The following is a 72,089-nucleotide window of genomic DNA, read 5'->3' as shown; positions in this document are numbered from 1 at the left end:
TTGTCTTCCTAGAGCCCCAACTAGCGGTGTTGGAGCAAAGGGTCAGCAGGGGGAGAAGAGTGTAGGCCAAAGCCTGCACTGGAGGCATTTGTAGGTCTGTTGTGTCTGCGTGGCTGTTGCAGGACACGTTGCCGGCTACACAGCAGGGGAACAGCTGGCGGTGCTGAACCCCACTGACACATTGGCTGGTGTTTGGCTCTGTGCAGCTAGCACATCTGGGCCCCAACTGGCGGTGTTAGAGCCCAGGGTCAGCAGGAGGAGGAGAGGGAGCAGAGTGTAGGCCGAAGCCTGCACTGGAGCAAGTTGAAAGGGAAACTTTAACCCCCCCCTCCCAGGCGTTTGTAGCTGAAAGAGCCATCGTGTACAGCACTAATGCTGGAAAAGGTAAACTTAGCTCTTTTAATTATGGTCCTTGCACATGCTGAACCTAACACTTATGAAAAGTGTCCCCTCCTACCGTGATACCGTCCGGTTGGTGGAACTTTCCTTTGTGATGTGACGCAGCACAGCCGTCATTCTTACCCCCTTGGCGCCGTGCGCCGCCTCCTCAGCGTTGTTTGAATCAGTCCCGGAGCCTGCGCTGTTAGGTTAGCCCTTGGCCATGCACACGTTTTGCGCTGCCCGTCTCCTGACATCATTTGGTGTCAGACTGGCTACGCCTGTGCGGCTGCGCTGGCCGAGATCCCGCCTCGCAGTGTCGTCTAATGTAATCCCACCGCGGGCCTGGGATCCATGGCCATGCGCAGTGCATATCCTCGCCTCTCACTCCCCTCCCTACGGCTTCTTCAGACTGTGCGGTGTCACGGCCGTGGCATGCTATTAGGGACCAGCTGACACCGCACAGTCTGAAGAAGCCGTAGGGAGATGAGTGAGAGGTGGAGGTTCAGATATGCACTGCGCATGTCCATGGATCTCAGGCCCCCAGTGGGATTAAATCAGAAGACACTGCGAGGCGGGATCTCGGCCAGCGCGGCCGCACCGGCGCAGCCAGCCTGACACCAAATGATGTCAGAAGACGGGCAGCGCAAAATGTGTGCATGGCCAAGGGCTAACCTAACAGCGCAGGCTCCGGGACTGATTCAAACAACGCTGAGGAGGCGGCGCACGGCGCCAAGGGGGTAAGAATGACGGCTGTGCTGCGTCACATCACAAAGGAAAGTTCCACCTACCGGACGGTATCACGGTAGGAGGGGACACATTTCATAAGTGTTAGGTTCAGCATGTGCAAGGAGCACCACGAAAAGAGGCACTTTTTCCCTTTGCATCATTACTGCTGCACAAGGTGGCTCCTTCAGTAACAAACGCCTGGGGGGGGGGGGACAGGTTCCCTTAAACTTAACTTGTTGTGCCTGCGTGGCGGTCACAGTACACGTTGCCGTATACACAGCAGGGGAACAGCTGGCGGTGCTGAACCCCACTAACACATTGGCGAGGTGTTTGGCTCTGTGCGGACAGCACTTCTGGACGGCAACTAGCGGTGTTGGAGCCCAGGGACAGGAGGAGGAGGTGGAGGAGATAGGAGGGATTGCCACACACACAGCTGGGGAACAGCTGACGTTACTGAACCCCAATAACAGAGGAGGGACTGTTGGGACTGTGCGGACAGCACTTCTGGACGGCAACTAGCGGTGTTGGAGCCCAGGGACAGGAGGAGGAGGTGGAGGAGATAGGAGGGATTGCCACACACACAGCAGGGGAACAGCTGATGTTACTGAACCCCAATAACAGAGGAGGGACTGTTGGGACTGTGTGGACAGCACTTCTGGACGGCAACTAGCGGTGTTGGAGCCCAGGGACAGGAGGAGGAGGAGGAGGTGGAGGAGATAGGAGGGATTGCCACACACACAGCAGGGGAACTGCTGACGTTACTGAACCCCAATAACAGAGGAGCGACTGTTGACTGTGCGTACAGCACTACCAGGCAACAACTAGCGGTGTTGGAGCCCAGGGACAGGAGGAGGAGGAGGAGGTGGAGGAGATAGGAGGGATTGCCACACACACAGCAGGGGAACAGCTGACGTTACTGAACCCCAATAACAGAGGAGGGACTGTTGGGACTGTGCGGACAGCACTTCTGGACGGCAACTAGCGGTGTTGGAGCCCAGGGACAGGAGGAGGAGGAGGAGGTGGAGGAGATAGGAGGGATTGCCACACACACAGCAGGGGAACTGCTGACATTACTGAACCCCAATAACAGAGGAGGGACTGTTGACTGTGCGTACAGCACTACCAGGCAACAACTAGCGGTGTTGGAGCCCAGGGACAGGAGGAGGAGGAGGAGGTGGAGGAGATAGGAGGGATTGCCACACACACAGCAGGGAAACAGCTGACGTTACTGAACCCCAATAACAGAGGAGGGACTGTTGGGACTGTGCGGACAGCACTTCTGGACGGCAACTAGCGGTGTTGGAGCCCAGGGACAGGAGGAGGAAGAGGAGGTGGAGGAGATAGGAGGGATTGCCACACACACAGCAGGGGAACAGCTGACGTTACTGAACCCCAATAACAGAGGAGGGACTGTTGACTGTGCGTACAGCACTACCAGGCAACAACTAGCGGTGTTGGAGCCCAGGGACAGGAGGAGGAGGAGGAGGTGGAGGAGATAGGAGGGATTGCCACACACACAGCTGGGGAACAGCTGACGTTACTGAACCCCAATAACAGAGGAGGGACTGTTGGGACTGTGCGGACAGCACTTCTGGACGGCAACTAGCGGTGTTGGAGCCCAGGGACAGGAGGAGGAGGAGGAGGTGGAGGAGATAGGAGGGATTGCCACACACACAGCAGGGGAACAGCTGACGTTACTGAACCCTAATAACAGAGGAGCGACTGTTGACTGTGCGTACAGCACTACCAGGCAACAACTAGCGGTGTTGGAGCCCAGGGACAGGAGGAGGAGAGGAACACAGTGTAGGCCGAAGCCTGATTGGAGAAAGTCTAAAGGGAACCTTTAACCCCCCCCAAGGCGTTTGTAGCTGAAAGAGCCAGCTTGTGCAGCACAAAGGATGCAAAAGGAAAAGGTGGCTCTTTTCATTATGCTCCTTGCAAACACAGAACTGAACACTTATAAAATGTGTCCCCTGATTCCGTGAGACCGTCCCGGAGGTGGGACTTTCCTTCGTAATATGACGCAGCACAGCCGTCATTCCTACCCCCTTGGTGCCGTGCCCCGGCTCCTCAGCGTTGTTTGATTCCTTCCCGGAGCCAGCGCTGTTATGTTATCCCTTGGCCAGGCACACTTAGCGCTGCCCATCTTCTGGCATCATTTGGTGTCAGGCTGGATGCGCCTGTGCGGACGTGCTGGCCGAGAGCCCGCCTCGCAGTGTCATCTAATGTAATCCCACCGCGGGCCTGGGATCCATGGCCATGCGCAGTGCATATCCTCGCCTCTCACTCCCCTCCCTATGGCTTCTTCAGACTGTGCGGTGTCACGGCCGTGGCATGCTATTAGGGACCAGCTGACACCGCACAGTCTGAAGAAGCCGTAGGGAGATGAGTGAGAGGTGGAGGTTCAGATATGCACTGCGCATGTCCATGGATCTCAGGCCCCCAGTGGGATTAAATCAGAAGACACTGCGAGGCGGGCTCTCGGCCAGCGCGGCCGCACAGGCGCAGCCAGCCTGACACAAATGATGTCAGAAGATGGGCAGCGCTAAGTGTGCCTGGCAAAGGGATAACATAACAGCGCAGGCTCTGGGACGGAATCAAACAACGCTGAGCAGCCGGCGCACCGCGCCGGGGGGTAAGAATGACGGCTGTGCTGCGTCACATTACGAAGGAAAGTCCCACCTCCGGGACGGTTTTACGGTATCAGTGGACACATTTTATAAGTGTTAAGTTCTGCGTGTGCAAGGAGCTAAACAAAAATAGCTACCTTTTCCTTGTGCAGCATTACTGCTGCACAAGGTGGCTCCTTCAGTAACAAACGCCTTGGGGGGGGGGACAGGTTCCCTTACATTTCAGTTGTTGTGTCAGCGTGGCGGTCGCAGGACACATTGCCGGCTACACAGCTGGGGATCAGCTGACGTTACTGAAACCCAATAACACTGGGTCGTATGTTTTGACTGTGCAGACGGCACTTCTGAGCCTCAACTGGCGGTGTTGGAGCCCAGGAATTTAAGTTCAGGTGGTAGAAAGATGAACACAACAGGAGACCTGGATAACGTAGACAGTCACCTAATTATTTAATCAGGAAGAGGAGTGGCAAATTCCGGCGAGATCCAGGCCTTGTTCATTTTCAGGAAAGTAAGCCGGTCAACGTTATCGGAGGATAGTCGCATGCGACGGACAGTTAGTACACCACCTGCAGCACTAAAGACGCGTTCCGATAATACACTAGCCGCAGGGCAAGCCAGCACCTCCAATGCATACTGGCTTAGCTCGGGCCATGTATCCAGCTTTGAGACCCAAAACTTGAAAGGTGAAGAGCCGTCTGGGAGTACAGCAAGAGGGCAAGACATGTAGTCTGTCACCATCTGACGGAACCGTTGCCTCCTGCTGACTGGAGCCGTCTGTGATGGTGTTGACTTTTGTGGCGGGCACAGAAAACTGTGCCACAGTTGGGCCATACTGCTCTTGCCTTGGGCAGAGGCACTGCTTCTGCTCCCTCTTTGTGCAGAGCCTCCACCACTGCCTGGATGCACTGAGCTGCTTTGTAATGCACTAGCAGCACTTCTCTCACTTGGAATGGAGAAGATGATGGAATTCACCAGTGTGTCTTGGTACTCCCGCATTTTTCGCTCCCGGTTCAACGGTGTGATGAGGCTTTCTACGTTGTCCCGGTAGCGAGGATCGAGGAGGGTGAACACCCAATAATCAGACATGTTGAGAATGTGGGCGATGCGGCGGTCGTTTCTCAGGCACTGCAGCATGTAATCCACCATGTGCTGCAGACTGCCAACTGCCCAAGAAACGCTGTCCCCTGCTGGAGGCGTGATCTCTGCCCGCTTGTCATCACCCCACCCTCGCTGTACACACTGAGTACTGGACAATTGTGTAACTCCCTCCTCTGGACGGATGTCTTCCTCCTCCATTGACTCCTCCTCATCCTCCTCACAAACTGTCCCCTGCCTACGCGTTTGTGAGGAACCACGTGGCGCTGACTGTCCAGAAGATGATGGAAATGTTGAATCCTCATCCTCCACCTCTTCCACAACATCATCCCTTAGCGCTTGCAGTGATTTTTCAAGCAGGCAGATAAGGGGGACAGTCATGCTGACTAGTGCATCATCTGCACTCGCCATCCGCGTGGAATAATCGAAGGGACGCAAAACCTGGCAGACGTCATTCATAGTGGCCCACTCTGTGGTTGTGAAGTCTGAACGGCGCGGAGTGCGACTTCTTTGCGCCTGATGCAGCTGGTACTCCATTACAGCTTGCTGCTGCTCACACAACCGCTCCAACATATGTAACGTGGAATTCCACCTGGTAGGTAGGTCACATATGATGCAATGTTCCGGCAGGCGGTGTCGGCGCTGCAGAGCCGCAATGCGCGCTTTTGCCGTGCTGGAACGCCGCAAGTGAGCACACTCTAGGCGGACCTTGTGCAGCAGTGCATCAAGATCCGGATAGTCCCTCAAAAAACTCTGCACGACCAAATTGAGCACATGTGCCAGACATGGGATGTGAGTGAGGTTGCCGAGGCCCAGAGCTGCCACCAGATTTCGGCCATTATCACACACTACCATGCCTGGCTGGAGATTCGCTGGCACAAACCACACATCGCTCTCCTGCTTGATGGCATTCCAGAGCTCCTGTGCTGTGTGGCTTCGATTCCCCAAAGAAATTAATTTCAAGACGGCCTGTTGATGTTTGGCCACTGCTGTGCTCATGTCGGTCGTAACAGGTAAACGTTCATCACGGGTCCATGTGGAGGTGGACTGTGACGGCTCCTGCAGCGATGATTCTGAGGAACTGGTGTAAGAGGAGGAGTCAATGCGTACAGAATGGATTCCTGCAATCCTTGGAGTGGGCAGGACACGTCCTGCGCCACTCGCACGATCTGTACCCGGCTCAACGACATTAACCCAATGGGCAGTGAGGGAAAGGTATCGCCCCTGTCCATGTTGACTGGTCCACGCATCGGTGGTGAGGTGGACCTTGCTACTGACGGCATTCAGTAGCGCGTGTTTTATGTGTCCCTCCACATGCTTGTGCAGGGCAGGGACGGCTTGCCTGCTGAAGTAAAAGCGGCTGGGCACATTGTACTGTGGGACTGCCAATGACATCAAGTCACGGAAGCTGTCAGTCTCCACCAGCCTGAATGACAGCATTTCCAGTGACAGAAGTTTGGCAATGCCTGCAGTCAGAGCCTGTGCTCGTGGGTGGTTTGACGAGAAAGGCCGCCTTTTCTCCCATGCCTGTACTACCGATGGCTGTATACTGGGCTGGGAGTGTGTGAATGACTGGGAACGTGGTGCTGCGGGTGGAATTACAGCGGGTCTCTGGACAACAGGACCAGAGGTTCTTCCACGGCAATCCTGGGAGGAAGCCGAACCAGCTGCGTGTGAGCTGGAGGAAGAGGCAACACGAGCTGAGGAGGTGGTAGCTGCCGCTGTTGTTTGGCCTAGCTCTTCAGTGTGTTTTTGTAACTCCGCCGCGTGCCTGTTGCGCACATGTTTCCACATGTTGGAGGTATTGAGGTTGCTGACATTTTGACCTCTTTTTACTTTGTGATGACACACCTTGCATTTGACATAGCAAATGTCATCTGCAACTGTGTCAAAAAAGGACCAGGCACTGCAAGTCTTGGGAGCGCCCTTTTTGGCTTTTGGAAGAGACATGCTCCTAATGGGTGCCAAAGCTGAGGCTGCAGGATCCGCAGTCTTCCCCCTCCCTCTCCCTCTTTGGGCCGTACGGGGAATCTCTTCCTGAGAGCTGCTCCCACCACCTTCCTGTCCCTCACGCCAAGATGGGTCAAGGACCTCATCATCTACACTACCCTCTGCCCCCAACTGCTCCTCCTGGGTAGTCTCAGCAGCAGAGCACGCACCAGAAAGTGGCACCTGAGTGTCATCATCAGTGGATGCGGCCTGCGATGTGGTGACCGGAAGCACTGGCCCACCCGCCTCTTCAGAGGAAGAGAGAAAAAGCTGTTGGGCATCACTGCACCCTGCCTCTTCTTCCATTTCTCCAATGCTGCTTGGCTGGCCCCCTGTTTCCAAGCCAAGAGATTCAGAGAACAGAAGTAGAGACGGCTCCTGTCCTGGGCTCTCTGTCTGCCTGGGCAATTTGGCAGGTGGTGAAGAGACAGATGGCTGCTCTCCAGTGCTCTGTGTCTGAGGGGATGTGGCACTAATTGAAGTTGATGCATTAGCTGCCATCCATCCGACAACGGCTTCAATTTGTTCTTCACGCAGCAGCGGTGTACGGCGCTCTGCGACAAAGCTGCGCATGAATGACTGTTCCCTGGTGAAAGTGGGTGCTGATGAGTCACCGGTGCCCGCAGCAGGCACAGAATCCCCACGTCCCCTCCCTGCTCCGTGCCCACACCCACGTGCCTTACTCACTGCCTTCTTCATCTTGGTTGACTGATAAAGATAAGCAGAAAAGTACTAACGGCTTTGTGTGCTTATTCCTGAACAACTCCTAACAGGTATAAGAAACACTAATTTTCTAAAGTGTGGACTAGACTTTAATATGAGCTAATGTGGCTAACACAAATGTAAAGTGGTGTCACTGGTGTGTTTGGTGAACTTTATTATTTATTTATTTTTTGGGGGCTGAACTGACAACAGAGAGAGCTGCAGTCACACGGAGACCGTGCAGACAGCCGTAAACGGCGCTGCAAGGCCCAAAAACCCTCCTCTACGTTATCCTATGTAGTGTTTTTCCACAAGTTAGCTGGAGATGGGTGGAAAGACACTAATAGGAATTTTTTGAAAAAATGTGCAGCAGCCTGCACTACTTAAAACAAAAGGAAAATTGATTTTACGGTATGACGCAGTGAAGAACCCTGAGCTGGAGACAACCAGGCTATGGCTGCTCACAGACTACAGGGCGAGCTGCAGTCACACGGAGACCGTGCAGACAGCCGTAAACGGCGCTGCAAGGCCCAAAAACCCTCCTCTACGTTATCCTATGTAGTGTTTTTCCACAAGTTAGCTGGAGACGGGTGGAAAGACACTAATAGGAATTTTTTGAAAAAATGTGCAGCAGCCTGCACTACTTAAAACAAAAGAAAAATTGATTTTACGGTATGACGCAGTGAACAACCCTGAGCTGGAGACAACCAGGCTATGGCTGCTCACAGACTACAGGGCGAGCTGCAGTCACACGGAGACCATGCAGACAGCCGTAAACGGCGCTGCAAGGCCCAAAAACCCTCCTCTACTTTATCCTATGTAGTGTTTTTCCACAAGTTAGCTGGAGACGGGTGGAAAGACACTAATAGGAATTTTTTGAAAAAATGTGCAGCAGCCTGCACTACTTAAAACAAAAGGAAAATTGATTTTACGGTATGACGCAGTGAACAACCCTGAGCTGGAGACAACCAGGCTATGGCTGCTCACAGACTACAGGGCGAGCTGCAGTCACACGGAGACCGTGCAGACAGCCGTAAACGGCGCTGCAAGGCCCAAAAACCCTCCTCTACGTTATCCTATGTAGTGTTTGTCCACAAGTTAGCTGGAGACGGGTGGAAAGACACTAATAGGAATTTTTTGAAAAAATGTGCAGCAGCCTGCACTACTTAAAACAAAAGGAAAATTGATTTTACGGTATGACGCAGTGAACAACCCTGAGCTGGAGACAACCAGGCTATGGCTGCTCACAGACTACAGGGCGAGCTGCAGTCACACGGAGACCGTGCAGACAGCCGTAAACGGCGCTGCAAGGCCCAAAAACCCTCCTCTACGTTATCCTATGTAGTGTTTGTCCACAAGTTAGCTGGAGACGGGTGGAAAGACACTAATAGGAATTTTTTTAAAAAATGAGCAGCAGACTACACTACTTGAAAAAAAAAAAAAAAACAGTATGAGGCAATGAACCACCCTCCCTGAACTGAATACAACCAGCTATGGATGGCCTATGGCTGCACTCAGACTAGAGAGTGGGCTGCACTCACACACACACACACACAGACCTTGCAGATCGCTGTGAAAACAGCGCTACAAGGCAAAAGCAAGGTGATTAGTAGGTGAACACAGCGGTTGCTAAATTAGCCTTTGAAAAGCACAAAGAATCAAATCGCTATCTCTAAACTGGCCCTCAGTCAGCAAACAGCGTCCTGTCACTAACTGAATTCACAGCAGAGTGAGCGCAAAATGGCGCCAGCGACTTTTAAACTGCATCATGACATCATTTCAGCAGCCAATCACAGCCATGCCAGTAGTCTCATGCCCTCCATGCTGAACAGGATGTGCCCACACTTGGAATCATTCTCATTGGCTGAATTTGTGCATTTTGAATCTGGGAACTTCCGATTCCGGTATCCGATACGCGGCAAGTATTGGAATCCCGGTATCGGAATTCCGATACCGCAAGTATCAGCCGATACCCGATACTTGCGGTATCGGAATGCTCAACACTACTTACAAATACTGATGTAAAATACTGACCAAATACTGCTAGTGTGACGGCAGCCTTAGTGGACACTTTGATTTCACAGAAGTTTGATTTACTTGGAGTTATATTCTGTTGTTTAAGCGTTCACTTAATTTTTTTTGAGCAGTGTATATATATATATAAATATATATATTTAACCCCTTTACCCCCAACGGTGGTTTGCACGTTAATGAGCAGGCCAATTTTTACAATTCTGACCACTGTCCCTTTATGAGGATATAACTCTGGAACGCTTCAACGGATCCTGATGATTCTGACAATGTTTTCTCGTGACATATTGTACTTCATGATAGTGGTAAAATTTCTTTGATATTACTTACGTTTATTTGTGAAAAAAATGGAAATTTGGCGAATATTTCACAATTTTCCAACTTTGAATTTTTATGCCCTTAAATCACAGAGATATGTCACACAAAATACTTAATAAGTAACATTTCCCACATGTCTACTTTACATCAGCACAAATTAGGAATCAAAATTTTTTTTTGTTAGGGAGTTATAGGGGTTAAAAGTTGACCAGCAATTTCTCATTTTTACAACACCATTTTATTTTAGGGACCACATCACATTTGAAGTCACTTTGAGGGGTCTATATGATAGAAAATACCCAAGTGTGACACCATTCTAAAAACTGCACATCTCAATGTGCTCAAAACCACATTCAAGAAGTTTATTAACCCTTCAGGTGTTTCACAGGAATTTTTGGAATGTTTTAAAAAAAAAAATGAACATTTAACTTTTTGCCACCAAAAATTTACTTCAGCTCCAATTTGTTTTATTTTACCAAGGGAAACAGGAGAAATTCGACCCAAAAGTTGTAAAATTTGTCCTGAGTACGCTGATACCCCATATGTGGGGATAAACCACTGTTTGGCTATGTGCACATGATGCAGATTTAGTGCGGATCCGCAGCGGATTTTTCCACGCAGAAACGCTGCAGATCCGCACTGTGATTTACAGTACAATGTAAATCAATGTGTAAAAAAAAAGCTGTGCAGATGCTGCGGAAAAATCAGTGCAGAAATGCTGCGGATTTAAAAGAAGTGCATGTCACTTCTTTTCTGCGGATCTGCAGCGTTTCTGCACCCTTCCATAATAGAAATCCGCAGTGGGAAAAACAGCAGAAAATCCGCACAAAATCCGCATAAAAACCGCGGCAAATCCGCAGCTGCGGATTCTGCCAGGAGATGCAGATTTTGTGCAGAAAATTCTGCACCCCATTCCCTACGTGTGCACATAGCCTTTGGGCGCATGGCAGAGCTCGGAAGGGAAGGAGCGTCGTTTGACTTTTCAATGCAAAATTGACTGGAATTGAGATGGGACGCCACGTCGCGTTTGGAGAGCCCCTGATGTGCCTAAACATTGAAATCCCCCAAAAGTGACACCATTTTGAAAGTAGAACCCCTATGTAACCTATCTAGATGTGTGGTGAGCACTTTGACCCACCAAGTGCTTCACAGAAGTTTATAATGTAGATCCGTAACAATAAAAAATCATATTTTTTCACAAAAATGATCTTTTCGCCCACAATTTTTAATTTTCCCAAGGGTAAAAGAAAAAGTTGGACCCCAAAAGTTGTTGAAAAACTTGTTCTGAGTATGCTGATACCCCATATATGGGGTTAAACCACTGTTTGGGAGCATGGCAGAGCTCGGAAGGGAAGGAGCGCCGTTTGACTTTTCAATGCAAAATTGAGTGGAATTGAGATAGGACACCATGTCGGGTTTGGAGAGCCCCTGATGTGCCTAAACATTGAAACCTCCCACAAGTGACACCATTTTGGAAAAAAGACCCCCTAAGGAACTTATCTAGATGTGTTGTGAAAACTTTGAACCTCCAAGTGTTTCACTACAGTTTATAACGCAGAGCCGTGAAAATAAAAATTCTTTTTTTTTCCACAAGAATATATCCCATATGTGGGGGTAACTACCGTTTGGGCGCATGGCAGAGCTCAGAAGGGAAGGAGCGCCGTTTGAAATGCAGACTTAGATGGATTGGTCTGCAGGCATCACGCTGCATTTGCAGAGCTCCTGATGTACCTAAACAGTAGAATACCCCCACAATTGACTCAATATCGGAAACTAGACCCCCCAAGGAACTTATCTAGATGTGTTGTGAGAACTTTTAACCCCCAAGTGTTTCACTACAGTTTATAACACAGAGCCGTGAAAATAAAAAATCCTTTTTTTTTCCACAAAAATTATTTTTTAGCCCCCGGTTTTGTATTTTTCCAAGGGTTACAGTAGAAATTGGACCCCAAAAGTTGTTGTCCAATTTGTCCTGAGTACGCTGATACCCCATATGTTGAGGTAAACCCCTGTTTGGGTACACAGGAGAGCTCCAAAGGGAAGGAGCACCGTTTTACGTTTTCAATGCAGAATTGGCTGGAATTGAGATCGGACGCCATGTCGCGTTTGGAGAGCCCCTGATGTGCCTAAACAGTGGAAACCCCCAAATTCTAACTGAAACCCTAACCCAAACACACCCCTAACCCTAATCCCAACCATAACCCTAATCCCAACCGTAATTCCAACCGTAAATGTCATCCAAATCCTAACTTTAGCCTCAACCCTAACCCTAACTTTAGCCCCAACCCTAACTTTAGCCCCAACACTAACCTAACTTTAGCCACAACCCTAACCCTAACTTTAGCCGCAACCCTAACCCTAACTTTAGCCCCAACCCTAACCCTAACTTTAGCCCCAACCCTAACCTAACTTTAGCCACAACCCTAACCCTAACTTTAGCCACAACCCTAAACCCAACCCTAACTGTAGCCCTAACCCTAACTTTAGCCCCAACCCTAACCCTAACTTTAGCCCCAACTCTAACCCTAACTTTAGCCCCAACCCTAACCCTAATGGGAAAATGGAAATAATTACCTTTTTTAAAATTTTATTATCTTTCTCTAACTAAGGGGGTGATGAAGGGGGGTTTGATTTACTTTTACAGTGGGTTTTTTAGTCGATTTTTATGATTGGCAGCCGTCACACACAAAAAGACGCTTTTTATTGCAAAAAAATAGTTTTTGCGTCTCCACATTTTGAGAGCTATAATTTTTCCATATTTTGGTCCACAGAGTCATGTGAGGTCTTGTTTTTTGCGGGACAAGTTGATGTTTTTATTGGTTCCATTTTTGGGCATGTGACATTTTTGATCACTTTTTATTCTGATTTTTGTGAGGTAGAATGAACAAAAACCAGCTATTCATGTATTTCTTTTGGGGGGGGCGTTTATACCGTTCCACGTTTGGTAAAAATTGATAAAGCAATTTTATTCTTAGCGTCAGAACGATTACAACGATACCTCATTTATATCTTTTTTTATGTTTGGGCACTTTTATACAATAAAAACTATTTTATATAAAAAATAATTATTTTTGCATTGCTTTATTCTGAGGACTATAACTGTTTTATTTTTTCGTTGATGATGCTGTATCGTGGCTCGTTTTTTACGGGACAAGATGCCGTTTTCAGTGGTACCATGGTTATTTATATCCGTCTTTTTGATCGCGTGTTATTCCACTTTTTGTTTGGCGGTATGATAATAAAGCGTAGTTTTTTGCCTCTTTTTTTTTTTACGGTGTTCACTGAAGGGGTTAACTAGTTGGACAGTTTTATAGGTCGGGTCATTACGGACACGGCGATACTAAATACTTGTACTTTTATTGTTTTTTTATTTAGATAAAGAAATGTATTTATTGGAACAATATTTTTTTTTTTCGTTATTTAGGGGGTTTTTTGTGTTTTTTTTTACACATGTAAATATTTTTTTTTTAAACTTTTTTACATTGCCCCAGGGGGGGACATCACATTATAGTGACAGATCGCTGATATGACACTTTGCAGTGCACTCTGAGCAGGCGCTTGAAAGCCACCTCCCTGCAGGATCCAAAAGGCCCCACGCAGCCATTTTGGATCCGGGCCTGTATGGAGGAGGAGGTAGGAGACCTTCGGAGCAACGCGATCACATCGCATTGCTCCGAGGGTCTCAGGGAAGCACGCAGGGAGCCCCCTCCCTGCACGATGCTTCCCTATGCCGCCAGAACACTGCGATCATCTTTGATCGCAGTGTTCTGGGGGTTAATGTGCCAGGAGCGGTCCGTGAGCCCCCCTCCCCACCCCCCCCGTGAGCGCGGCTGATCCCGTCGGTGGTCATATGGGCTCATACCACCTCGACGGGATCATTCACATATAATACGGCCGAGAAAGAAACGGATGATGGGAGCTGCACCATAGATTAACATTGGTCTGAGTACTATGCGATTTTTTTTCTCGCATAGCACTCGTCCGGATTCCTCTCTATTGTGACTCCAGCCTAAAGAAGGGAAATGCATGGAGTTTATGAGATCTGCAGCCGTCACTTTCTCTTGCGGTTAATATGTGTTTTGTTTGCGGGTTTTTCCCATAGACTTTAAGGAGATGCAAAAAACCAACAAATAAAAAATGCCTATGTGTTTCTATTGCGTTTCTGCAGCAAAAATGGATGTAATCCACACGACATTATCAATAAAGCTTATCAAAGCTCAGCTGTCATGAAGTCCTCTATATTCAAGAGCGCTGTATATCCCCGCCCCCAACAATGATTGGCTGCTTTCTGCTTATGTACACAGCAAACAGGCCAATCAGTGGTGTGGGCGGGGTTACACAAAGCTCAGCATTCAGAGAACTGCTAGATCTGCAGCAGATAAAACAGGGAAACGAAAAAAGTTCTGGGGGCTAAGTGGTTAATGCTCAAAAAGACTAATCATCATCTGTGATATTTTGCATACTTTATGCTCCTCTGTCTCTTTTAGGGTATGTGCACACGCTGCGGATTTTGCTGCGGATCCGCAGCGGATTTCCATGCGGTGAACAGTACCATGTAAACCTATGGAAAAAAATGCACGGAAACGCTGCGTTGTTTATTCCGCAGCCTGTCAATTCTTTGTGCAGATTCTGCAGCGGTTTACACCTGCTCCATAATAGGAATCCACAGGTGTAAAACCGCAGGTGAAATCCACACAAAAACCGCGGAAAAACCTGCGGTAATTCCGCACACCTTTCCGCAACGTGTGCACATACCCTCTATCCATGGCAGAAATGGTGTAATTATGACCAGAGAATGCTTACCCAGCTACCTCAAATAACTGAAATTAAAAGACATTTTATTTTTTAACAAATCAAGTGGAGGAAAATAAATGACGACATCTCTGAAATGTGCATTTTAAAAATAATCACTGTCCCTTGTCTACAGTAACACTGAAATCAGCCTGAAGGTAAAGGGCTCAGGAAGATGTAGGAGCCTCCACTGGAGCCTGAACCTCACTCCTGGATGGAGAGGACTCTGACCCCATCTGCACCTGGAGGACTGGTATCTCCTTATATCCTCTGTATAGGGGGGTGTTGTTTAGGCCGGAGTCACACTAGACCGTAATACGGACGAGTGCTATGCGATAAAAAATTGCATAGCACTCGGACCAGTATTCTTCTATGGGGCAGCTCACATAGTTTTTTTCCTCGGCTATGGGTGCGAGTGAGACAACGCACATCACTCAGATATCATCCGAGTGATGTGTGTTATACGCTGACTCCGGCAAAAGAGGAGATGGAGAAATTCATTTCTCCGCCTCCTCCGCAGCTGTGCTCCGATCCGCTTTCTGCGAGAGAATCGGAGCACAGACGCATGACACTCGGCTCCTGCTGACAGCAGAGCAGGAGCCAAGGGTTCTCACATCGGATGCAATATGCTAGTGTGACCACGGCCTTAGATTTCATGTATTATGGGAAACTGTGGATTATATAGTGATGTAAAGATTGTGGCAGTAGGGGCTCCACTGTTTCTGGATCAGAACGGCGCCAACACATGTAATTGCTAACAAGTTCAATTTTACCTATATCTGCATCCTCAGGACATGGATTTAGTTGCAAACTGTAGAAAACATTGACATTGACCGCCTGACACCCAACTTATATTGTCACTTAATCCTTAAACCCTTTCTGACATTGGACGTACTATCCCGTCGAGGTGGGGTGGGCCCGTATGACCACCGACGGGATAGTACGTCATATGTGATCGGCCGCGCTCACGGGGGTCAGCTGACTATCGCAGTTGACATCCGGCACTATGAGCCAGGAGCGGTCCCGGACCGCCCCCGACACACTAGCCCCCGGCACACTGCGATCAAACATGATCGCTGTGTTCCGGCGGTATAGGGAATCATCACGCAGGGAGGGGGCTCCCTGCGGGCTTCCCTGAGACGTGAGATGTGATCGCGTTGCTCCGAGGGTCTCTTACCTCCTCCTCCCTGCAGCAGGCCCGGATCCAAAATGGACGCAGCATCCGGGTCCTGCAGGGAGGTGGCTTCACAGTGCCTGCTCAGAGCAGGCGCCGGGAAGCCTGGAGGAGCTGTGCACGTCAGATCGCCGATCTGACAGAGTGCTGTGCAAACTGTCAGATCAGCAATCTTAAACTATAACATGATGTTTTTCCCCCCGGGGCAATGTTATAGTGTAAAAAAAATAATATTCACATGTGTAAAAAAAATTAAAAAAAATTCCCCCAAAAAAATTCCCCCCCAAAAATAAATATATTGTTCCTATAAATATATTTCTTTATCTAAATAAAGAAAACAAAACAATAAAAGTACACATATTTAGTATTGCCGCGTCCATAACGACCCAACCTATAAAACTCGCCCACTAGTTAACCCCTTCAGTGAACACCGCAGAAAAAAAAAGGCAAAAAACGCTTTATTATCATACCGCCAAACAAAAAGTGGAATAACACGCGATCAAAAAGACGGATATAAATAACCATGGTACCGCTGAAAACATTATCTTGTCTTGCAAAAAAGGAGCCACCATACAGCATCATCAAAGAAAAAAAGAAAAAAGTAATAGTCCTTGATGCAAAAATAATAATTTTTTCTATAAAATAGTTTTTATCGTATAAAAGCGCCAAAACATAAAAAAATGATATAAATGCGGAAGCGCTGTAATCGTACTGACCTGAAGAATAAAACTGCTTGATCCATTTTACCAAACGCGGAATGGTATAAATGCCTCCCCCAAAAGAAATTCATGAATAGCTGGTTTTTGGTCATTCTGCCTCACAAAAATCGGAATAAAAAGCGATCAAAAAATGCCACGTGTCCGAAAATGTTATCAATAAAAACGTCAACTCATCCCGCAAAAAATAAGACCTCACATGACTCTGTGGACCAAAATATGGAAAAATTATAGCTCTCAAAATGTGGTAACGCAAAAAATATTTTTTGCAATAAAAAGCGTCTTTCAGTGTGTGACGGCTGCCAATCATAAAAATCCGCTAAAAAACCCGCTATAAAAGTAAATCAAACCCCCATTCATCACCCCCTTAGTTAGCGAAAAATTAAAAAATTAAAAAAATGTATTTATTTCTACTTTCACATTAGGGTTAGGGCTAGGGTTAGGGTTAGGGTTAGGTCTAGGGTTAGGGTTAGGGCTAGGGTTAGGGTTAGGGCTAGGGTTAGGGATAGGGTTAGGGCTAGGGTTAGGGCTAGAGTTAGGGTTAGGGCTAGTGCTAGGGCTAGAGTTGGGGTTAGGGCTAGTGTTAGGGCTAGGGTTAGGGCTAGGGTTAAAGTTAGGGTTAGGGTTAGGGTTGGGGCTAGTGTTAAGGCTACAGTTAGGGTTGGGGCTAAAGTTAGGGTTAGGGTTTGGATTACATTTACGGTTGGGAATAGGGTTGGGATTAGGGTTAGGGGTGTGTCAGGGTTAGGGGTTTGGTTAGGGTTACCATTGGGATTAGGGTTAGGGATGTATTTGGATTAGGGTTTCAGTTATAATTAGGGGGTTTCCACTGTTTAGGCACATCAGGGGCTCTCCAAACGTGACATGGCGTCCGATCTCAATTCCAGCCAATTCTGTGTTGAAAAAGTAAAACAGTGCTCCTTCCCTTCGGAGTAGGGTTGAGCGACTTTGACTTTTTTAGTATCGAGGCGGGTTTCGCGAAACCCGACTTTGTCAAAAGTCGAGTCGAGTGAAATCGGCCGATTATCGCGCAAAGTCGGGGATCGACCAAAACACGAAACCCAATGTAAGTCAATGGGGAGCAAAGTCGGCAGTGAGTGGAGGACAGGAAAACACCTACAGTTCCCATTTTAATGTCAAAAACATCAATTCGTGTCACTTAAGCTTGTGAATCTTAATTTACCTTATAATAATAGTTAGGCATTGAAAATTGGGGGTCATTTGGCTATAGTTGAGGGGGGGTAGGGCTGGCTCAAGTTATCCGTGGGCCCAGGAAACGCGGACTACATCACGGCGGTGGAGCAGGGAGAGGTCAGTATTTCAACTTTGCAAGTGCTGTGATCCTGAGCAAGCAGGGGGGGCACACTCGTTCGCATTGGCACTGGCACAGGGCCCCTCAAAGTACGGCGTAGTGTTTGACGGCGGGGGCGCCTCCCACCGGCAGAGACACTTTTGCATACTATGAGGGGCCCTGTGACAGTGACGTCGCCAACGAGTATGCCCTCTCCACCTGATGAAGGAACCTGCACTTTCATCTGCGCTTTCCTCTTTGTCCCCGTGTAAGGTGGTATAGTATGCGGGAAGGGGAACCTGAATTTCAGCAGGGTCAGATTCTGGCTGTGTAGAGTGCAAGGGGAATGTAGCGGTCTGGGTTAATGTACCAGCAGACTCATGTAGCACTGGCTGGGCAATGGGCAGGATGAGGAGGAAACACAGATATAGGCCCAAATAATAAAGTGGGCAAAATGCAGTTCAAAATTGGTAACAGGACTAACCAGGCGGCATTGCTTTGTTCAGTGGAGGACAACTGTAATAAGAGGCATACACAGTTAGTAGGCCCAAATAATAAAGTGGGCCAAATAAAGTTCAAAATTGTTAACAGGAGTAAACAGGCGACACTGCTTTGTTCAGTGGAGGAGAACACCAAGGAGCGTCAGACACCGTTTGTAGGCCCAACCAAACTAGTATCCCAAATGCAGTTTCATCTTAAAAATATAGGCCGAAAGCCTGAAGATTGAAGCTCAGGAAAAAAAAACCAGGAGAACACCAAGGAGCGGCAGACACTGTTAGTAGGCCCCAACCAAACTAGTAGGCCAAATGCAGTTTAAAATCTGTGCCTGTGCCAGTGCCGTCGCCCAAAAGTGGGCACACCCACCTGTTCAGCCAAACGGCACTCGCACGGGTGCTTGCGCCAAGTGGTGACCACGGCCCCGTGGTGGGAGTCAGCCCATTTAGGAGGTGTAAAAATGGCCTATGGTGGACATACAGCAGCTGCAAATGGAGAAATTGGAGCAGTCAGTAAGACGAGTCCAAAAGCAAGACCTTTTTTACAGGAAAGCTAGGTGTCAGCAGGGAAAGGTGGGGCAAAATAATTAGAAATCCATGATTGGTTCATTTTAATGAAGGTTAGATCATCAACATTTTGGGTAGCCAGACGAGTCCTTTCTTCGGTCAGTATTGAACCAGCTGGGCAAGCAAGCTCCTGTAAAGCATATTCTGCCAATTCAGGCCAGGTGTCTATTTTGGATGCCCAGTATTCAAATGGGAATGACGTGTGAGGGAGAACATCGATAAGGGAGGAAAAATAGTTAGTAACCATACTGGACAAATGTTGTCTCCTGTCACTTTGAATTGATGCTGCAGTACCTGTCGTGTCTGCGGTCATTGCGAAATCACTCCACAACCTGGTCATAAAACCCCTCTGTCCAACGCCACTTCTGATTTGTGCACTTCTAACACCTCTGCCATGTGGCCCCCTGCAGCTAGTGTGAGAACCATCACCGCCGCTGTGTGCTGGGAATGCCTGAACCAAGCGGTCTACAAGAGTTGCTTGTTTGGTAGCCAATATTTGCTCAAGGTTCTCATGTGGCATGATATTTTGCAATTTCCCTTTATAGCGTGGATCCAGGAGGCAGGCCAACCAGTAATCGTCATCGGTCATCATTTTGATAATGCGGGGGTCCCTTTTTAGGATACGCAAGGCATAATCCGCCATGTGGGCCAATGTTCCAGGTGTCAATTCACTGCTTGTGCTGGGTTGAGGAGCACTTTCTGGCAAATCAACATCACTTGTCTCCCTCAAAAACCCTGTACCTGACCTTGCAACGCCACCAGTTTCTATTGCCCCCTGAGAAGCTTCCTCCTCCCATAAATATTCATCCCCATCATCCTCCTTGTCCTCCTCCTCTTCATCTGCCACCTCGTCCAGGAGACTTCCCTGAGCAGATAATGGCTGACTATCATCAAGGCTTCCCTCGTCCTCGGCTGCAGATGACTGCTCCTTTATGTGCGTCAAACTTTGCATCAGCAGACGCATTGGGGGGATGCTCATGCTTATGATGGCGTCATCTGCACTAACCAGGCATGTGCATTCCTCAAAACACTGAAGGACTTGACACAGGTCTTGTATCTTCGACCACTGCACACCTGACAACTCCATGTCTGCCATCCAACTGCCTGCCCGTGTATGTGTATCCTCCCACAAATACATAACAGCATGCCTCTGTTCGCACAGCCTCTGAAGCATGTGTAGTGTGGAGTTCCACTTTTTTGCAACGTCGATTATTAGGTGGTGCTGGGGAAGCTTCAAAGATCGCTGATGGTTCTGCATACGGCTGGAGTGTACGGGCGAACGGCGGATGTGCGAGCAAAGTCTTCACACCTTCAGGAGAAGGGCGGGTAATCCCGGATAACTTTTCAGGAAGCACTGCACCACAAGGTTCAAGGTGTGAGCCAGGCAAGGAATGTGTTTCAGTTGTGAAAGGGTTATGGCGGCCATAAAATTCCTTCCGTTATCACTGACTACCTTGCCTGCCTCAAGATGTACACTGCCCTGCCATGACTGAGTTTCTTGCTGCAAGAATTCGGCCAGAACTTCCGCGGTGTGTCTGTTGTCGCCCAAACACCTCATTTCCAACACAGCCTGCTGACGCTTACCACTAGCTGTTCCATAATGGGACACCTCGTGTGCAACACTGGCAGCTGCGGATGGAGTGGTCGTGCGACTCCAGTCTGTGGACGAGCTCTCGCTTCTGCTGGAGGAGGAGGAGGAGGGGTGGCGAACGCCTACAGCCAACTGTTTCCTAGACCATGGGCTAGGCAGAACTGTCCCAATATGGCTGTCCCCTGTGGACCCTGCATCCAGCAGATTAACCCAGTGTGCCGTGATGGACACGTAACGTCCCTGGCCATGCCTACTGGTCCATGCATCTGTTGTGAGGTGCACCTTTCTACTGACAGATTGCCTCAGTGCATGGACAATGCGGTCTTTGACATGCTGGTGGAGGGCTGGGATGGCTTTTCTCGCAAAGAAGTGGCGACTGGGTAGGTCATAGTGTGGCACTGCGTAGGCCATCAGGGCTTTGAAAGCTTCGCTTTCAACCAACCGTTAGGGCATCATCTCTAACGAGATTAGTCTAGCAATGTGGGCGTTCAAACCCTGTGTACGCAGATGAGAGGATGAGTACTTCCTTTTCCTAACGAGAGTCTCTTGTAGGGTGACCTGGACTGGAGAGCTGCATATGGTGGAACTAGCGGGGGTGGTGGTGGACATGGCAGATTGAGAGAGGGTTGGTGATGTTATTCTTGCTGTGGGCCTACACACAGTGTTTCCTACCAAGAACCTGTTGATTCCCTGACTGCTTTGGCCTTGCGACGATACCTCCACATTTGCTGCTGGTGGTGTCCTAACTGGTGGGCTTACAGTGAGAGAAGGAATGTAGCATTGCTGACTAGCTTCATTGTGAGCGGGTGCAACAACGTTTCGGGACGTTTGGTAGCTAGTCCAGGCTTGCAAGTGCATGGTGGTTAAATGTCGACACATGCAAGTTGTATTTAAACTTTTGACATTCTGACCTCTGCTAAAGGTCCTTGAGCATTTCTTACAGATCACTATGAACTGATCATTCGGATCTTGGTTAAAAAATTGCCAGACTGCAACTTCCTACTATTGAATACCTTTTCAGGCATTGCACACTGTGCTACTTTAACTGGATGGCCACGCTGTCCTACAACTGTTTTTGGTTTTGACACACGTTTTTGGCCAGATACGGGCCTGCCAGATGAAAGCTGTTGCGATGTTGATGCCTGCTGCGGCTCCTCCTCCTCCGCTTCAGAGCTACTCCCAGCGGCACTCTGTTCCCCCAATGGCTGCCAATCGGGGTCAACAACTGGGTCATCTATCACCTCCTCTTCTATGTCCTGTGCACCTTCCTCTGTGTCACCGTGTAAGCCGGTACTATAGCGTTCGGGACAGGGCACCATAGTCTCATCAGGGTCAGATTCTGGCTCAGTACACTGCGAGGGCAATGTTGTGATCTTAGTCAATGGAACAGCATAATGATCTAGCTGTGGCTGTGCATCTGTGCACTCCATGTCCGATTCATCTTGTAATGGGCATGGCTTGTTAACAATTTCCCTTTCTAACCCAGGCACGGTATGTGTAAAGAGCTCCATGGAATAACCTGTTGTGTCGCCTGACGCATCCTTCACTGTTGTTCTGGGTGAAGGACACAAGGAAGCGACTTGTTCCTAACCAGGAGCATCCACTGACGACGCAGTGCTTTTAAATTTTGCACTTTCCGAAGAGGAGACGAATGAACTAGAGGCAGAGTCAGCAAGGAAAGCCAAAACTTTTTCCTGCTGCTCCGGCTTTAAAAACGGTTTTCCTACTCCCAGAAAAGGGAGCGTTCGAGGCCTTGTGTAGCCAGACGATGACGCTGGCTCAACAACTCGAGACTTAGGTGCTATATTGCTTTTCCCACGACCACCTGATGCTCCACGACCACCACCACTACCATCCTTACCAGCTGGCAATGACCGCCCATGGCCAAGACCTCTTCCACCAGACTTCCTCATTCTTTCAAAAATGTTACTAAACTAACAACCGTTACATGGTACTGTAAAACCAGGTAGAAGGTGTACGTAAACTTGTTGTGAATTTAAATCTCCCTTTATAGGTGTGGGAGACTGCTGGGAAAATCAGGCCCACTGTATTACACTACACAGTTTGAGTGTCAGAAAGTGGCTGGCAGATATGCCACAAACAGGAATGATGCAGATGCACACACTGGCAATATAAATCTCCCTTTTTTATGTGTGGGAGACGGCAGAAAAATCAGGCCCACTGTATTACACTACAGAGTTTGAGTGTCATAAAGTGGCTGGCAGATATGCCACAAACAGGGCTGACACAGATGCACACACTGGCAATATAAATCTCCCTTTTTTATGTGTGGGAGACAGCAGAAAAATCAGGCCCACTGTATTACACTACACAGTTTGATTGGCAGAAAGAGGCTGGCAGATATGCCACTAACAGGGCTGACGCAGATGCACACACTGGCAATATAAATCTCCCTTTTTTAGGTGTGGGAGACAGCAGAAAAATCAGGCCCACTGTATTACACTACAGAGTTTGAGTGTCAGAAAGTGGCTGGCAGATATGCCACAAACAGGAATGATGCAGATGTACTCAGTGGCAATAGAAATCTCCCTCTTTATGTGTGGGAGAATGCAGAAATAAACAGGCCCACTGTATTACACTACAGAGTTTGAGTGTCATAAAGTGGCTGGCAGATATGCCACAAACAGGAATGACGCAGATGTACTCAGTGGCAATAGAAATCTCTCTCTTTATGTGTGGGAGAATGCAGAAAAAACAGGCCCACTGTATTACACTACAGAGTTTGAGTGTCAGAAAGTGGCTGGCAGATATGCCACAAACAGGAATGACGCAGATGCACTCAGTGGCAATAGAAATCTCCCTCTTTATGTGTGGGAGAATGCAGAAAAAACAGGCCCACTGTATTACACTACACAGTTTGATTGGCAGAAAGAGGCTGGCAGATATGCCACTAACAGGGCTGACGCAGATGCACACACTGGCAATATAAATCTCCCTTTTTTTATGTGTGGGAGACAGCAGAAAAAACAGGCCCACTGTATTACACTACACAGTTTGATTGGCAGAAAGAGGCTGGCAGATATGCCACTAACAGGGCTGATGCAGATGCACACACTGGCAATATAAATCTCCCTTTTTTAGGTGTGGGAGACAGCAGAAAAATCAGGCCCACTGTATTACACTACAGAGTTTGAGTGTCAGAAAGTGGCTGGCTGACATGCCACAAACAGGAATGACGCAGATGTACTCAGTGGCAATAGAAATCTCCCTCTTTATGTGTGGGAGAATGCAGAAATAAACAGGCCCACTGTATTACACTACAGAGTTTGATTGGCAGAAAGTGGCTGGCAGATATACCACTAACAGGACTGACGCAGATGCACTCACTGGCAATATAAATCTCCTTTTTTTATGTGTGGGAGACAGCAGAAAAATCAGGCCCACTGTATTACACTACACAGTTTGATTGGCAGAAAGAGGCTGGCAGATATGTCACTAAAAATAAAAGGGCTGTAGTAGAATTTCAATCTCCCTACAATGATCAAAGGACAAGAACGGCAGCAATAAAAAGGACTGCTGTACACAAGAATGTGGATAAAGAAACAAGAGAACTGTGCAGAAAGGAGCAGCAGGACTTTTGCTTTTAAAAAAGTAGTTGGTTTGCACAGCGGCGTACAAACAGCAATGCAGTTATCAGGGAGCCTTATAAGCTACAGAGCTGATGCACAGAAATCTAGCCTCCACTGTCCCTGCAAAGAAAAGGTGGTGTTGGACAGTGGAAATCGCTACAGCACAAGCGGTTTGGGGGTTTATCTTCCCTCCCTAACAATATCCCTGCTTCAGACGAAGCTACAGCAACTTCTCCCTATGCTCAGATCGGCAGCAGTAAGATGGCAGTCGGCATGCACGCCCCTTTATAGCCCCTGTGACGCCGCAGAAAGCAACCCTACTTCTGAGCTCTCCCCTGTGCCTAATCAGGGGTTTACCCCAACATATGGGGTATCAGCGTACTCAGGACACATTGGGCAACAACTTTTGGGGTCCAATTTCTCCTGTTACCCTTGGGAAAATACAAAACTGGGGGCTAAAAAATAATTTTTGTGGAAAAAAAAAAGGATTTTTTATTTTTACGGGTCTGCATTATAAACTGTAGTGAAACACTTGGGGGTTCAAAGTTCTCACAACACATCTAGATAAGTTCCTTGGGGGGTCTAGTTTCCAATATGGGGTCACTTGTGGGGGGGTTTCTACTATTTAGGTACATTAGGGGCTCTGCAAACGCAATGTGACGCGTGTAGACCAATCCATCTAAGTCTGCATTCCAAATGATGCTCCTTCCCTTCCGAGCTCTGCCATGTGCTCAAACGGTGGTTCCCCCCCACATATGGGGTATCAGCCTACTCAGGACAAATTGGACAACAACGATGGGCATCCAATTTCAACTGTTACCCTTGGAAAAATACAAAACTGGGGGCTAAAATGCAATTTTTGTGGAAAAAAAAAGGAATTTTATTTTCACGGCTCTGCGTTATAAACTGTAGTGAAACACTTGGGGGTTCAAAGCTCTCACAACACATCTAGATGAGTTCCTTAGGGGGTCTACTTTCCAAAATTGTGTCACTTGTGGGGGGTTTCAATGTTTAGGCACATCAGTGGCTCTCCAAACTCAACATGGCGTCCCATCTCAATTCCTGTCAATTTTGCATTGAAAAGTCAAATGGCGCTCCTTCCCTTCCGAGCTCTCCCATGCGCCCCAAACAGTGGTTTACCCCCACATATGGGGTATCAGCGTACTCAGGACAAATTGTACAACAACATTTGTGGTCCAAATTTTTCTCTTACCCTTGGGAAATAAAAAATTGGCGGCGAAAATATTATTTTTGTGAAAAAATATGATTTTTTATTTTTACGGCTCTGCATTATAAACTTCTGTGAATAACTTAATGGGTCAAAGTGCTCACCACACATCTAGATAAGTTCCTTAGGGGGTCTACTTTCCAAAATGGTGTCAATTGTGGGGGGTTTCAATGTTTAGGTACATCAGTGGCTCTCCAAACGCAACATGGCGTCCCATCTCAATTCCTGTCAATTTTGCATTGAAAAGTCAAACGACGCTCCTTCCCTTCCGAGCTCTCCTATGCGCCCAAACAGTGGTTCACCCCCATATATGGGGTATCAGCATACTCAGGACAAATTGGACAACAACTTTTGGGGTCCAATTTCTCCTGTTTCCCTTGGTAAAATTAAACAAATTGAAGTACATTTTTTGTGGAAAAAAAGTTAAATGTTCATTTTTTTTTTAAAACACTCCAAAAATTCCTGTGAAACACCTGAAGGGTAGTGTTGAGCATTCCGATACTGCAAATATCGGGTATCGGCCAATATTCGCTGTATCGGAATTCCGATACCGAGTTCCGATATTTTTGTGATATCGGAAATCGCAATCGGAAGTTCCTATAAGTTCCCAGTCATCTTCGGTGTGTGCGGTGCGTATGGTTCCCAGGGTCTGGAGGAGAGGAGACTCTCCTTCAGGCCCTGGGATCCATATTCATGTAAAAAATAAAGAATACAAATAAAAAATATGGATATACTCACCCCTCCGACGGACCCTGGACCTCAGCGGTGCAACTGGCAGCCTCTGTTCCTAAGAATGCAATGAGTGTAGGACCTGCGATGATGTCGCGGTCTTGTGACTGGTCGCGTGACAGGTCGTGTGACCACGACATCATCGCAGGTCCTACACTCACTGCATTCTTAAGAACGGAGGCTGCCGGTTGCACCGCTGAGAGCCGGGGGCCGTCGGACGGGTGAGTATATCCATATTTTTTATTTTTATTCTTTATTTTTTTACATGAATATGGATCCCAGGGCCTGAAGGAGAGTTTCCTCTCCTTCAGACCCTGGGAACCATCCAGGATCGCTTCCGATATTTGTGTCCCATTGACTTCCATTGGTATCGGGTACCGGTATCGGCGATATCCGATATTTTTTGGATATCGGCCGATCCAATCCGATACCGATACTTTTGAATATCGGAAGGTATCGCTCAACACTACTGAAGCGTTAATAAACTTCTTGAATGTGGTTTTGAGAACCTTGAGATGTGCAGTTTTTAGAATGGTGTCACACTTGGGTATTTTCTATCATATAGACCCCTCAAAGTGACTTCAAATGTGATGTGGTCCCTAGAAAAAATGGTGTTGTAAAAATGAGAAATTGCTGGTCAACTTTTAACCCCTATAACTCCTTAACAAAAAAAATGTTGATTCCTAAATTGTGCTGATGTTAAGCAGACATGTGGAAAATGTTACTTATTAAGTATTTTGTGTGACATATCTCTGTGATTTAAGGGCATAAAAATTCAAAGTTGGAAAATTGCGAAATTTTCGCCAAATTTCCATTTTTTCACAAATAAACGTAAGTAATATCAAATAAATTTTACCACTATCACGAAGTACAATATGTCTCGAGAAAACAATGTCAGAATCACCGGGATTCGTTGAAGCGTTCCAGAGTTATAACCTCATAAAGGGACAGTGGTCAGAATTTTAAAAATTGGCCTGGTCATTAACGTGCAAACCACCCTTGGGGGTAAAAGGGTTAATAAAGTTTTTCCAGCTCCAGAAGTCCATGTAAAAACTTCCAGGCTTTATTTGGTTCATCCAACTTCAGTCCAAAATAGTAAAACACATGCATTGGTTACTGTGATGAAGACCATAGGGGCCTTTGACATAGCATAGCTAAGTCCTAACTCCTACCACCAGACGCTTTCTGTCTCAGACCACTCTTCAGGACGATGTGTGCAGTGATAACTGGATGGAAAAATGACTGCACGACCCAGTCAAGAGTAGGGTTGAGCGAAACGGGTCGATCATTTTCAAAAGTCGCCGACTTTTGGCTAAGTCGGCGTCTCATGAAACCCGATCCGACCCCTGTGCTTGTCGGCCATGCGGTACGCGACTTTCGCGCCAAAGTCGCGTTTCAATGACGCGAAAAGCGCCATTTCTCAGCCAATGAAGGTGAACGCAGAGTGTGGGCAGCGTGATGACATAGATCCTGGTCCCCACCATCTTAGAGAAGGGCATTGCAGTGATTGGCTTGCTGTCTGCGGCGTCACAGGGGCTATAAAGGGGCGTTCCCGCCGACCGCCATCTTACTGCTGCTGATCTGAGCTTAGGGACAGGTTGCTGCCGCTTCATCAGAAGCAGGGAGAGCGTTAGGCAGGGTCCACTAACCACCAAACCGCTTGTGCTGCAGCGATTTCCACTGTCCAACACCACCTTCGGTGTGCAGGAACAGTGGAAGCTATTTTTTTTTTTTTTTCCCCTCAGCGCTGTAGCTCATTGGGCTGCCCTAGAAGGCTCCGTGATAGCTGTATTGCTGTGTGTACGCCACTGTGGAAACCAACTGCTTTTTTCAAAGCACATATCCTCTTGTTCCTTCCTTTCTGCACAGCTATCTTTTTTGTTTGTCCACACTTTTTATTTAATTTGTGCATCAGTCCACTCCTATTGCTGCCTGCCATACCTGGCTTACATTACTGCAGGGAGATAGTAATTGTAGGACAGTTTTTTTTTTTTTTTTGTTTTTTTTTTGTGGGAGATTAAGATTGGCATTTCTGCTACAGTGCCATCCCTGTGTGTGCCATCTCTCACTGAGTGGGCCATAGAAAGCCTATTTATTTTTTCCGTGATTTGTGTTCTAAAATCTACCTCAACACAGAAACACTACATCAATCAGTGGGAGAAAAATATTGGCCTCAGTCAGGGCTTGTGTGCCACTGCTGTGTGTGCGCTATCTCTCATTCAGTGGGCTATAGCAAGCCTATATTTTTTTTTTTTTTTTTTTTTAATATTATTTGGTTTCAAAAGTCTCCCTGAAAAAAAAAAAAAACCTAAAAAAACAGTGGGAGAGTAATATTGCCCTTTCAGCTTGTGTGCCAGTCTTGACTCCTGGGTGTGCCACCTCTCTCCCTCTCATTCAGTGGGCCATAGAAAGCCTATTTATTTTTTTTTTAAAATATTATTGGGTTTCTAAAGTCTCCCTGAAAAAAACAAAAAATACATAAAAAAACAGTGGGAGAGTAATATTGCCCTTTCAGCTTGTGTGCCAGTCTTGACTCCTGGGTGTGCCACCTCTCTCCCTTTCATTCAGTGGGCCATAGAAAGCCTATTTTTTTTTTTTTAATATTATTTGGTTTCTAATTCTCCCTGAAAAAAAAAAAAAAACCTAAAAAAACAGTGGGAGAGTAATATTGCCCTTTCAGCTTGTGTGCCAGTCTTGACTCCTGGGTGTGCCACCTCTCTCCCTCTCATTCAGTGGGCCATAGAAAGCCTATTTATTTTTTTTTTTAAATATTATTGGGTTTCTAAAGTCTCCCTGAAAAAACAAAAAATACATAAAAAAACAGTGGGAGAGTAATATTGCCCTTTCAGCTTGTGTGCCAGTCTTGACTCCTGGGTGTGCCACCTCTCTCCCTTTCATTCAGTGGGCCATAGAAAGCCTATTTATTTTTTCCGTGATTTGTGTTCTAAATTCTACCTCAACACAAAAACACTACATCAATCAGTGGGAGAAAAATATTGGCCTCAGTAAGGGCTTGTGTGCCACTGCTGTGTGTGCTATCTCTCATTCAGTGGGCTATAGCAAGCCTATTTTTTTTTTTTTTTTTTTTTTTTTAATATTATTTGGTTTCTAAAGTCTCCCTGAAAAAAAAAAAAAACCTAAAAAAACAGTGGGAGAGTAATATTGCCCTTTCAGCTTGTGTGCCAGTCTTGACTCCTGGGTGTGCCACCTCTCTCCCTCTCATTCAGTGGGCCATAGAAAGCCTATTTATTTTTTTTTTTAAATATTATTGGGTTTCTAAAGTCTCCCTGAAAAAACAAAAAATACATAAAAAAACAGTGGGAGAGTAATATTGCCCTTTCAGCTTGTGTGCCAGTCTTGACTCCTGGGTGTGCCACCTCTCTCCCTTTCATTCAGTGGGCCATAGAAAGCCTATTTTTTTTTTTTTTAATATTATTTGGTTTCTAATTCTCCCTGAAAAAAAAAAAAAAACCTAAAAAAACAGTGGGAGAGTAATATTGCCCTTTCAGCTTGTGTGCCAGTCTTGACTCCTGGGTGTGCCACCTCTCTCCCTTTCATTCAGTGGGCCATAGAAAGCCTATTTTTTTTTTTTTTTTAATATTATTTGGTTTCTAATTCTCCCTGAAAAAAAAAAAAAAACCTAAAAAAACAGTGGGAGAGTAATATTGCCCTTTCAGCTTGTGTGCCAGTCTTGACTCCTGGGTGTGTCACCTCTCTCCCTCTCATTCAGTGGGCCATAGAAAGCCTATTTATTTTTTTTTTTAAATATTATTGGGTTTCTAAAGTCTCCCTGAAAAAACAAAAAATACATAAAAAAACAGTGGGAGAGTAATATTGCCCTTTCAGCTTGTGTGCCAGTCTTGACTCCTGGGTGTGCCACCTCTCTCCCTTTCATTCAGTGGGCCATAGAAAGCCTATTTTTTTTTTTTTAATATTATTTGGTTTCTAATTCTCCCTGAAAAAAAAAAAAAAACCTAAAAAAACAGTGGGAGAGTAATATTGCCCTTTCAGCTTGTGTGCCAGTCTTGACTCCTGGGTGTGCCACCTCTCTCCCTCTCATTCAGTGGGCCATAGAAAGCCTATTTATTTTTTTTTTTAAATATTATTGGGTTTCTAAAGTCTCCCTGAAAAAACAAAAAATACATAAAAAAACAGTGGGAGAGTAATATTGCCCTTTCAGCTTGTGTGCCAGTCTTGACTCCTGGGTGTGCCACCTCTCTCCCTTTCATTCAGTGGGCCATAGAAAGCCTATTTTTTTTTTTTTTTTAATATTATTTGGTTTCTAATTCTCCCTGAAAAAAAAAAAAAAACCTAAAAAAACAGTGGGAGAGTAATATTGCCCTTTCAGCTTGTGTGCCAGTCTTGACTCCTGGGTGTGTCACCTCTCTCCCTCTCATTCAGTGGGCCATAGAAAGCCTATTTATTTTTTTTTTTAAATATTATTGGGTTTCTAAAGTCTCCCTGAAAAAACAAAAAATACATAAAAAAACAGTGGGAGAGTAATATTGCCCTTTCAGCTTGTGTGCCAGTCTTGACTCCTGGGTGTGCCACCTCTCTCCCTCTCATTCAGTGGGCCATAGAAAGCCTTTTTTTTTTTTGGTTTTTTTAATATTATTTGGTTTCTAAAGTCTCCCTGAAAAAAACAAAAAAAACATAAAAAACAGTGGGAGAGTAATATTGCCCTTTCAGCTTGTGCGCCAGTCTTGACTCCTGGTTGTGCCACCTCTCTCTCTCTAATTGTGGGCCATAGAAAGCCTTTTTTTTTTTTTTTTTTAATATTATTTGGTTTCTAAAGTCTCCCTGAGAAAAAAAAATAAATAAATTAGGTGGGAGATTAATATTGACATTAGTGCTTGAGTGACAGTCCTGCGTGTGTGTCATCTCTGTGATTTTGTGCCACAGAAAACAGAGTGTGTAACATTGTGCCTGATTTTCCTTGTGGTCTCACCAACCTGTTAAGGGATATTGAAATCATACTGAAGTTATAGCTCACCGTGTAAGTTGTTTGATAGCAACAAATAAAGTTACTTTGGTTAAGATTTTAAAACAATGAGGAAGTCTGGTGCAAGAGGTCGTCGTGGGCGTTCATTGTCAGCTGGTAATGATGGTAGTGGTAGTGGAGCATCAGGTGGTCGTGGGGATAAAAATATTCCACCTAAGTCTGGAGCTGTGGAGCCAGTTTCGTCGTCAGGCTACACAAGGCCTCGAACGCTCTCTTTTCTGGGAGTAGGAAAACCGCTTTTAAAGGCGGAGCAGCAACAGCAAGTTTTGGCTTACATTGCAGACTCAGCCTCTAGCTCTTTTGCCTCCTCTTCCGAAACTGGTAAATGTAAAAGCAGCGCGTCGCTTGTGGATGTTCACGGTCAGGGACAAGTCGCTTCCTTGTCCTCCTCAGCAAAAACTACAACAAGAGAGAAGGATGCAGCAGGCGACACAACGGGTCACTCCATGGAGCTCTTTACACATACCGTCCCTGGCTTAGAAAGTGAAACATTTAACAGGCCATGCCCATTACAAGTATATTCTGACATGGAGTGCACTGATGCACAGCCACAGCCAGAGTACTATGCTGCTCCTTTGACTCAGACCACCACATTGCCCTCTCAGGGTACAGATCCACAATCAGACCCTGATGAGACTATGTTGCCCCGCCACGAACGCTATACCACCGACCGACACAGTGACACAGACGAAGTTGCACACGAGCTCGAAGAGGAGGTAATAGATGACCCAGTTATTGACCCCGATTGGCAGCCATTGGGGGAACAGGGTGCAGGCGGCAGTAGTTCAGAAGCGGAGGTGGAGGAGGGGCCGCAGCAGGCATCAACATCGCAACAGGTTCCATCTGCCGGGCCCGTATCTGGACCAAAACGCGTGTCAAAGCCAAAACCTGTTGGAGCACAGCGTTGCCATCCGGTTAAAGCTCAGTCTGCAATCCCTGAAAAGGGATCAGAGTCTAGGAAGAGTGCAGTCTGGCATTTTTTTAAACAACATCCAACTGATCAGCGCAAAGTCATCTGTCAAAAATGTTCAACTAGCTTAAGCAGAGGTCAGAATCTGAAAAGTCTAAATACTAGTTGCATGCATAGACACTTAACCACCATGCATTCTCAAGCCTGGACTAACTACCAAACGTCCCTCAAGGTTGTAGCACCCTCGGCCAATGAAGCTAGTCAGCAACGCAACATCCCTTCCGTCACTGTAAGGCCACCATTTTCCGCACCACCGGCAGTATCTGTGCAGGTTTCTTTGCCAGCCAAAAGCAGTCAGGGTCAGGGAATCACCAGTTTTGTAGGAGGAAATATTGCATGTAGGGCACCGGCGGAAACAATACCGTCTCCAACCGTCTCTCAGTCTGCCATGTCCACCGGCACACCCGAAAGTTCCACGATCTACAGCTCTCCAGTCCAGCTCACCCTACATGAGACTCTGGTTAGAAAAAGGAAGTACTTATCCTCGCATCCGCGTACACAGGGTTTTAACGCCCACATAGCTAGACTAATCTCGTTAGAGATGATGCCCTACCGGTTAGTTGAAAGCGAAGCTTTCAAAGCCCTGATGGAGTACGCTGAACCACGATACGAGCTACCCAGTCGACACTTTTTTTCCAGAAAAGCCATCCCAGCCCTGCACCAGCATGTTAAACAGCGCATCGTCCATGCACTCAGGCAATCTGTGAGTACAAAGGTGCACCTGACTACAGATGCATGGACCAGTAGGCATGGCCAGGGACGTTATGTGTCCATCACGGCACACTGGGTGAATGTGGTGGATGCAGGGTCCACAGGCGACATCAATTTAGGGACAGTTGTGCCTAGCCCACGGTCTAGGAAACAGTTGGCTGTAGGCGTTCGCACCCCCTCCTCCTCCTCCTCGTCCTCCTGCAGAAGCTACAGCTCTTCCACAGAACGCAGTCGGCCAACCACTCCATCGGCAGATGACACTGTTGCACACCAGTTGTCCCATTATGGGCCAGCTACTGCCAAGCGTCAGCAGGCTGTATTGGCTATGAAGTGTTTGGGCGACAACAGACACACCGCGGAAGTTCTGTCCGAGTTCTTGCAACAAGAAACGCAGTCGTGGCTGGGCACAGTAGATCTTGAGGCAGGCAAGGTAGTGAGTGATAACGGAAGGAATTTCATGGCTGCCATCTCCCTTTCCCAACTGAAACACATTCCTTGCCTGGCTCACACCTTAAACCTGGTGGTGCAGTGCTTATTGAAAACTTATCCTGGGTTCTCCGACCTGCTCCTCAAAGTGCGTGCACTTTGCTCACATATCCGACGTTCGCCTGTACACGCCAGCCGTATGCAGACCTATCAGCGGTCTTTGAACCTTCCCCAGCATCGCCTAATCATAGACGTTGCAACAAGGTGGAACTCAACACTGCACATGCTTCAGAGACTGTGCGAACAGAGGCGTGCTGTTATTTATTTGTGGGAGGATACACGGGCAGGCAGTAGGATGGCAGACATGGAGTTGTCAGGTGTGCAGTGGTCGAAGATACAAGACATGTGTCAAGTCCTTCAGTGTTTTGAGGAATGCACACGGCTGGTTAGTGCAGACAACGCCGTAATAAGCATGAGCATCCCCCTAATGCGTCTGCTGATGCAAAGTTTGACGCACATAAAGGAGCAGGCGTCTGCACCAGAGGAAGAGGGAAGCCTTGATGACAGTCAGCCATTGTCTGGTCAGGGCAGTGTACAGGACGAGGTAGCGGGCGAAGAGGAGGTGGAGGACGAGGAGGATGATGGGGATGAGTATATTTTTAATGCGGAAACTTTCACGGGGGCACAGGAAATTGGTTGCGTGTCACGGCCGGGTTCTGGTTTTTTGAGGGACACAAGTGACGTAGATTTGCCTGCAACTGCTCCTCAACCAATCACAACCGGAGATTTGACAAGTGGAACTTTGGCCCACATGGCGGATTATGCCTTACGTATCCTACAAAGGGACACACGCATTACGAAAATGATGAACGATGACGATTACTGGTTGGCCTGCCTCCTTGATCCACGCTATAAAGGCAAATTGCAAAATATTATGCCACATGAGAACTTGGAACTAATATTAGCAACCAAACAATCAACTCTTGTTGACCGTTTGCTTCAGGCATTCCCAGCACACAGCGCACGTGATCGTTCTCACACGAGCTCCAGGGGGCAGCAGACTAGGAGTGTTAGGGGTGCACACATCAGAAGTGGCGTTGGACAGAGGGGTTTTCTGACCAGGTTGTGGAGTGATTTTGCTATGACCGCAGACAGGACAGGTACTGCTGCATCAATTGAAAGTGACAGGAGACAACATTTGTCCAGTATGGTTACTAACTATTTTTCATCCCTTATCGATGTTCTCCCTCAACCGTCATTCCCATTTGATTACTGGGCCTCCAAATTAGACACCTGGCCAGAATTGGCAGAATATGCATTGCAGGAGCTTGCTTGCCCGGCAGCAAGTGTCCTATCAGAAAGAGTATTCAGTGCTGCAGGGTCAATATTAACCGAAAAAAGGACTCGTCTGGCTACCCAAAATGTTGACGATCTAACATTCATTAAAATGAACCACAACTGGATTTCAAAATCTTTTGCCCCACCTTGCCCGGCCGACACCTAGCTTTCCTATGAAAAGCTCTTGCCTGTGAATTACTTTTCTAATGTCTAATTTGCTGCTGCAGATTGTACAGCATACGACATGTTTACACCTCCCTAAATGGCCAAACTCCCCACACGGGGCCGTGGTATCGCGACTTGGCGCAAGCACCCGTGAGACTGCTGTTTGTCTGAAGAGGTGGGTGTGCTCGCTTTTGGTTGACGGCATTGCTACTGGGTCCCTCATAGTACAATGTAGTGTCTCTGGCGGTGGTGGTGCGCACCCAACGTCAGACACACCGTTGTAACATGAGTGGCCCTGGGGCGGTCCCGCCGGCCTCAAGAGAGTTCCCCCCTACCCCAGCTCAAACTGGGCTCTACTACGTGCAAAATTATGTCGCACAGCTCCACCAATCTTTAGTCTATTCGCTGACATCATTCAATGTCTGGCACTGACAATACAAATTTGTAGACATCTATGATGCAACTTAAAGTAGTCTGTGTCTGTGTCCTATATTGGCACCATTAAATAGTTACTGCCAAATTACTATGTCAGAAACACAGCAGATGAGCCCACCCCTGTACCTAAGTATGCCATCTTTTTTTTTGTTTTGGTTGTTTTGCGAGACATTAACATCTATTTATATTTTGGGAGTACTGGGACAGACACTCCTTGCACTACTCCTCCACTCAGCACCAAGCTGCCTGCCCGTGTATCCATGTAACCGCTGTAAAACTGCCATGAGCCTATTGTTTGTTATTTTAGGCCTTTGATAGCCTGTCTGCGGTCCCTACTCCTCCACTGACCACCAAGCTGCCTGCCCGTGTATCCATGTAACCGCTGTAAAACTGCCATGAGCCTATTGTTTGTTATTTTAGGCCTTTGAAGCCTTTCTGCGCTCCCTCCTTCCACTAGTCCTCCACTGACCAGACCACTGCTGCCCGTGTACCCCTGGAACCAATTTTAAAGTGCCTACAGCCAGCCCATTTTATTGTGTTAGGCCTTCGAAGCCTGTCTGCGGTCCCTCCTTCCACTAGGCCTCCACTGACCAGACCACTGCTGCCCGTGTACCCCTGGAACCAATTTTAAAGTGCCTACAGCCAGCCCATTTTATTGTGTTAGGCCTTCGAAGCCTGTCTGCGGTCCATACTTCCACTAGTCCTCCACTGACCAGACCACTGCTGCCCGTGTACCCCTGGAACCAATTTTAAAGTGCCTACAGCCAGCCCATTTTATTGTGTTAGGCCTTCGAAGCCTGTCTGCGGTCCCTCCTTCCACTAGGCCTCCACTGACCAGACCACTGCTGCCCGTGTACCCCTGGAACCAATTTTAAAGTGCCTACAGCCAGCCCATTTTATTGTGTTAGGCCTTCGAAGCCTGTCTGCGGTCCATACTTCCACTAGTCCTCCACTGACCAGACCACTGCTGCCCGTGTACCCCTGGAACCAATTTTAAAGTGCCTACAGCCAGCCCATTTTATTGTGTTAGGCCTTCGAAGCCTGTCTGCGGTCCATACTTCCACTAGTCCTCCACTGACCAGACCACTGCTGCCCGTGTACCCCTGGAACCAATTTTAAAGTGCCTACAGCCAGCCCATTTTATTGTGTTAGGCCTTCGAAGCCTGTCTGCGGTCCCTCCTTCCACTAGGCCTCCACTGACCAGACCACTGCTGCCCGTGTACCCCTGGAACCAATTTTAAAGTGCCTACAGCCAGCCCATTTTATTGTGTTAGGCCTTCGAAGCCTGTCTGCGGTCCATACTTCCACTAGTCCTCCACTGACCAGACCACTGCTGCCCGTGTACCCCTGGAACCAATTTTAAAGTGCCTACAGCCAGCCCATTTTATTGTGTTAGGCCTTCGAAGCCTGTCTGCGGTCCCTCCTTCCACTAGGCCTCCACTGACCAGACCACTGCTGCCCGTGTACCCCTGGAACCAATTTTAAAGTGCCTACAGCCAGCCCATTTTATTGTGTTAGGCCTTCGAAGCCTGTCTGCGGTCCATACTTCCACTAGTCCTCCACTGACCAGACCACTGCTGCCCGTGTACCCCTGGAACCAATTTTAAAGTGCCTACAGCCAGCCCATTTTATTGTGTTAGGCCTTCGAAGCCTGTCTGCGGTCCCTCCTTCCACTAGGCCTCCACTGACCAGACCACTGCTGCCCGTGTACCCCTGGAACCAATTTTAAAGTGCCTACAGCCAGCCCATTTTATTGTGTTAGGCCTTCGAAGCCTGTCTGCGGTCCATACTTCCACTAGTCCTCCACTGACCAGACCACTGCTGCCCGTGTACCCCTGGAACCAATTTTAAAGTGCCTACAGCCAGCCCATTTTATTGTGTTAGGCCTTCGAAGCCTGTCTGCGGTCCATACTTTAAATACTCCTCCACTCACCACCAAGCTGCCTGCCCGTGTATCCATGTAACCGCTGTAAAACTGCCATGAGCCTATTGTTTGTTATGTTAGGCCTTTGATAGCCTGTCTGCGGTCCTTACTTTAAATACTCCTCCACTCACCACCTAGCTGCCTGTGTATCCATGTAACCGATGTAAAACTGCCATGACTGCCTACTGTTTGTTATTTTAGGCCTTTGATAGCCTGTCTGCGGCCCCTACTTGCAATACTCCTCCACTGACCACAATGCTGCCTGGAGTGCCTGCCTGTGTATCCATGTAACCGATGTAAAACTGCCATGACTGCCTACTGTTTGTTATTTTAGGCCTTTGATAGCCTGTCTGCGGCCCCTACTTGCAATACTCCTCCACTGAGCACAATGCTGCCTGGAGTGCCTGCCTGTGTATCCATGTAACCGATGTAAAACTGCCATGACTGCCTACTGTTTGTTATTTTAGGCCTTTGATAGCCTGTCTGCAGCCCCTACTTGCAATACTCCTCCACTGACCACACCAATGCTGCCCGTGTACCCCTGGAACCTATTTAAAAGTTCATAGAGCCTAGTTATATATTTTATTTACTATTAATAAGGCCATGATGGACTACGCTGTACCACGCTACAAGCTAACCAGTCGACACTTCTTTTGCGAGAAAAGCCATCCCAACCCTCCACCAGCATGTAGAAGACCGCATTGTCCATGCACTCTGGCAATCTGTGAGTACAAAGGTGCACCTGACAACAGACGCATGGACCTGTAGGCATGGCCACGGAAGATTACGTGTCCATTACGGCGCAATGGGTTAATGTGGTGGATGCATGGTCCACAGGGGACAGCCTACTAAGTCTGTCTGCAGTCCCTAATTCAAATTGTCCTCCACTGTCTAAATCGGAACTTCCACCTTCTGGCTTTCGGCCTATAGTATCAGAAATTAAACTGCATTTGGCCTTCAACTTTGGTTAGGGCCTACTAACGGCTTCTGCCCCTCCCTGGTGTTGCCCTCAACTAAATAAAGCTGAGCTTCAACCTTCCGGCTCTCATTATGTGGTTTTAAAAAAAAAAATGGTGGTTAGGGCCTACTAACGGCTTCTGCCCCTCCCTGGTGTTGTCCTCAACTAAATAAAGCTGAGCTTCAACCTTCCGGCTCTCATTATGTGGTTTAAAAAAAAAAAATGGTGGTTAGGGCCTACTAACGGCTTCTGCCCCTCCCTGGTGTTGTCCTCAACTAAATAAAGCTGAGCTTCAACCTTCCGGCTCTCATTAAGTGGTTTTAAAAAAAAAAAAATTGGTGGTTAGGGCCTACTAACGGCTTCTGCCCCTCCCTGGTGTTGTCCTCAACTAAATAAAGCTGAGCTTCAACCTTCCGGCTCTCATTATGTGGTTTAAAAAAAAAAAATGGTGGTTAGGGCCTACTAACGGCTTCTGCCCCTCCCTGGTGTTGTCCTCAACTAAATAAAGCTGAGCTTCAACCTTCCGGCTCTCATTAAGTGGTTTTAAAAAAAAAATGGTGGTTAGGGCCTACTAACGGCTTCTGCCCCTCCCTGGTGTTGTCCTCAACTAAATAAAGCTGAGCTTCAACCTTCCGGCTCTCATTAAGTGGTTTTTAAAAAAAAATGGTGGTTAGGGCCTACTAACGGCTTCTGCCCCTCCCTGGTGTTGTCCTCAACTAAATAAAGCTGAGCTTCAACCTTCCGGCTCTCATTAAGTGGTTTTAAAAAAAAAAAAATTGGTGGTTAGGGCCTACTAACGGCTTCTGCCCCTCCCTGGTGTTGTCCTCAACTAAATAAAGCTGAGCTTCAACCTTCCGGCTCTCATTATGTGGTTTAAAAAAAAAAAATGGTGGTTAGGGCCTACTAACGGCTTCTGCCCCTCCCTGGTGTTGTCCTCAACTAAATAAAGCTGAGCTTCAACCTTCCGGCTCTCATTAAGTGGTTTTAAAAAAAAAATGGTGGTTAGGGCCTACTAACGGCTTCTGCCCCTCCCTGGTGTTGTCCTCAACTAAATAAAGCTGAGCTTCAACCTTCCGGCTCTCATTAAGTGGTTTTAAAAAAAAAAAAAATGGTGGTTAGGGCCTACTAACGGCTTCTGCCCCTCCCTGGTGTTGTCCTCAACTAAATAAAGCTGAGCTTCAACCTTCCGGCTCTCATTATGTGGTTTTAAAAAAAAAAATGGTGGTTAGGGCCTACTAACGGCTTCTGCCCCTCCCTGGTGTTGTCCTCAACTAAATAAAGCTGAGCTTCAACCTTCCGGCTCTCATTAAGTGGTTTTTAAAAAAAAATGGTGGTTAGGGCCTACTAACGGCTTCTGCCCCTCCCTGGTGTTGTCCTCAACTAAATAAAGCTGAGCTTCAACCTTCCGGCTCTCATTAAGTGGTTTTAAAAAAAAAAAAATTGGTGGTTAGGGCCTACTAACGGCTTCTGCCCCTCCCTGGTGTTGTCCTCAACTAAATAAAGCTGAGCTTCAACCTTCCGGCTCTCATTATGTGGTTTAAAAAAAAAAAATGGTGGTTAGGGCCTACTAACGGCTTCTGCCCCTCCCTGGTGTTGTCCTCAACTAAATAAAGCTGAGCTTCAACCTTCCGGCTCTCATTAAGTGGTTTTAAAAAAAAAATGGTGGTTAGGGCCTACTAACGGCTTCTGCCCCTCCCTGGTGTTGTCCTCAACTAAATAAAGCTGAGCTTCAACCTTCCGGCTCTCATTATGTGGTTTTAAAAAAAAAATGGTGGTTAGGGCCTACTAACGGCTTCTGCCCCTCCCTGGTGTTGTCCTCAACTAAATAAAGCTGAGCTTCAACCTTCCGGCTCTCATTAAGTGGTTTTAAAAAAAAAAAAAATGGTGGTTAGGGCCTACTAACGGCTTCTGCCCCTCCCTGGTGTTGCCCTCAACTAAATAAAGCTGAGCTTCAACCTTCTGCTCCAAATTACCATTTTAAAAAATGCAATAGGCTTTTCCGGCCTACTAAAGGTGTCTGCCCCTCCCTGGTGTTGTCCTCAACTGAACAAAGCTGAGCTTCCACATTCTGGCTTTCGCCCTATACTATCAGATATTAAACTGCATTTGGCCTACTAGTGTGGTTAGGCCCTTGAAACAGTGTCTGCTGCTCTTGGGTTTGCTACTCCACTGAACAAAGCAATGCCGCCTGTTTAGTCCTGTTACCAATTTTGAACTGCATGTAGCCTACTTTATTCTTTGGCCCTATATCTGTTTCCTCCTCATCCTGCCCATTGCCCAGCCACTGCTAAATGAGTCTGCTGGTACATTGACCTAGACCACTACATTCCCCTTGTACTCTACACAGCCAGAATCTGTCCCTGCTGAAAGTAAGGTTCCCCTTCCCGCATGTTATACCACCTTACACAGGGACAAAGAGGAAGGTGCAGATGAAAGTGCAGGTTCCTTCATCAGGTGGGGGGGCATACTCGTTGGCGACGTCACTGGCACAGGGCCCCTCAGAGTACGCAAAAGTGTCGCTGCTGGTGGGAGGCGCCCCCGCCATGCAAACACACCGCCGTACTTTGAGGGGCCCTGTGCCAGTGGCAATGCGAACGAGTGGGCCCCCCCTGCTTGCTCAGGATCACAGCACTTGCAACTTTTAAATACTTACCTTTCCCTGCAACACCGCCGTGACGTAGTCCGCATTTCCTGGGCCCACGAAAAACTTGAGCCAGCCCTACTCCCCCCACAACTTTCCCCCAATTCCCTATGCCCAACTATTATTATACAGTTAATTAAGATTGGCAAGCTTCAGAAACAAGAATGGATGTTTTTGGCATTAAAATGGGCACTGTAGGTGTTTTCCTGGCCTCCACTCACTGCCGACTATGCTTCCCCATTGACTTGCATTGGGTTTCGTGTTTCGGTCGATCCCCGACTTTTAGCGATAATCGGCCGACTGCACTCGACTCGACTCTGGACAAAATCGGGTTTCCCAAAACCCTACTCGATCTTAAAAAAATGAAAGTCGCTCAACCCTAGTCAAGAGGCAATGTAAGTAAGGCCACATGCACACATTGAGTATTTGGTGAGTTTTTTACCTCAGTATTTTTAAGCCAAAACCAGGAGTGGAACGGTCAGAGGAAAAGTATAATAGAAACACCTCACCACGTCTGCATTTTTCACCCACTCCTGATTTTGGCTTACAAATACTGGGGTAAAAAACTCACCAAATACTGAATGTGTGCATGTGGCCTAAGGCTGGAACCACAACAGTGATTTTAAAATCGGTCCGATTTTGCTCCTGCAAAGTCAGACGAGTGTCATGCGAGTACAATCCGATTTTTCACACCTAGCACCCAAGTTACATCCGAATGCAGTGTGATTGCTAGCCGACTGCAATGCAATTTTAACATGAGCTTTTGCATATAGCAATTCTCTGTCATTTACACATCGTTTTCAAAGGAAATATTCTTCAAAACACAAGCCGGCAATTCATCTGCCACATACAGAAAAATCACAGCGTGACAGGTTAGAATAGAATAGATAGAATAGATATATACACATAGATGTCACTGACATCTATATATCTATGTATTCTATGTATATAGAATAAAAGCAGGCAATTCAGCAGCCGTCTACAGTAAAATACAGCAGGACCCTACAGGATAGAATAGATGGATTATATACACATAGAATAGATACAACATCAACACTAACAGAAATAAACACTTGAAATACATCACTCTGTAATGACTCTATATAACATATGAGATTCACTTTCTGTATTGAAGAACTGAAATAAATTTACTTTTTGATGATATTCTAATTTTGTGAGAAGCACCTGTAGATGTCAGTGACATATACATTTAATACAGTGACTGTGCGGCTTACTGTACATGTATTTAGTGACGTTTGAATAGTGAAATATTTGGATTCAAGAAAATCGGCATGAATAATTTCTAATATCCGTGGATTTGTACCAAATAACGAATCCAATGCAAGTCAATGGGAAAGCCGAATATTTTTTCTGCTGGACCCAACAAACAGTTCTGGGTTCTTGGAAAAAAAGCTGAAATTGATGGGAAAGATCTAAAACTAAATGGGAACAGCATGGAGAAGATGTCTGCATGCTTTTCTGAGTCACATATGGTATCTGTGAATAATGTTCTCAGACTATTGCGCCGGTTTTATGGATTTTTAAACAGACCTACCAAACCCCAAAAATTTTTTAAAGGGAAAAATGCTAAGAAACATTTTTTGCCTTCATAATTGCATGTATATAACGCAAAATAAAAATAAAAAAAAATAAAAAAATTATACCTCCCCTTTTGCATATGTTCACAAGTAGCATTTTGGCTTTAGTTTTTCTTTTAACATTTGTGAGGGCTCTCACTCCTACATTTGGGAGCAGGGCCGCCATCAGGGCATTACTGCCCTGACTGGCGTAGGGGCCCGATGAACAGAGGGGGCCTGCATCTCTTCTGCTGATCAGGCCCCAGCGGCAGGATTCTGCCGGTGCAGTAACTGTACTTGCGTCCCAGACAGAGGTTCAGTTAAACTCTATTGCCGTGCGGGCCAAGGCCCGCATGACAATAGTTAGCAGCTGCCAGCCAAGCGGAGGCTGGCAGCTGAAGTCAGCGTGCATGTCGCCGGCGTATGACGTCATTGTCATTCACCGGCGAGTGCACGCTGGAACTGAAAGGACAGAACTTCGCCGCAGGAGCACGGCAAGGTAAGAAGAAAGTTTTTTTTTTTTTTTTTTTTTTATTATTATTTATTGAAAGCGGCCAGAGGCAGGAATGGAAACACTGGGGGCAGTAATGTAAACACTGGGGCAGGAATGGAAACACAGGGGGCAGGAATGGAGACTCAGGGGGCAGGAATGGAGACACTGGGGGCAGGAATGGAAACACTGGGGGCAGGAATGGAGACACGGGGGCAGGAATGAAAACACTGGGGCAGGTAGGAGACACTGGGGCAGGAATGGAGACACTGGGGGTAGGAATGGAAACACTGGCTGCAGGAATGGAAACAGAGGGCAGGATGGGAGACACGAGGGGCAGGAATGGAGACACAGGAGGCAGGAATGGAGACACGGGAGGCAGGAATGGAGACACAGGGGGCAGGATGGGAGACATGGGGCAGTAATGGAAACACTGGGGGCAGGAATGGAAACACTGGGGCAGGTTGGGAGACATGGGGGCAGGAATGGAGACACGGTAGGCAGGACTGGAGACACGGGAGGATGGAATGGAGACACAGGAGGCAGGAATAGAGACACAGGGGCAGAATTGAGACACTGGGCAAGATGAATGAAAAAAACAAAAGCACAACCGTTAGATGGTGCAAAAGCACGTTTCCAAACCGTGCTAAATCAGAAAAGTAGACTCTGCACACACCAGAATGCTGAAGTGAAATATTTAATAAGATCCACGTACAGTAGTTGGATACAAACAAACGTTTCGGTCACTCAGACCTTCCTCAATGAACCGACTGCTGTATAAAGTATAAAAAGGAGAAGTTGCTCATGGTAATAGCTGCTCCTGGGGGGTAAAGCAGCATAGTTTATATAGGAAATAGAATCATGGGTCAATTGAACCTAATCAAGATGAGGTATGTGAGATGGTGCAACGCAGTATCCACAGTTTGTTTGTATCCAACTACTGTACGTGGATCTTATTAAATATTAAACTTCAGCATTCTGAAGCATTTTCTATCTATCTATCTATCTATCTATCTATCTATCTATCTATCTATCTATCTATCTATCTAATATATACTGTATATGTGTGTCACTGAGATTTTTATATCTACCTGTCCTATGTGTATATATCTATTCTATCTATTCTATTCTAACCTGTCACACTGTGAATTTACTATAAACGGGAAATTAATTGCCGGCTTTTCAAAGCTGTGTAAAATTCGGACAGCACTCGCATGGTCCGAGTCCTGTGCGATTTTTTTCTTGGACTCATTGACTTCTATTGCGGAATTTTATCTGATTTCCGATTACAATCGCAGCAGGTTCCTTTTTTTTTCCAGTCTGATCGTGATCTGATCCGAGCTGGAAAAAACGCAGATGAAAACACAATGATAGAATAACATTGGTCCAAATGCAATCCGATTTTTAACCCCTTAGTGACAGAGCCAATTTGGTACTTAATGACCGAGCCAATTTTTACAATTCTGACCAGTGTCACTTTAAGAGGTTATAACTCTGGAACGCTTTATCGGATCCCGCTGATTCTGAGAATGTTTTTTCGTGACATATGGTACTTCAAGTTAGTGGTAACATTTCTTCGATATTACTTGCGATTATTTATGAAAAAAATGGAAATATGGCGAAAATTTTTAAAATTTTGCAATTTTCAAACTTTGTATTTTTTTTATGCCATTAAATCAGAGAGATATGTCACAAAAAATAGTTAATAAATAACATTTCCCACATGTCTACTTTACATCAGCACAATTTTGGAAACAATTTTTTTTTTTGTTAGGGAGTTATAAGGGTTAAAAGTTGACCAGCAATTTCTCATTTTTACAACACCATGTTTTTTTTAGGGACCACATCACCTTTGAAGTCATTTTGAGGGGTCTATATGATAGAAAATAACCAAGTGTGACACCATTCTAAAAACTGCACCCCTCAAGCTGCTCAAAACCACATTCAAGAAGTTTATTAACCCTTTACGTACTTCACAGGAACTGAAACAATGTGGAAGAAAAAAATGAACATTTAACTTTTTTTTGCAAACATTTTACTTCAGAACCATTTTTTTTAATTTTCACAAGTGTAAAAACAGAAATTTAACCACAAATTTTGTTGTGCAATTTTTCCTGAGTACGCCGATACCCCATATGTGGAGGTAAACCACTGTTTGGGCGCACCGCAGAGCTTGGAAGTGAAGGAGCACCATTTGACTGTTTCAATGCAGAATTGACTGGAATTGAGATCGGACGCCATGTCGCGTTTGGAGAGCCCCTAATGTGCCTAAACAGTGGAAACCCCCCACAAGTGACACCATTTTGGAAACTAGACCCCTTAAGGAACTTATCTAGATGTGTGGTGAGCACCTTGAACCCCCAAGTGCTTTACAGAAGTTTATAACGTAGAGCCGTGAAAATAAAAAATCGCATTTGTTTTCACAAAAATGATTTTTTCGCCCACAAATTCTTATTTTCACAAGGGTAACAGGAGAAATTAGACCATAAAAGTTGTTGTGCAATTTCTCCTGAGTACGTCGATACCCCATATGTGGGGGTAAACCACTGTTTGGGCGCACCGCAGAGCTTGGAAGAGAAGGAGTGTCGTTTTACTTTTTCAATGTAGAATTGGCTGGAATTGAGATCGGACGCCATGTCACGTTTGGAGAGCCGCTGATGTGCCTAAACAGTGGAGACCCCCCACAAATGACACCATTTTGGAAACTAGACCCCTTAAGGAACTAGATGTGTGGTGAGCACTTTAAACCCCCAGGTGCTTCACAGAAGTTTATAATGCAGAGTAGTGAAAATAGAAAATATTTTTTTTTCCACAAAAAAGATTTTTTAGCCCCCAAGTTTTTATTTTCACAAGGGTAACAAGAGAAATTGGATGCCAATATTTGTTTTCCAATTTGTCCTGAGTATGCTGGTACCCCATATGTGGGGGTAAACCACTGTTTTGGCACACGGCAGAGCTCGGAAGAGAAGGAGCGCCATTTTGGAATTCAGACTTTGATAGAATTGTCTGTGGGTGTTATGTTGCGTTTGCAGAGCCCCTGATGTACCTAAACAGTAGAAACCCCCCACAAGTGACCAAATTTTGGAAACTAGACCCCCTAAGGAACTTATCTAGGTATGTGGTGAGAACTTTGAATGCTCAAGTGCTTCACAGAAGTTTATAATGCAGAGTAGCGAAAATAAAAAAATATTTTTTTTCCCACAAAAAAGATTTTTAGCCCCCAAGTTTTTATTTTCACAAGGGTAACAGGAGAAATTGGACCCCAAAAGTTGTTGTCCAATTTATCCCGAGTACGCTGATGCCCCATATGTGGGGGTAAACCACTGTTTGGGCGCACGGCAGAGCTCAGAAGGGAGGGAGCACCATTTGACTTTTTTAGCGCAAAATTGGCTGTCGTGTTTGGAGACCCCCTGATGTACCTAAACAGTGGAAACCCCCAAATTATAACTCCAACCCTAACTCCAACACACCCCTAACCCTAATCTCAACCCGATCCATAATCCTAATCACAACCGTAACGATAATCACAACCCTAACCCCAAAACAGCCCTAATCTCAACCCTAACCATAACCCTAATCAAAACCCTAAATCCAACACACCCCTAACCCTAATCCCAACCCTAACCCTAATCCCAACCCTAATCCCAAACGTAACCCTAATCCCAACCCTAATCCCAAACGTAACCCTAATCCCAACCCTAATCCCAAACGTAACCCTAATCCCAACCTTAATCCAAACCCTAACCCTAATCCAAACTCTAACCCTAACTTTAGCCCCAACCCTAACCCTAACTTTAGCCCCAACCCTAACCATAACTTTAGCCCCGTCGTCACAAAAAAAGTTCAATGTAACCTTTTTTTTGGAGGTCGCGTCCGTCATTTCCGCGCATGCGTGGCCGTAACTCTGCCCCCTCCTCCCCAGGACATAGACTGGGCAGCGGATGCGTTGAAAAACTGCATCCGCTGCCCACGTTGTGCACAATTTTCACAACGTACGTCGGTACGTCGGGCCGACGCATTGCAACCGTCCCGTACCGACGCAAGTGTGAAAGAAGCCTAAGGCTACTTTCACACTAGCGTCGTACTCGGCCCATCGCAGTGTGTCGGGCCGACGTACCGACGCTAGCGTTGTAAGCGCCGCACAATGGGTGCAGCGGATGCTGTTTTTTCAACGCATCCGCTGCCCCATTGTGAGGTGCGGGGAGGCGGGGGCGGAGTTCGGAAATGGCGGACACGTCGCACAAAAAAGTTACATGTAGCTTTTTTTGTGCCGACAGTCCGCCAAAGCACGACGCATCCGTCGCACGACGGATGCGACGTGTGGCAATCCGTCGCAATGCGTTGCTAATGCAAGCCAATGGAGAAAAAACGCATCCTGCAAGCACTTTTGCAGGATGCGTTTTTTCTCCAACGACGCATTGCGACGGAAGCCAAAAACGCTAGTGTGAAAGTAGCCTAACCCTAACCCTAAATTTAACCCTAATCCTAGCCCTAGCCCTAACCCTAGCCCTAACCCTAACCCTAGCCCTAACCCTAACCCTAATTTTAGCCCCAACTCATCTCTCCTGCCGGCCGGCAGATGGCAGCAGATGGCGGGCGCACTGCGCATGCGCCCGCCATGAGGAAAAAGCCGGCCGGCAGGAGGAGACGGAAGAGGACCCAGGGACACCAGGTGAGTATGATAGGGTCCCCGAATCCCCCTATTTCTCTGTCCTCTGATGTGCGATCACATCAGAGGACAGAGAATTACAGATCGCTTTTTTTTTTTTTTTGCGGTCACCGGTAAACTGTTAATTACCGGCGATCGCAAAACAGCCGGCAGCCGAGACCCCAAAGATCTTCCGGGTGCCGGGCGGTGGGCCCGCCATTTTTTCCCCGGAAAAAAGATGGCGGCGCCCATCGGGAGCCACGAGGAACACCGGGGGAGATAGGTGAGTATTGGGGGGCTATTGGGGGCCATCGGGGACCCTATTTCTCTGTCCTCCGATGTGCGATCACATCGGAGGACAGAGAAATTAAATGGCAAATCGCGGTTTGTTTGTTTTTGTTGCGACCGCCGGTAAACGGTTAATTACCGGCGATCGCAACTCGGGGGTTGGTAAAAACCCCCCGAATCATGTTCTCTGGGGTCTCGGCTACCCTCGGCAACCGAGACCCCAGAGAAAATCCAACTCTGGTGGGCACTATTCACTTTTTCCACAGCGCCGTTAATTAACGGCGCTGTGGTTTAAGTACCCTTAGCGGCCGCCGTTAAAAGGCGTATCGGCGGTCATTAAGGGGTTAATAGGATTGCATTAGTCTGATTTCATCGCAAATTTGGTTGCATCTTGGCACCGTCCAGGTTAATAACTATTTCTCCCCCAGACATGATTACTGAGTGAGAAAGAACAACAGACAGGTATGGTATATTGTTGTTTTTTATTTTAGTTTTATTACAGGAGAATGAGGGCTTCGGTGGAATTAGGTGAGGTTGTAAGTATGGTTTAATTGAGATTATTAAAGAAGTCTGTATAATTTTTTCAATTAAAGGACTTTATTCTTGGTGTGTGTGTTTTTATACAATGTGACTATAGAGTTAGTAATGGGGGTGTCTTTTCAACCTTTTTGTCAAGTATACTTGACAAAGAACTACTATTGGTCGAGACGTCGTGTCGTATCATGGTGGAATAAAGTTTTTTTTCAACCTTTTCACCTGGATTGGACGCTGTTCTTACTTCCTATTGGTTCAAAGACAGAAAGTCAGCAAGATGCAGTGCAGGAAATGCACATAACATTAGGGTACTGGGAGAAAATTTCCTGTCAGATATCGTCAATTTTTTTCTCTTAAATAATTGGCCAGATCAACAATGTTGAGGTCAGTGGTGGGGCCTGTACTGTTTGATTGGGGAGAGAGTGAAAAGTGTGAAAGAGTCATTGAGGTTTAATGGATAGTGAGGTGATGAGGGTGTTGAAGTAGGTTTGCTTGGAGAGGTGAAGTGTGTAGTTAAATTTAAACATATAATTACAATAAATAAAATCAGCCAGATTGGATTTTCTTCGCAGACGTTCGACGTACCTGGAGCACTCCTGGAGAAAACGTGTTTGCAGCGTGTGCCAGGGTTGACACTGTCTGTGTCGAGTTGTGCTAAATGTAGGAGGTGCAGCTTCATCCAGGGCACATTGCAATGTCTCATCATAATGTTTCAGTGCAGAGTTAGCACATGAGGGGGAGCAGATTGGGACCAATGATGACTACAACTTCTTCATACATTTCGGGCGTCATTGGCACATATATTTCTGTGTGGAAAGTGGGGGTGTCCTAAGCAGGGTGACAATTCTTGACAAAGAAAGAAAGAAAGTTGTGGTCAGAGAGCAGAAGAGAGGAGTTAATGAAATCATACACTGAGTAGAGCCAGGAGAAGACTAGGTTCAAAGTATTCCCGTAATCATGTGTAGGAGCTAGTAAGCTATAAAAGGCTGAAGGAGGAAGTTAGCGATAAATGATGAGCGGCAGATGGGGAGAAGAGATCGCTAATGGGGATGTTAAAGTCCCCCATGATGAGGGTGGAGCTGTCACATGATGGACAGATTAGAAGCCAGACTGGAGGAGCCTGAAGGATGATAAACAGCTGCCACTCGCAGTGAGAAGGGTTGGTAGAGTCTGACAGCGTGGACCTCAAAAGAAGGGAAGATAAGGGAGGGTACAGAGGGATGGCCGTCATACTATGAGAGAGCAGCAGTGATGGGGGGATAGGGTCCAACTGCTGGATCCAGGTTTCAGTAAGAGCCAGAAGGTTAACCCCTTAGTGGCAGAGCCAATTTTGTACATAATGAGCAAACCAATTTTTACAATTTTGACCACTGTCACTTTATGAGGTCATAGCTCTGGAACGCTTCAATGGATCCTACTGATTCTGAGCTTGTTTTTTTGTGACATAAAGTACTTCATCTTAGTGGTAAAATTTCTTCAATAGGAATTGCGCTTATGGCAAAAAATGGAAATTTGGCAAAAATTTTGAAAATTTAGCAATTTTCACAAATTAATTTTTGTGCCCTTAAATCAGAGAGTCATATCGCACAAAATAGTTAATAAATAACATTTCCCACATGTCTACTTTACATCAGCAGAATTGTGGAAACATTTTTTTTGTTAGAACGTTATATGGGTTAAAAGTTGACCAGGAATTTCTCATTTTTCCAGCAAAATTTACAAAACCATTTTTTTAGGGCCCACCTCACATTGAAGTGAGTTCGGGAGGTCAATATAACAGAGAATACCCAAAAGTGACACCATTCTAAAAACTGCACCCCTCACGGTGCACAAAACCACATTCATGAAGTTTATTAACCGTTCAGGTGCTTCACGAGAACTAAAGCAGTGTGGAAGGAAAAAATGAACATTTTACTTTTTTCTAAAAAAATTTACTTTGGAACCAAACTTTTTTATTTTCACAAGGGTATCAGGAGAAAATGCACCACAAAATTTGTTGTGCAATTTCTCCTGAGTACACTGATACCCGTATGTGGGGGAAAGCTACTGTTTGGGCGCATGGCATGGCTCAGAAGAGAGGTGGCATTTTTTGACTTTTTGAATGCAAAATTGGCTGGAATCAATGGCGGGCACCATGTCGCGTTTGGAGATCCCCTGATGTACATAGACAATGGAAACACCCCAATTCTAACTCCAAATCTATCACAGCCCTAACCCCAACCCTAATCCCCAACACACCCCTAACTCTAATTCCAATCCTAACCATAACCCTAACCTCAACCCTAACCCCAACACAGCCCTAACCCCACACACACCCTAACCCCAACATTACCCTAACCTCAACACCACAACCCTAAACCCAAATCAACCCTAACCTAACCCTAGCCCCAACCCTAATCCTAACCAAACCTTAGCCCAACCCTAACCCTACCCTAACTCTAGCCCCAGCCCCAACCCTAGCTCTAACCCCAACCCTAACACTAGCCCGAATCCTAACCCTAGCCCCAACCTTAATCCCAATGGAAAAAATGTTTTTATCTTGTTATTTTTACCTAAGAGAGTGATAAAGGAGGTGTTGATTTACTATTTTTTTTATTTTGATCACTGTGATAGGGTCTATCACAGTGATCAAAATGAACCAATAGGAAAAAGCTCTTACCGTTTCCGGGTACCAGCTAGCAGATCTCGATGGGCGCACTGCACATGCGCCCACCATTTTCTTCCTGGAAGAAGGCACTGAGGACTGGGGGATAGAGCCAGAGGGACCGCAGGATGGCAGAGGTACCGAGGGGGCTCAGGGAACCCCATTTCTCTCTCCTCTGGTATGCTAGATCATATCAGAAGAGAGAGAAATAAATGGAAAATCAGACTTTTTTTTTCTGTCGCCGTTATTCGTTATTTGGTGAATAACGGCTATTGCAACACTGGGGACGGTAAAAACTGACCCGAATCATGTTCTCCAGGGTCTCAGCAATCCCCAGTAGCCGAGACCCCGGAGATTTTCTGACACTGGGGGAAGAACTTTTTCCCAGTGTGCGGGAGGATGTGTTAGGTGAAATGCTTATCCTCTGTCTGTCCAACAGCTCCTGCCTTTGATCTGCTGCTCTCTTGTTACTACACATGACCCTTTGGTTTGTGATCCATGGCACATGATGTCACTGTCATGTTCACCCAGCCTCTGATTGGCCAGTGGTTTATGTGGCAGCATAGGGATTCAGCGGGTTCCTTGCATTGCAATACATCTCAGCTGGATGTGTGCCGTTTAAAATTTAAAATGAGGGCATAGAAGTGTGATATCAGAATGGCCAGATGAAGCGTAATTAAACGTGAAACAGCTGTAACCCAGTCTCTGTTTCTTCTCTCTGCATTCCCATATGACCTTAGAATAAAAAAAGCACAAAGTAATGTGACAGCGGTGAGCCACTTAATTTTCTTTTAGACACCTAATTTCTCAAGATTGCATGTGCTGCACAGTTTAGCACTGCCACATCCGATGTCCTCTTCTATTCAACATTGCATACTCCAGTGGTTTTTACTGTTCTTACAGCAGTACTGGTCTACTGATATTTTAATATGGATATAGGGATTCTCATTACTCACATCAATCCCTGTCTCCAGTGGGTGGCTTCAGTATCTTTGTGGACTGGGGGGAACGAAAGAACCCAGAAAAGACATATGCAACTATTGGAAGAAAACACAACTCCATGTGTTATTGGACATGTGAACAGAGGTAAATAGTACTAACCAATGAGCCAACAACAACTGAGTGGCAGTAGCTACCCGATAGCTATATTTAGGTGGGCAAGCTAGGTATGACTCATTAAGAGTTTTTTTTAGTTAAGTTTTAATGAAAAAGATTCTTAATTTTATTGACCTCTAATATTAATAAAGTGTTTATTTTCTGTTTGTATGAATAGCACATAATAATTGGATAAAACATGTTTTCCAAATTTCTAATATATTTTTTAAGCTATTTTTTACACAATCAAATTGTCTCCTCCATAAAATCCCTCTCTGTGTGCTGCTGCTGCTTTGCACCATTTGAAGTAAGGATGAATTGAATTTTGACCACTTCCTGCAAGTTATAAAAACAGTGCGTTGGAAGTAACACAGCGTTAAATGTAAATCAGGCATACTGTACGTCTTGTGAACAGATGTGGAAATATGTTTTCCTCTCACACCTTTCTCCTACTATTATGTATGACCTAAATAGTATTTGTTACTTATGTATGTTTATTCACAGACACTCACGTCAGTCCATATAATTCCCCAAGCTTTTGTAAAAATAAACTGGAAACTGGAAACCTTCCCTGCATATCAATGAAGAATATTCACATGATATATCACTTTCATTCTTTTTTCCATAAAAAATCCCATAGGAGGGGATCTTTGCCACAAGGGTAGTCCTACAGGCTGAGCGTCCAAAAAGTACGTAGAATTTGTCATTGAAACCTTACATGATCTACACCTAGGGGTGGACTGGCTATTTGGCTGATTATACAGTGCCTTTAGTAATTCCTAAAATTAGACTTTCATGCTTATACTTAGGTGGAAGTGTTGTGACCATCTGGCAGAAGCGACAAAAGGAGGATTTAGAATTCCCCCCAAAATTCAAGAATGGCCACAGCAAAAAAGGGCAACAGTATTTACCTTCTCAGGTCTCAGAAAAAATGCACTACCAGGATGCAGCAAACCCACTTAAAGGGGTCGTGCCATCATAAACCATACAGATGCTCCCTGCACTCACACAGCTCTGACAGCACATGCAGGTGAAACAGATTGATCTCACCCAGCTGTCAGACTTGTGTGAGAGTCTGTCTGCAATCATTGCACACACTTCCCAGCATTCTGCATCCTGTGTTAGTGCGGGAAGTGTTTTTGCTATCACCGCACACACTTCCCAGCTGTCATTGGTTTACCACAACACAGAGGAACTAAAAGACCATTCTGTCTGATTTCTCCTACTCCTGCACTGATTAGAAGCACTTCACCAGTATATTAAACAGTGCAGGTTTCTGCTAGCAGTGCATGGATTAATTTGATCAGCTTAGAGAGCTCCTGGAGCATTCTTGCTGTTCAGTGTTGGCCACTCCCCTCAGCTATATATACTCACCTCTGGTGATCAGGGATTGCTAGTGTTAGTTTCATACTGCCTGGTTCTGGAGTTGGAGTTGTTGGTTGTTTGAGGAGGCTTTTGAGTGTTCTTCAGATGACTGTTGCCTGGTGATTTGTCTGTGTACATATCATTCCTCCTCTCCTAATTGGTTTTCCTCCCTTTACTTCCCGGTGGTCTACTCTGTTGTTTGTGAGTGCATATTTGTATGACTGGTATTTTCATTTATCCATGTTCATCTTCCCTTCTTAGTCTGATTTGTGTATTCTTATACACTACAACTCCCCACTTCCCTGGGTGGGAGAAGGGAGAGATAAGGGTTAATTTAGGAGCTCAGCAAGGCACTAGGCCCCGGAGTCTTCATCGTCAGAAGTAATCTGGGGAACAGGGATAGCTAGAGCTCCCCTAGCTTTAGGGATAGGGAAGGAGCTCCTAGCCCATAGATATCGTGCAACAGTGCCATGACACCAGTATTTAGTGTGTATTCTGTGAGTGCAGGGAGCGTCTTACATATATTGTGCATGCTAGAGGTGGGGTGGAGGAGGAACTCTTTTTGACAGGAACTGCGTATGCGCGGCCAACTGATCGGCCTCCTGGATGCACAGATAAAGCTTGCAGACAGAATAACGGCATGAGGCACATTGAACAGAACATAATTTTTAATAACTGTAAATCGTATAAACATTTATTTCCACATTTTGTGCTTAATTAAATGTATCCTTTATGTTGGCACAACCCCTTTCCGACATCGGCGTAATAGTACGCTGATGTTGGACTCCCCCTCAGCACTGTAGCCCACACCTTTCCGGGACCATTACAGCTGACCTATACAGCTGCCATGTGCCTGCAATAGCCACGGGTGGAATTGCGATCCACCCGCGGCTGTTATCTAGTTAAATGCCGTTGTCAGTTTCTGACAGTGGCATTTAACTCGCACTTACAAGAAGCGCGTTGCTAATCCCACCCATCGGTGATCCCGTCACATGATCACGGGTCACCAATTGGTCGGCATGACAACCATAGGTCTGAAACAGACCTCTATGATTGTCATTGCTGGATTGCCATGAGTGCCGCCCCAACGTGGTCGGCTCCCTCAGCTAGTGAGCATTTCTGCTACACACGGGCGATCTGATCATCGCCTGTGTGTAGCAGAGGCGATCAAAGTAGTGCAGCTTTAAGTTTCCCATGGAAACTATTGAAGCATGCAAAAAGTAAAAAAAAATATTTATAAAAATATCAAAATAATAAAAAAATATTAAAGTTCACCCCATTCAAAATAAAACAATAGCAAAAAATCAAATATACACATATTTAGTATCGCTGCATTCAGAATCACCCGATCTATCAATATAAAAAAAGAATTAACTCGATCACTAAACGGCGTAACGAGAAAAATATTCAAAATATAAGCATTACTTTTTTTGGTTGCCGCTACATTGCAATACCGTGCGATCAAAAGATCGTATCTACACTAAAATTGTATCAATAAAAACATCAACTTGGCACCCAAAAAATAAACCCTAACCCAACCTGAGATCACGAAAAATGGAGACGCTACAGGCCTTGGAAAATGGAACCTTTTTATTTTTGTTTACCAAATTTTGGTTGTTTTTTAACCACTTTAATAAAAAAGAACCTAGACATGTTTGGTGTTTATGAACTCGTGATGACATGGAGAATCATAATGACAGGTCAGTTTTAGCATTTAGTGAACATGGAAAAAAAACAACTGTGGAATTGCACCTTTTTTGCAATTTCACCGCACTCGGAATTTTTTTTCCCATTTTCCAGTACACGATATGCTAAAACCAATGGTGTTGTTCAAAAGCACAACTTGTCCTTCAAAAAACAAGCGCTTATATTGACCAAAAGATAAAATAGTTATATCTCTGGGAACAAGGGGAGCAAAAATCAAAAACGCAAAAACGGAAATACCTCTGGTTGTGAAGGAGTTAATAAAGACGGGGGATCACAGGTGCAAAATACTGAAATATTGACCAATTCCTCATGTATATTATATATATTTTATATATATTTTTGCAGCCAAGCCAGTCAATGTTGGCGTTGTAAACTAGGGTTTCTGTCCTCATGGGTTGCACTTAGATAGTGCTGGGCAGTCTACTTAATCTAATAGAATGGATGTTACTAATAGGCTGTAAGCCAGACATTGTGCACTATCAGGCAGAAGCCAGCTGAAAAAAGGATGCTTTTTCATTCATTTTTAGGGGCATTTTATAGAAGTGAATCTTTAGCACCTAAACAGTTATAACCCTGTAATAAACAATCTAAAATATTAATAAAATATTTTGCGATATTCAATAATTCAATCAAATTTCCTTATTTTAACATTGTGTTCTTCATCGTGATGTGAGTCTTTAGCACATAAACAGTTAACACTTGAAAAATGGATTTTTTGGGTTGTAAAACATCTTGACAGTCACTCTTGATAGAGCAAATTTCAGGCACATAACAGTGAAGGAACCACTAGGAGCTATTACATTAATTTTATCCTGTGCTGTAATCTTCTTAGCTATTGAACGTGTTGCTATTATTTGCTCTCATATACTTACTGTGCTGGTGCTGTTTCACAAGCAGTCTGGATTTGTCATACAGAACATGTAGTAATGTGCTGCGGGAAGAGACAGTTCATCATTTACACTGGGCTCCTTAACTCTTGGTCATGAAGAGAAAATAGAAAACCATTTTCTGCGCACAGAGCGCAATGACCAATACTGATTAATTTTACCTTTAGTTTCTAACAACAATTCAATATTCCTCATCTTTATATCACACTTTATAATGGATGATAGTTTACATATTGTTATATTAGGCTGAAATATTCACATAAACAACATCTTTCCATAGATTATAGTCTTTCAATATTTAATTTAGGAGCCTTGTAGTTATCGTGTTGCCCTAAACGTGTAGCAAATGTTGATTGCCAGTCACAATTATTACAGAGCCCACCTTAACTGAATTGTTATATAGACTACATTTAGGGAGTTAAAATGCCCAAGGCGGTGTGGGCACCGTTCCTGGCAGTGACAGTCGGGTCTGTGCCAGCATAATCACCATTATGTACCCTCATACCTCAAAGGTTGTGTAAAGAGACGGTGGCCACGGCCGAGCTGCTGCTCCATAACACCTTGGCGCTTTATAGAAAAACAGTGTCTGAGGCCCAATATGCTCCCAGTTGTGTGGGGTGCATTACACTCACTTGTAGGCCGCAAGCCTTCATCTTCTCCAGGTCAGCATCTTCAGGTACTGTCCACATATAACTCAGGGGACATCAAGTTCATTTCAACAAGCAAATGTTTAATGGTCAATTCAACATCATCAGATTGTAACACGCAGTATTGGGCACAACACTTCTCAGTTCCTGTTTCCTTAATACAGTGCATCTTCAGCATCACTATCCGTTTATCCTGGACTATCTCTATAGTTAATGTTCCCATCAGTCCCAGAGATTTCCTGTCCAGCCCAGCAGTGCACCCGGGATCCGTTACTTACCCTTCTCGAGGTTTCGCGTCCATCATCCCCTGTACGCCAGATGGTAACCAGTCTTCATAGCACCTGTACTGAGCCTTGAGCTCCGGACGTGACAGGAATTCACTGCAAAGGATTCCAGGAAGGCTTCCCACTGCCCCAAACAATAGATGCTTGACCACTGCAACTTGAACTTGACCTTGGTTACTGTGCTTCCCTATCTGACAAACTATCAGCACTCTTTTATTAGGGCTTTCCAATCCCACTATGGGCCAGTTCGAAAATCTATCTATATATATAATTGTCTAAGGGTTTTTCTGTCTGTCTGTCCTGGAAATCCCGCGTCTCTGATTGGTCGAGGCCGCCACCAATCAGCGACGGGCACAGCATGGCGACGATGATGTCATAAAGGTTGCCTCGACCAATCAGCGACGGGCACAGTCTGCCGCGAATTCGCCTTGACCAATCAGCGACGGGCACAGTATCGACGTAGATGTCATAATGGTTGCCATGGCGATGATGATGTCATAAAGGTTACCTCGACCAATCAGCGACGGGCACATATACTACGGGGACATGCATATTCTAGAATACCCGATGCGTTAGAATCGGGCCATAATCTAGTATATATATAATCGTCGACGGGGTACTTGCATCTGTCTGTCTGTCACGGAAATCCCACGTCGCTGACTTCCTACTCTCTGTCAGTGCCCCCTCCAGTCAGCGCTCACACAGGGTTAATGGCTGCGTTACACCGCGTTATGCCGCGGTGTAACGCAGTCCGTTGACGCTGCTATTAACCATGTGTGACGAACTTTTTACTATTGATGCTGCCTATGCAGCATCAATAGTAAAAAGATCTAATATTAAAAATAATAAAAAAATTAAAAATCATTATACTCTCGCCTTCCGTTGCCTTTCCCGCTGCTCCTCGCGACGCTCTGGTCCATGCATTGCGGTCTTGCGAGATGATGACGTAGCGGTCTCGCGAGACCGCTACGTCATCATCTCGCGAGACTGCAATGCATTCTTGGGACCAGAGCGTCGCGAGGAGCATCGGTAAACACCTGGGCTGGATCCGGGGGCCGACGGAAGGTGAGTATAAAACTATTTATTATTTTAGTTCTTTTTTTAACAAGGATAAGGTGCCCACATTGCTATATACTATGTGGGCTGTGTTAGATATTGCATGGGCTGTTATATACTACGTGGCTGTGGTATATATTATGTGGCTGGGCAATATACTACATCGCTGTGCTCTATACTACGTGGCCTGTGTTATATACTGCATCTGCTGTGTTATATACTACGTGGCTGTGCAATATATTACGTGGCTGTGCAATATATTACGTGGCAGGGCAATATACTACGTGGGCTGTTATATTCTGCGTGGGCTGTGTTACATACTGCATGGGCTGAGTTATATACTATGTCTCTGTGCTCTATACTACATGGCCTGTGTTATATACTGCATGGGCTGTGTTATATACTACGTCTGTGCTATATACTACGTGGCTGTGCTATATACTACGTGGCTGTGCAATATATTACGTGGCTGTGCAATATATTATGTGGCTGGGCAATATACTACGTGTCTGTGCTATATATTATGGGGGCTGTGCTATATACTACGTGGCTGGGCAATATACTACATGGGCTGTGCTATATACTACCGTGTGTTATACACTGCGTGGGCTGTGCTATATACTACGGGGCTGTGCTAAACACTATGTGGCTGGGCAATATACTATGTGGGCTGTGCCATATACTACGTGGGCTGTGTTATATACTACATGGGCTATGTTATATACTAAGTGGGCTGTAAGCTACTTGGTTGTGCTATATTTATCTACTGTATCTGTGCATCATGAATCGTGGTATGTGTTAAAGAGGGGGGCCCACTGAGACTCTTTCGCCCGGGGGCCTCAAAAACCTGGAGCAGGCCCTGCCTTCACTGATTGTTTGCGGCCGGGCGTGACCAATCAGCGACAGGCGCAGTCCGGCCGCGAATTGGCATGGAATTTGAACCACGCTTCGCTAGTTGGTCGTGCCCGGCTGGCCGAATCCTGTGTATAAATTGCATTATTCTGAAAACTTCATAAACTACATACATATTCTAGAATACCCGATGTATTGGAATCGGGCCACCATCTAGTGTCACTATATCTGTCTCTACAGTATATAGTTTGGCTGATCTCCATCACAAACAGTATGTATTACATTTACATATATTTACATATATTATACCTATAATTTTTCCCAGAGTTTATTTTATGTCCTAAGCCTAACCTATGTCTTACTGTATGCTGTACACTACCAACATCATGTACAGGCGCTTCTCACAAAATTAGAATATCATAAAAAAGTTAATTTATTTCAGAACTTCAATACCAAAAGTGAAACTCATATATTAGATAGTGACTTTAAAAACAGAGTGATCTATTTCAAATGTTTATTTCTGTTAACTAGATGGTGGCCCAATTCTAACGCATTGGGAATTCTAGAATATGTATGTAGTTTGTTTATGAAGATTTCAGAATAATGCAATGAATACACAGAATTCGGCAGGCCGGGCGCGACCAATTAGCAAAGCGTGGTTCAAATCCCGCGTCAATTCGCGACCGGACTGCACTTGCCGCTGATTGTTTGTGGCTGGCCGCGACTAATTACTAAAGCCAGGGCTAGCTGCAGGTTTTTGAGGGCCCCGGGTGAAAGAGTCTCACAGCGCACGTAGCATATAACACAGGCCATGTAGTATATAGCACAGCCACGTAGTATATAGCACAGGCACGTAGTATATGGCACAGCTACGTAGTATATAACACAGCCACATAGTATATAGCAAAGCTACGTAGTATATAGCAGCAATGTAGTATACAGCAGCCACGTAGTATATAGCACAGTCCACGACAGTATATAACACAGCCACGTAGTATATTTCACAGCCACATATTATATAGCACAGGCACGTAGTATATAACACAGCCATATAGTATATAGCTCAGCCACGTAGTATATTGCACAGCCACATAGTGTGGAGCACAGTGACATAGTATATAACACAGCCCACGCAGTATGTAACACAGCCCACGTAGTATATAACACAGCCCACGTAGTATATAACACAGCCCACGTAGTATATAGCAATGTGGACACCATATTCCTGTTAAAAAAAAGAATTAAAATAAAAAATAGTTATATACTCACCTTCCGGCAGCCCCCGGATCCAGCTGAGGAATTTAGCGATGCTCCTTGCAATGCTCTGTTCCCAGTAATGCCTTGCGGCAATAACCCGTGATCATGTAGCGGTCTCGCGAGACTGCTATGTCATCTCCGGTCATTGCCACAATGCATTCTTGGGACCGGAACGTCGCGAGGAGTGAGAAAGGCTGGTGCGGAGGGTGAGAATATAATGATTTTTTTATGTTATTATTATTTTTAACATTATATGTTTTTACTATTGATGCTGCATAGGCAGCATCAATAGTAAAAAGTTGGTCACACTTATAGGGTTAATAGCAGCGTTAACGGACTGTGTTACACCGTGTTATGCCGTGGTGTAACGCAGTCTGTTTAACGGACTGCTAAAACACTATGTGAGCGCTGACTGGAGGGGAGTATGGAGGGGGCACTGACTGGAAGGGAAAAGGGGGGGCCAATTCATGGCCGGACTATGCCTGTTGCTGATTGGTCACGCCCAATTAGCCACGTGGGATTTCCGTTACAAACAGACAGACGGAAGTACCCCTTAGACAATTATATAAATAGATGTTGATGATTATGGCTTACAGCCAATGAAAACACAAAAGTCATTATTTAAGTAAGTTAGAATACTTTCAGCTTGAAAAATGATCTTAAAATCCTAAATGTTGGCCTACTGAAATGTACGTTCAGGAAATGCACTCAATACTGGGTCGGGGCTTCTTTTGCCTCAATTACTGCATCAATGCGGCGTGACATGGAGACGATCAGCCTGTGGCACTGCTGAGGTGTTTGGAAGCCCAGGTTGCTTTGATACCAGACTTCAGCTCATCTCGTGTTACGCTCATGCCCAGTCTGGATGTCGCGAGCAGGGGATTGTCGCCCCACAGTGCCACAATCCAGATAAACCTGGAAGGGGTGTGACTAAGCAGCTTCCTTGGTGTTCACTGGAGCCTCTGATGGTGAGGTCAGGCTTGTGTGGCAGGTAGCTGCCAGGTACCACTCCAGGGTGAAGTCTGGCTGTGGCTGCTGATCCCACTGGGGGATGGAACACTGGCAGGCAGGCGGGCACAGCCAAGACACTGGCAGGCGGGCAGGCACGGCTGAGACAATGGCACACAGGCAGGCATGGCTGAGACAATGGCACACAGGCAGGCATGGCTGAGACTTCTGGCAGGCGTGAGTGGTATATGGGAACAGGTAGAGACCGGTACACACTGGAGGAGAAGAGACTGACTCGGGAAAGACAGGTACACGGACAGGTGGGAGTAGAATATGGGAACAGGTAGGAACCTGTTCAGACTGGGTAACAGGGACTGATTCAGGGAGGACGGGAAGGCGGACAGGTATGAGTGACATATGGGAACAGGTAGGTGTCATGTCGGACGCTGTTCAGACCAGGTCGTCCGACGGACAGCGGTAATTCCGCTTTTGACCACTATTTGCTCATTGGCGTCTGCTAGATTTTATCTAGCTGTTCCGGGGTTAATTTACCTAATCCTTGGATTGGAAGCTTGGCCATGCCCACTGTCTTTAAATAGTTCTGATCTTTGGGCGTCGCCGATTATAGCTTCTGTCTTGTGCGTTATCTCGGTCTGGGGAGGAGAGCTGGTGGTTGGAGATTCGTTGCTGGTGGTGTATTTTCCTTTGTCTTATTTACTCCTTCCTATATTTGTATTTATTTTGCCCTGCACATTTATAGTATATTCCTGAGTGACTGCGGCGTGGTGTATATTTTCCTTTATCCTTGTCTGTGCTAACTGTGGGTATTGGGGAATAACATCCTCACTGGGTGGTGGGCGGAGGTTTCAGCCTAGGGCTGAGCTCAGGAGACAGGGTGAGGTGCGAGGCCTAGACATGCACACCTTCAGTGTAAACTCCAGGTAGAGGGTCAGTCAGGATTTCCCTAGTCTGAGGGAAACTGCAGGGGCCCGGGTTATTAGCTCTCGCTCACCTAGTCTCTCCCTGACACTATAATCGGCCCAACAACACAAAAAAAAAGGGGGTTTCTTTTTTTTGTGTTTTGTCATGGATCCCATGACTTCCATAACCCACCAGTTGGAGGCGCTGTCCCTACAGGTCACGGAGTTGAGGGGGGCAGTACAGCAACAGGGACTAGCAGTGTCTAATGTGCAAGCTGGAGCGACAGGAAGAGTTGCTGAGCCTAAATTTCCTTTGCCTGAAAAATTTGCTGGGGAACGCAGTAAATTTGTTTCTTTTCGTGAAGCTTGCAAACTATATTTCCGTATGCGCCCGATATCTTCAGGTAATGAGGATCAGCGTGTGGGCCTGGTGTTGTCATTGTTGAGTGGGGATCCCCAAGCATGGGCGTTTTCTTTGCCATCTGATTCTGAGGCATTTGACTCTGTGGAGAGTTTTTTTCCTGTCTTGGGAAAATCTATGATGAACCTGACAAAATGGCTCTAGCAGAATCTAAGATACGCTCTATTCGCCAGGGGGAGCGAGTTGCAGAGGATTACTGTTGTGAATTTCGTCGCTGGCCGATCGATACACAATGGAATGATCCAGCATTGCGGAGTCAGTTTATACATGGGATTTCTGGAAGGGTTAAAAAAGCCCTTCTGATGTACGAGACTCCTGCTTCTCTAGATTCCGCCATGAGTCTGGTTGTCCACATTGATCGCCGTTTGCGTCAGGGGGAGCATGTGACACCGCCTATGGGAGAGGGTTTAGGTTCACGTGAGGTTGCTGCAGGTGAGCCCACGGAGCCTATGCAAATCGCAGGGGTGTCACATGTGAAGCGTCCAGTCCCTGAGCTCAGGAAGCAGGGAGCCTGTTTTTACTGTGGTAAAATGGATCATTTTATTAACATCTGTCCTCTGCTGCCTAAGAAAAATGCAACGGCGGAAAACTTCTAAGCTCAGAGGGTGTGGAGGTGACCAGTCTGAGCTTATGTATATCCTCCATGGTGGTTTCTCAGTGCATGCTCTCTGCTAAGGTTTTTGTTGCTGGCAGTGAGCTGCCAATTACTGTTTTTGTGGATAGTGGTTCAGCCACAAATCTCATTGATGAGGAGTTTGTGCGCACAGCAGGTTTTAGGATTGAAAAACTGTCTCATCCTATCCGCGTGGTCACCATCAATGCTGCTCCTCTCTCTCAGGAGGAGGTACCATCTGGGCTTCCCGTCAACAAATCTTTTGTACCGCTTCATCTCCGCCTAAAGGTTTTGGCGGAGCATCATGATGCTGTCCTGGCTGGTCACCCAGGGGTTAGAGGTACCTTGGAGTTGGTGTCACGTCGGTTTTGGTGGCCCAAGATCCGTCAGGACATGGTCTCATACGTGTCAGCTTGTACCACATGCGCTACGGCTAAGACGCCTCGCTCCCGTCCTGTTGGCACACTACTTCCTCTTGAGGTACCTAGTAAGCCATGGACGGAAATCTCCATGGATTTCATCACTGATTTACCCTCATCAGCTGGAAACACGGTCATCTTGGTGATTGTTGATCGATTTTCTAAAATGTCGCACTTTGTGTCTTTGCCGGCGTTGCCTAACGCTAAGACTCTGGCCCAAGTATTTGTGCAGGAGGTTGTCAGACTTCATGGGGTTCCGTCTGACATCGTGTCTGATAGGGGGTCTCAGTTTGTGGCAAAATTTTGGAGAGCGTTTTGCTCACGGCTGGGAATCAAGTTATCTCATTCTTCGGCGTTTCATCCTCAGTCAAATGGTCAGACTGAGCGTATGAACCAAAATTTGGAACAGTACTTACGCTGCTTTGTCTCTGATAACCAGGAGGAGTGGTCTACCTTTCTTCCTTTGGCTGAGTTTGCCATCAATAATCACCGCCAGGAGTCGTCTGGGGAGTCTCCTTTTTTTGTGTTTACGAGCTACATCCTCAATTTTGTACCTTGAGTCAGAGGGGCTCTTCCGGCGTTCCGGAGGAGGACCAGTTAGGAACACAATTGTCATCAGTCTGGAGGAGAGTTAAACAGCGCCTGTTGAGTGTGGGTGCTAGGTACAAACATGTGGCTGACAGTAGGCGTGTGCCAGGTCCGGACCTGAGTGTGGATGACTGGGTGTGGTTATCCACAAAAAACATAAGACTCAAAATACCATCCCTTAAATTGGGTCCACGGTTTATTGGTCCATTTAGGGTCACCGCTGTCATTAACCCAGTAGCGTACCGATTGGAGCTCCCTACGGTGTATAAGATATACAACGTGTTCCACAGGTCTCTTCTAAAGAAGGTGGTGGGTTCTGTGGACGCGGCGCCTATGCCACCTCCAGTCTTGGTGGATGGTAATTTGGAGTTTGAAGTCTCCAAGGTGGTTGACTCTCGTGTAGTGCATCGCACTTTACAGTTCTTGGTACATTGGCGTGGTTATGGGCCTGAGGAGAGGTCCTGGGTACCAGCCTCGGACGTTCATGCTGACCGTATGGTCAGGTTGTTTCACCGCCGCCATCCAGACAAGCCGGGTCCTATTAGCCGTGAGGGCCCTGGGGTCCCTCGTAGAAGGCGGGGTACTGTCATGTCAGACGCTGTTCAGACCAGGTCGTCCGACAGACAGCGGTAATTCCGCTTTTGACCACTATTTGCTCATTGGCGTCTGCTAGATTTTATCTAGCTGTTCCGGGGTTAATTTACCTAATCCTTGGATTGGAAGCTGGGCCATGCCCACTGCCTTTAAATAGTTCTCCTGATCTTTGGGCGTCGCCAATTATAGCTTCTGTCTTGTGCGTTGTTATCTCGGTCTGGTGAGGAGAGCTGGTGGTTGGAGATTCGTTGCTGGTGGTGTATTTTCCTTTGTCTTATTTACTCCTTCCTATATTTGTATTTATTTTGCCCTGCACATTTATAGTATATTCCTGAGTGACTGCGGCGTGGTGTATATTTTCCTTTATCCTTGTCTGTGCTAACTGTGGGTATTGGGGAATATCATCTTCACTGGGTGGTGGGCGGAGGTTTCAGCCTAGGGCTGAGCTCAGGAGACAGGGTGAGGTTCGAGGCCTGGACATGCACACCTTCAGTGTAAACTCCAGGTAGAGGGTCAGTCAGGATTTCCCTAGTCTGAGGGAAACTGCAGGGGCCCGGGTTATTAGCTCTTGCTCACCTAGTCTCTCCCTGACAGTAGGGACCTGTTCAGATTGAAAGGACAAAGACCCAGGAGGTGCAAAGCGAGAGCTGAACTGACCCGCAAGGAGCAGAGCAGAGCAGAACTGCAAGGAGTGGAGCATATATTTTCTATGGGGTTAAGGTCAGGTAAGTTTGCTGGCCAATCAAGAACAATGAAACTGTTTTGTTAAACCACAGGTGCAAAGTCCTGCTGGAGAATTATATTTCTATCTCAAAAATACTTGTCGGAAGAGGGAATCATGAAGTGCTCTAAAATTTCCTGGTAGATGGCTGCACTGACTTTGGTCTTGATAAAACAGTGTACCTATACCAGCAGATGACATGACTCCCCAAACCAGCACTGATTGTGGAAACTTCACACTAGACCTTAAGCAGCAGATTGTGTACCTCTCCACTCTTCCTCCAGACTCTGTGACCTTGATTTTCAAATGAAATGCAAATGTTACTTTCATCTGAAAACAACACCTTGTACCACTGAGCAACAGTCCACTTATTTTTCTCCTTGGCCCAGATAAGACATTTCAGGCGTTGTCTATTGGTCATAAGTGGCTTGACTCAAAGAATGCAACACTTGTAGCCCATGTCCTGGATAAGTATGTGTGTGGTGGCTTGGTGGCTCTTGAAGCAATGAATCTAGCAGCAGTCCACTCCTTGTGAATCTCCCCAAAATTTTTAAATAGGCTTTTCTTATCAATCATTTCAAAGCTGCGGTTATCCTGATTGCTTGTGCGCCTTTTTCTACCACAATTTTTCCTTTCATTTAACGTTCTGTTAATATGCTTGGATGCAGCACTCTGTGAACAGCGAGCTTCTTTAGCAATGACCTTTTGCGGCTTACCGTCCTTGTGGAGTGTGTCAATGACTGCCTTCTGGACATCTGTCAAGTCAGCAGTCTTCCCCTTGATTGTGGGGACTACTGAAACAGACTAGGGGACCTTTTTAAAAGTGAGGGAAGTCTTTGCAGGTGTTTTTTGTTAATTATTCGAATTTACTGAGATAATGACTTTTGGGTTTTCATTGCCTGTAAGCCATAATCATCAACATTAACAGAAATAAAGACTTGAAACATATCACTCTTTTTGCAATGACTGTATATAGTATGTGAGATTCACTTTTTAGAGCACTTCATGATTCCCTCTGCCGACAAGCTTTTTGGAGATGGAAATTTCATTCTCCAACAGGACTTGACACCTGTCCACACTGCCAAAAGTACCAATGCTTGGTTTCAAAACAACAGTATCATTACTCTATTTGCTATGACTATCTAATATATGAGATTCACTTTTTGAATTGAAGAACTGAAATAAATTAACTTTTTGATGATATTCTAATTTTGTGAGAAGCACCTATATATTACCATATCATAGTCTACAGTGCATTGCGAAAGTATTCGGCCCCCTGGAACTTTTCAACCTTTTCCCACATATCATGTTTCAAACATAAATATACCAAATGTACATTTTTGGTGAAGAATCAACAAGTGGAACACAATTGTGAAGTTGAATGAAATTTATTGGTTATTTTAAATTTTTGTGGAAATTCAAAAACTGAAAAGTGGGGCGTGCAATATTATTCGTCCCCTTTAACTTAATACTTTGTCGCTTGGAGTATGTCTCTATCAGTTTTGAACATCGAGAAAGTGAAATTCTTGCTCATTCTTCCTTGGCAAACAGCTCGAGCTCAGTGAGGTTTGATGGAGATCGTTTGTGAACAGCAGTTTTCAGCTCTTTCCACAGATTCTCGATTGGATTGAGGTCTGGACTTTGACTTGGCCATTCTAACACCTGGATACGTTTATTTGTGAACCATTCCATTGTAGATTTTGCTTTTTGTTTGGGATCATTGTCTTGTTGGAAGACAGATCTTCATCCCAGTCTCAGGTTTTTTGCAGACTCCAACAGGTTTTCTTCAAGAATGGTCCTGTATTTGGCTCCATCCATCTTCCCAACAATTTTAACTATCTTCCCTGTCCCTGCTGAAGAAAAGCAGGCCCAAACAGTGATGCTGCCACCACCATGTTTGACAGTGGGGATGGTGTGTTCAGGGAGATGAGCTGTGTTGCCTTTACGCCAAACATATCCTTTGGCATTGTTGCCAAAAAGTTCGATTTTGGTTTAATCTGACCAGAGCACCTTCTTCCACGTTTGGTGTGCGCCTCCCAGGTGGCTTGTTGCAAACTTTAAACAACACTTTTTATGGATATCTTTGAGAAATGGCTTTCTTCTTGCCACTCTTCCATAAAGGCCAGATTTGTGCAGTGTACGACTGATTGTTGTCCTATGTACAGACCGTGCCACCTTAGCTGTAGATCTCTGCAGTTCATCCAGAGTGATCATGGGCCTCTTGGCTGCATCTCTGATTAGTCTTCTCCTTGTTTGAGATAAAAGTTTAGAGGGATGGCCGGGTCTTGGTAGATTTGCTGTGGTATGATACTCCTTCCATTTCAATATGATCGCTTGCACAGTGCTCCTTGGGATGTTTAAAGTTTTGGAAATCATTTTGTATCCAAATCCAGCTTTAAACTTCTCCACAACAGTATCACAGACCTGCCTGTTGTGTTCCTTGTTCTTCATGATGCTCTCTGTGCTTTAAACAGAACCCTGAGACTATCACAGAGCAGGTGCATTTATACGGAGACTTGATTACACACAGGTGGATTATATTTATCATCATTAGGCATTTAGGAAAACATTATATCATTCAGAGATCCACAATGAACTTCTGGAGTGAGTTTGCTGCACTGAAAGTAAATGGGCCGAATAATATTGCACGCCCCACTTTTCAGTGTTTGAACTTCCACAAAAATGTAAAATAACCAATAAATTTCATTCAACTTCACAATTGTGTTCCTCTTGTTGTTGATTCTTCACCAAAAAATTACATTTGGTATCTTTATGTTTGAAGCATGATATGTGAGAAAAGGTTTAAAAGTTCCAGGGGGCTGAATACTTTCGCAAGACACTGTATATTATAAAAGATGCACAACCTTGTTCAGACTATTTTATAACATGATTGGTGACTTCAGGGGCAGGAGTACAATAGTAGAAAATCTTCTTTCATACATTTGTACGTCGCCATCTTTTGGTATGGACCCCTTGGTCCACAAAATGACAGAAGTTTGAACAGCCCCTAATTCATAATGGGTAAGAATTCTTTCTGTGAAAAACATGGATTGAACCTTTATGTGAAATATTGACTTGTGAATGAGCCCTAATAATATATATTCACACTCTGCAGTCTTATAGGTCGTATACCGGGGAGTGTTCTTCAGGATGCAGCAGGGTCATGGGTGAGAAAACCAACTGCTACACAGTTCACTCACTATTTTACTCAGCTATGTCCAAGAAGTATTGTTTCTCCTCGCGGAGATTGACATGCTAAGCATGCCAAGATGAGGAGAATTAAAACCGCAATGTTCCTCTGGGAAATATGCTAAATATGCAAATTGTCTCTTCAGAGAGGAAGAGAACTTGAACTCTAGTGCCACCTATTGGAAATAGCGATCCTACAAGTCAATGTCGACCCTTTAATGAGCCTTGTCACATGACTTAGGATAATAGCCAAACCAGAATCTCAATTTGCAGACACTGTGTTTCGGGGTACTGCCCCTCGTCAGTGCAAAGTGGAGATCTGTTTTGGCTGTGTGAAAGGCGTCCGACCGATATCCAAGAAGTATTGTTTCTCCTTGAGGAGATTGACATGCTAAGCATGCCCAGATAAGGAGAATTAAAGCCACAATGAACTTGAACTCTAGGGCCACATCAGTTATGTCATAATTTAACCAAAACATTCAAAACATTATACAGACATTTAGCCATAAGGCTGAAACCCTTGTGCTGTACAGCATGGCATGCAAACAATCTTCACCTACAGTACTTTCTATAAGTCTACCTACTGGAGTGTCTGTCTAAACCAGCTGCCCGTTACCTATTTACACCCTGGAAACTGGATCAATTATATGAGTGTAATTTATGGGGTAGCCTGCGGTTCAGCACAGCAGTTTACAATCTTACATTACTCTTATTCCCCAACCAAATATCCCTCTCCTGTCCCGGTGTGACCTCAGTGAACTCCAAGGAAAATTCCATCCTCAATTATTTTGAAAATACCCCAAAAGTTAACCACCTGTGTCGGCTAATTAACTGTGAACAAAGTCTATTGAACTGTCCCCATACTATAATGTTCCACAGAACTCTCTTTCCTGAAATAAAAGGAAGTTTAGGTTTGGTCTGGAGTCTTTTGCGTGCCACATAAGCTCCTAGGTGTGGATTAGAATTCTTAGTTATGAAACAAACAGGAAACATGGCAACAAATCCTAAACTTCTGGATGCTGATTTTGGCAACAAACATGGCCTGAACAGTCAGTATGCCTAACTATCTAACTACAGGCTCTATCTCAGCCTTAAGTCTTTTGGCGCCAGAATGTAGTGTGCTCGCGGTGATGTCAGAAAGGTGAAGTGAGTTCATTGGCTGTGAACTCCCAGGACCTGTCTGATAGCACCACGAGCAGCACTTTCCCATGCTTGCAGTGCCCTCAGACAGGGAATAGGAGTTCACAGAGAGACACTGAGCACATGGTGCTCAGTGTCTCTGCCCGGATGACAGGCTGTATGGTTGCATCATGCAACCATGCAGCCTGCCATCTAGATGTAGCAGAGCTAGACCCATTGTGGGACAAATGGATTAGCAGCATCTCTGTGGAAAGGTGAGGATTATTTTTTTTTTAACTCTTTTGCAGATAACAAGGGCATCGGAGGAATGGGCAAGGTCATGAATATGGTTTAATTGAGATTTATTAAAGGAGCCTGTGTCATTCTTTCAATTAAAGGGCTTTATTCTGGGTGTGTGTTTTCACACAATGTGAATATGGGGTTAGTAAAGGGGGCGTCTTATTGACGCCTGTCAATTACTAACCTCTGGGCTTGATGTCACCTGACAATACAAAGGTGACATCAACCCACCAGCTATCACCCTACTTGCCACTACAGGGCAAGCAGGAAGAGCGAGTCACTGACATCTATGTATCTATGTACAAACAGGGATGGGGAACCTCAGGCCCCAGGGCCATTTACGGCCCTTGATGACCTTTTATCAGGCCCCGAGCAGATTCTCAGGGACCGCACTCTTGGGCAGGGAGCTGTATTTTAATTGCCAGCAGCTCATTAATTTCTTCTTGCTCTGTTAGCACACATATGCAGTGTTCATTACATTTTAAAGTCTTTCAATTCTTGTTTGAGGGATTTTCATCCATTCTCCCTTGGAACATTCTTCCAGTTCGGTGAGATTCCTTGGTTGTCTTGTATGCACTGCTATTTTGAGGTCTAGTCACAGATATATTCAATGATGTTCAGATCAATGATGTTCATTCAATGATGTTCAGTTTGCGCCTGTTGAGGTAGTCTACTGTCTATTTTATGTGTGTTTAGGATCATTACTAGTGTTGAGCGATACCGTCCGATACTTGAAAGTATCGGTATCGGAAAGTATCGGCCGATACCGTCACAGTATCGGAATCCAATCCGATACCGATACCCGATACCAATACAAGTCAATGGGACTCATGTATCGGACGGTATCCCTGATGGTTCCCAGGGTCTGAAGGAGAGGAAACTCTCCTTCAGGCCCTGGGAACCATATAAATGTGTAAAAGAAAGAATTAAAATAAAAAATATCGCTATACTCACCTGTCCGACGCAGCCGGGACTTCAGCGAGGGAACCGGCAGCGTTGTTTGTTTAAAAATCGCGCTATTACTTGGTTACGTGAATTCCCGGCTTGTGATTGGTCAGGTCGGCCATGTTGCCGGGACGCGGACCAATCACAGCAAGCCGTGACGAAATTACGTCACGGCTTGCTGTGATTGGTCCGCGTCCCGGCAATATGGCCGCCCTGACCAATCACAAGCCGGGACGTCACGGGAGGCTGGACACGCGCCCTTTTTAAAATGAGCGCGTTTCCAGCCTCCCGTGACGTCACGGCTTGTGATTGGTTAATGGCGGCCATGTTGCCGGGACGCGGACCAATCACAGCAAGCCGTGACGTATTTTCGTCACGGCTTGCTGTGATTGGTCCGCGGCCCGGCAACATGGCCGCCCTGACCAATCACAAGCCGGGACTTCGCGTAACCATGTAAAAGCGGGAATTTTAAACAAACAACGCTGCCGGTTCCTGCGCTGAGGTCCCGGCTGCGTCGGACAGGTGAGTATAGCGATATTTTTTATTTTAATTCTCTATTTTACACATTTTAACATTAATGTTGTTCCGATACCCGATACCCGATACCACAAGAGTATCGGAATCCCGGTATCGGAATTCCGATACAGCAAGTATCGGCCGATACCCGATACTTGCAGCATCGGAATGCTCAACACTAATCATTACCCATTTCTAGAAACCATCCTCTTTTCAACTTCAGCTTTTTTACAGATGGTGTTATGTTTGCTTCAACAATTTGTTGAAATTTCATTGAATCCATTCTTCGCTCTACCTGTGAAATGTTCCCCGTGCCATAGGCTGCAACACAACCCCAAAGCATTATTAATCCCACCCAAACTTAATGGTTGGCAAGAAATTATTTTCCTGAAATTCTGTGCCCTTTTTTCTTCACACATACATTTGATCATTGTGGACAAACAGTTCTATGATAACCTCATTGGTCCTCATGGCTTGTTTCCAAAATGCATCTGACTTGTTTAGATGTTCTTTTGCATACTTCTAATACTGAATACTGAATTTTATAGTGAGGATGCAGGAGAGGTTTTCTTTTGAATTGATGACTTTTCCATGAAGGCCATATTTGTGCAAGTGTCTCTGAACAGTAGAACAATGTACCACACCTCCAGAGTCTGCTAAATCTTTCTGAGGCTGTGTGCACACGTAGCATATTTTTCGCGTTTTTTTCGTGGTTTTTCGCTATAAAAACGCTATAAAACCGCGAAAAAAACGTTTATTAAGCATCCTATGTTATAGAATGCATTCCGCATTTTTTGTGCACATGCTGCATTTTTTTCCTGAGCGGAATCGCATTCCAGAAAAAAACGCAGC

This window comes from Ranitomeya variabilis, chromosome 5 (assembly GCF_051348905.1).
Source record: "Ranitomeya variabilis isolate aRanVar5 chromosome 5, aRanVar5.hap1, whole genome shotgun sequence".
In the NCBI taxonomy this organism is placed as follows: Eukaryota; Metazoa; Chordata; class Amphibia; order Anura; family Dendrobatidae; genus Ranitomeya; species Ranitomeya variabilis.
This window is presented reverse-complemented; position numbering follows the sequence as displayed.